The 60,948-nt window shown below is 40.8% G+C and overlaps 2 protein-coding genes across 2 annotated transcripts; both read left to right on the top strand.

Annotated features, from left to right (window-relative positions):
* Positions 1–6,892: 6,892 nt before the first annotated feature.
* On the top strand, positions 6,893–27,517 carry NDUFA9 (NADH:ubiquinone oxidoreductase subunit A9). Its single transcript, XM_049821433.1, has 11 exons — positions 6,893–7,039; positions 11,161–11,331; positions 12,137–12,234; positions 12,428–12,519; positions 15,473–15,614; positions 16,771–16,873; positions 17,563–17,630; positions 17,791–17,867; positions 22,490–22,585; positions 24,615–24,681; positions 27,238–27,517. Exons 1-11 carry the CDS (start codon positions 6,982–6,984, stop codon positions 27,406–27,408), a joined length of 1,143 nt encoding a protein of 380 aa, XP_049677390.1. The 5' UTR covers positions 6,893–6,981; the 3' UTR covers positions 27,409–27,517.
* An 11,421-nt stretch (positions 27,518–38,938) lies between these two features.
* Positions 38,939–48,866, top strand: GALNT8 (polypeptide N-acetylgalactosaminyltransferase 8). The gene is given in 9 exon segments (XM_049822278.1): positions 38,939–39,018; positions 39,020–39,124; positions 41,787–41,860; positions 41,863–41,952; positions 42,345–42,370; positions 43,088–43,229; positions 45,172–45,316; positions 48,063–48,099; positions 48,690–48,866. Coding segments are annotated over 9 exon segments (876 nt in total).
* The last annotated feature ends 12,082 nt before the right edge of the window (positions 48,867–60,948 follow it).

Here is a 60,948-nt window from a genome sequence, read left to right as displayed (position 1 = left end):
CAATATTATCAGATATCAATGAGTAAAAAAATAAAAATCCAAGAAAGGCATGGATGTGAAAAGGAAAGAAGTGTTTGCAGTATGTAGTGAATTATGGATTTTCACCACAGAAAAGTCAGAATTTAATTTGGCAGTTTTATATTTTATTTGCATTTATGGACAGACTGACGCACCAAAATAGGGATTTTTCAGAGAAAACGAAGGTCTTCCAAAAATCTCTGTCTGAATGAAAATACAAGTATCAAAAATAAAAGAAGCTTTTGTAGGATGAGCTTGCAATTTTTTTAAGTTCAAGCAAGCAAGTATATTACACACAGGTTTCTAAAAGGGTAGAAAGTTGTAATTCAATGCCTTAGCTCCAGAAAATGCCTCTTGTCTCTTCTGGAGATGAGGTGTACTTAAATTAAGTTTTTGAAATAGCTTACCTTTTTATTCCTGCAACAGGCTGAAAGATTGAGATTTTCCTGAGCATTTCCAAGAAAAACACCTGTAGGCAGGCATATATAATTAGAGTCTCAAATGGACAAAAATTGTTTTTAACAATCTTTTAACAATATTTTGTGAACTCTGCTTTACTAGGGGTGTCGCAATTCATTTGAGAACAACATAAATCAAATGCAGCAATATTATTAGTATTTGGAAAATCTTGTTAGATGCTGAAATAGTAACTGAGGAGTGTGAAAAAGAGAAAGGCAGCAAAACAAGAACCTATCAAATTCTCTCGTTCTCATTTGGTAAAAAGTGACAGCTTAGATGTAGATAAACTGCTGGCTTTAATTGGGCTCTCATTTAGTCCATGGGCATGAATTTGCTGAAGTAACGTACTCCAGAAGTCTAACCCTGTGCACACTGAGGTATCTACCTACCTTCCCAGGTGCATAAGCAGTAGCTCTGATACGCGTTGTCTGAAAATCAATCTTTGCAGGGAGAGCACCCACTTTGTTAAATATTATGATAGTCTCTTCTTTTTGTAACATGCATAATTCAAATGCCACCTGCCTTTCATGCTATATAAAATACTTTTGCCACAATATCCTATGTTCATCTTTCTCCAAAGGAATTTTCTGTTGGTGCATTTTTTTCCCCATTTTCTATATAAACTACCCTGTAACAATTGCAATTATGGCCAAGTATAAACCAAAATATATAATTAACCGAGCAGACATTTTATCACTAGTGTTATTCAACAGTGTTGAGAAAGAGTTGGCCTCAAAAGTTTTAAATGCTCCAGATCCTTCAAAGTCTTTTGCAGATGGTTAATTTTACAATTTGGAAGATTTTCTGTTGATTTCAGTGAGCCTGTCCACAAAGGGTACTTCAGCAGATGTTCATGTTTGAAAGAGAATGCTACCGCATTCACATAATACATGCCATCTTATACTACCACACTTACAAAATCTCATTTTTAAAAAATTTCACAAAATTCCACAGAAATTCTGTCTGCAGCACTTCTGCTGCAGAATTTGGATTAATTTTGCTGCAATGGCTTGGTTATTGATACAGTGAAATAGAGGAAGGTTGCCAACTGCAGAGTTGTTCTCTTTTCCATGGATGTTTTTTATTTATTTAACGTTACGAAAACCACCTAATATTACTAACAGTAGCCAAGAGAGAAATTTGAATTCTTTATTAAGTATTTTGTGCATTTGACATACATTTAGATTGCTTTTCCAACCGTGTCATCTTCTCATCCAATTTCCTACTTTATTTGAGTGTTCCATATTAGTAGAGGTGGGACAAAATGCTTACAACCTGGATTACAAAATCCTGATAAGGAAATCTGAAGAAGGTAGCTGTAATTCTTTTTATTAATTTTACTTTGGAAATGACTAATTTTCAAGTTGACTGTGTGCTTTTAAATTATAAAAAAAACCCAACAGCTCAATTAATTCCAACCAGCTTATGGTGGCATGAAGCCTACCTTGCTGGAGAGCAAAGGGGACCAAGAAAAACAGTTCTGTCGATGCAATTCAGCAAGAGGATAAATGGGAATGGGAAGCCTCAGGGATATCTTGCTGCCATTGAACCTAACTGTAAAGGAAATTAATTCACCCCAACCCATCCAGAAAGTGAATCTCTTACCAGATAAAGCAATTAGTGCTGGCTGAGGAAGAGCTGCTGGAAATTAAGGTTTATGGATTACAGACAACATAAATAGAGGCATTCTGATAATAGTTTGAAGGAATGTTTTGCACAGATCCTGGGTATTACCAATCACTGAACCCCAACAATGGCAAAAGCCTCGGAAGAGACAGGCAAGGGCAGCGTGCTCATGAAGCTCAGGGAAGAACGCATGGGGTGACTGACCACAGCTGCTGCACAGAAACTTGAACTTCCCTTGATGCAAAGGGGACTGGAGAGGGTGGCCTTTGTTCTGGATACATGGCTACATCAGCTGCGTGAATCAACTGGCTGTAGAACTGCTCATCCCTGACTTAAACAAAAGAGTGCAAATGTCTTCCTGCATTACCAGACCAGCATGAGGAGTGTATACATGAGAAACCTCTTTGAAATGGTTCCAGACTATTCACTTCTGAGACTTCTCATGATAGTCTTCCTTGTCCCGCACCTGAGCTGGCTTCAAACCACGTATTACTTCCCAGCAGCAGAGGATGCCCACCATCATGATGGTAAGCGTATTATAGACACCTATGACGAGAAACACATTTGTATTGTGAGTCAGCTGTCTACTGCAATTGCTATAGTCTGCCAAGTGTAGTTTTTATTTGTATTGTGATTTACTTACATTGGTGTATTGTTCTGCTAAATCAAAATCCCACGTAATGTCAAATAATTTCAGGTAAGTAAATCCGGTATCTAACATTAACACCCACCCCCCTCCCCAAGTGTGGAATACCTAAAAGCACGTAATTAGAGAGTATTGGACTCTGACACTGGGTCAGATGTGCCGAGTGGGATCCAGGGGAGCGCAAGTATCAACTACCCCTTAGCTTACATCCAAGATCTACTGGAAGAACAAAGCATGTAGGTGCTTACTGTTTTCCCTAGGGTTACCACTGGAGCAAAATGTAGCCAGAAATTCACACTGGTGGCATAACAACGCTGTGGGCACCCCCTGTTCCCTCTGCACCTTGCTCTGAGTTCCAGGAGATGTGGTCGCTGTGTGCCCTCACCTTTCTCTTCCTGTGAGACTTCTGCCTCAGAGGCCCCATGTGCAGGTGTAACATCAATTTCAACCAAGGCTGAATTTAACCTGCTGTAGCTTTCAGTTTATCTAAGAACAAGCTTTTATTGTCAGCACTAAAATATTTTGTTTATGTAGGTCTTCATGCGAGATGATCACTTTTTTTTTTCAAAGAAGTTATTTATTGTTGTATATTATAAGAAAAACAATTTGTGGGGAGGCTGAGATAACTTAGGATACCACTCTTACAAGGATAAAGGAAACAATAACAGTATCACACTACTAAAAAAAATTAAAAAAAGCCCCAGGTGTTATAAAAGTTATAATTATATATAAACAGAGGAAGCTGAAGGGTTGGGATATTGCCTTAAAAATATGCTACCTATAGGATGTAAAGTTAACCAATAACGATAATATCAATACTTTATTCTAATGCACTGCTTTTTGTTAGTATATTTCTAAGTGTTTCACAACGTAGGCGTCATTATTCCATGTTATGGATGGGGAAGCTGAGATGTAACAGTGTGAGGTGACTTCTATATGTCATGGAGCAGACAAGCAGCAAAACTGGGAAAACACCCTTGGTCTCCTGAGTGCTAACCCTGTGCTTGATCCACTGGCAATGCTGTGATCCCCTTCTGCCATCTACAGTATATAGTCTAGCTTTGTCTGAGTCAAATTCGTAAGTACATCACAGGAAACAACCTATCACACAAAGATCTCTGCAGCATGTCTGTTTTCTTGCACTCAGAAATGACTTTCATTCTGATTCATGGGGTGCTTCGATTGCAGCATGAGAAGTTAACACCTAGGTGAAATTACATAGCATCTTACAAATCAAACACGGCTCAGGGAGTTAGCAAATGAAACATGCAAAATACCACGAAGTAGATGCAACATAGCATGTACAGAGCAGAGGTACTTCCTGCCTTCCACCCTGCACCCCTCCTGACTGTTGGCCTAAGCCACCCAAACACCTGAACAGAGAAACCCAGCAGAAAAGGAAGAAGGAGTTTTCAGAGAAAGGAGAATGTCTGCCGGCTGTTCTTCACACACCTCTCCAAAAAGCCATGTTAGGGACAAGGGAGACTATGGCGAGGGGAAGTCTTAGACGCGAGCAGCCTAGAGAGGTTTCTCAAACCACTGAAACACCCAGATGAATTCAAAGGATGGTGAAATCAGGAAGCAAATGGGGTCTCCAGGCATTAACTCATGTTCTTATTTATCCCTTACATGCACTGAATAATCTGAAGAATCGATTGGACTTTTCTACCTCAGCAGCACCGGTGTGTTTGTTGGGCCCAGGGAGCTTTCAAAGGACGGTTTTATAACTAAGCTGTTCCACCGTTCTCACCAGACAGGCTCTTTGGTCTCCTGCTTATCTTGCTCCAGCCAGAAAGCAGAGTGACATCAGTATTTCCATAACAACAGTAAGGCCACGAGGAGATCGAGGGTGCAGGGCTGTGTGGAAACTGAGGCATGCCATTCATACCTGCCAGCCCTTAAAGGCAGCATTTGCAGCTATCCTGCCATTCCCCAATGTGGGAGAGCTGAGAGATGCCAGAAACACTCTGCACGGGACTCAATAAATCCTCACACGTTTTAGGTGATCAGTAGCCCGAGGCTGCTTTTAGATGTTTGGCTCTAACTTCCCTGGGATTCAAATACAGTGAGATAGTCCTTAGTTGGCAATATGATGTTCCAAATTGTTTTTAAAATCAAATTCAGCTCCCTGTAAATTGAACATTTAACCTAGTTAGCTTGTAATTGGAGCTGTAACAAGTGGGATGTGTCCATTATCTTAGTGCTTTTTTTATGATTACATCACCGTAACACATAAGCATCTCTGGTCAACTAGCACATCCTATCCGTACAATAGCACTGCTGAAATAGGAAAACATTCTTTTAAAAATGGAGAGTGGAAACCACAGAGTTCTGGTTCATCTCTCCTAATATCAGGAGGTAGCAAACTTGGAGCAGAAGACACATCTCCTGATTTACAGTCCTTTGCCTTAGCCTTAATTCATCCTTCTCCTTCTAATCCAAGCTTAGAATTTGTTATAAATTCACTTCCCATGGACGTTTATGTCACTGTACAGAAGAATTAAGGGTCAAGTCCCCACAGCAAGAGGCTCTGACTTGGATTCAGGATGCACACGTGAGACGCACGAATCAGGTAGACACTTTCATATAGCTGTGTGCCATTTCTTAAATGAGGCTCAGTACCCAGTTCTGCTTGGTATGTTCGCACCCCTTTCCATGAGCACCCATTACATTTGTAGATTGTGACCATCAGCTTTTTTGTACCGTATCCAAGCACAACTGTACAAACTGGATTTCCCGAAGGCGTTGAGGCAGGCTGGGCTGCTCAGAAAAGCTGTGGTGAGACCATCGGGCATGATGAAGGTGGAAAGCGCAGTGCTGGGTAGGGAGTTTGGAGATGGGAGGTGGAGGGGACCTGTTGCTGTGGTTCCCAGCTACCAGGAAAAAGAGATGAGCCCGTTTAGTTTGGTGTGCACCTGGCTTACACATCAAAGAAAAAAAGTGTGTTGTGGCTGAGAACTGGAGGTGGCCAGAGTTCACAGAGCATCCAGATTTTTGCCCCAAACCCCAAATCACCTGCTATGCCACGGCTCTGGCAGAACTGCCATTTGGATTTGCGTCAGAACATAAGTTGAGTTAGAATCGAGTATTTTGGAATCTGTCCAAATCACTGGAAATATTCCCTGACTGTTCTGCCTTTTACTGCTCTGATGTTTTAAAAACTTTTTGGTGAATATGAGCACCAGCTACAGTGGTGTAAGCCAGGTTACAAAAGAACGGCCATTTGTATTCAATGCAGACCAAAAAGCAATGGGAACCCATGGGAAAAACGAGGCTATAATAGTGCGAGTGGCAGATTTAGAGTGCCCTGTGTGTGATCGTGATGCAACATTCACAGCAGCACTTGCTTAGGGGAAAAAGTCTCGGTGAAATGTTGAAGGTCTGAGATGACGGAGGGAGTTAGGCATTTCAGAATGGTTGCGTGCCTGAAATCATAAAATTGTTTAATCCCCATTTAAGGCCAATTTAACGAGGCCAGGTAACTCAAGCCGTAATGAGTTACTGAAAATGTTTTCAATCAGTCCAGTTCAGTAATGGGCAAAGATACTGTCATTTAATTGTTGGACTTGGCTCGTTTCCCACCAGACGGGCACTCTGAAGCAGGCGCAAGGAGCTGTCAAACAGCAGTTCCCTAGTAAGTATTTCGAGCTCGGGGTTTTCAAGTGCACCTGCAAGCGCTGCGGGCTCACCCTCCCTCTGAAATCCCTCTCTCGGGTGCTTCCAAACCTCCGTCCCACCCTCCAGACCTGCGCGTCTATGGCCTCCCTCAAGCGTCCTTCCCCGGTCGGCCCCAGCCTGACCACCACACCCTGCCACGGAGCTCACCGCCCGGCCTCCCTCCCCGTCCCCCACCGGCCGCCCTGCCTCCAGCCCACCAGCCCGAGAGCAGCCAGGGGCTAGGATTGCCGGCGGCCCCGCTGAGGCGCCGGGGAAGGAGGAGCCGCCATGAGGGGAGCCCCGGCCGCGCGCGCCGCCTCCCCTCAGCCGCAGGGTGGGCGTGGCCCACCCCTCAGGCGGGAGCCGCACGTGCCGCAGCCCCGCCCCCCCCTTCCCGCCGAGGAGGAGGCACGGAGCGAGTCCCCTCTACACGCAGGCGCGCTGCGGCAGGCAGGCGGCTTTGCGCAGGCGCACTCCTCCCTCCCGCCCGGCGGGTGACGGCTGCGCACGCAGCGGGGCAGAGGTTTGACCCTGCCCGCATGCCGTCCGCCGCGGGGGTTGGTGGGTAGAGCAAGATGGCGGCCGTAGCTCGCTGCTCTCGGGCTCCCCGCGGCCTCTTTCTGCGAAGGGCAGGTGAGTGTCACCGTCGCCCAGGGGCTGGTGCCGGGCCGCCGCTTCTCCCCGCGGGGAGCCAGGCTGCCCTTGAGCTCTCTGCCCGAGCCTGCAGGGTGTTGCGGCAGCCGGCAGCCCTCGGGCCTCCCTTCTCTCACCGCGGGGCCTCGGAGTAGGGCTGGGTGAGGGAGCTCGCAGGGCAGCGTCTGCAAAGCGGCTGGCGAAAATAACTGCTTGCGGCAGAAGCGGTCGGTTTTCTGTCTGCCTTCTATTTAGGGAACGGGGGTTTGTAGCCCAAGGGGCTGCATGGGGGACTAGCTCAGGCTAGCGGTGTAGCCCTGCGGTTGGTTTGTCTCGCTGGGACTGTCAAAATCTCAGCAGATGAGATGCTACCTGGTAGGCTAAACGTCTGGATTCCTTTTACCGTTTCTTAGGTGACCTTGACGTTTTGGCCATCGTCTATAAGCACGCTCGTATGCCAAAATTACATTTAAAGCTTGTATTTGTGCCTTTGCCACCAAAACGGAACCGATTTTCAGTTAAACTGATTCAATGTGCTTGCTCCTCCGTTGAGTAAAGTGGGAGATGGCAAACAGGTTTTGTTGGTTGATAAAGGCAAGGAAGGGATTTAACATGCTTTTAATTGGAGCAATGTGTCTTTTCAAAAAACTGTTCTGGTTTACTGTGGGTATCTGAGGTTTAATGCAAACCAGCATCCATAAACTGCTTCAAATATGGATTGTAAAAATAAACTTTCAGTGACAAATAGATTCTGGTTAGCAAAGAAGATGAAAACCTACTGCCCTGGGAAAGAATCCCTGTGCAAGTCTGTGTTACATGGAAGCACAGAGTTTTTAAGCAGTGCTGCTCAGTCTGTAGGTGTTAATATGGGCTGTGAAAACTGTATGGGTCTGTTAAGTTACGTTGTACAGACTTACTAAATGTTGCATTTTGATAGGGCTCCAGACCAGGTGGAAGGTTCTTTACTGGTTTTGAATCAGTGTGAGGATCTCTAGCCTGCTTTCTTTTGAGTCTCGTGGATACCCTTATATCTCAACTTGTTTTTTGTAATAGAGAAGTAACTGGGCACGTAGCCATAGATAGTGATAATTTGTGACAGATCTTGTACAGTTATGGAACAAGACAAGATGTACACCACTAAAGACCTCGCAGTGTAAGGCAAGCAACAACAGGTGTATACACAAAGGTGGGAGAATACAAAACAGTAATTGGATGTTACTTGTTATGTGATAGTCTTAGTGTCATGAAGAGCCTGTCACCGATAATTTTTGCAGAAATAACAGCAAAAAAGCCACAAAATAGCCACAAAAGACGTGTATAATTTTTTTCAGATTAACTTTCTTGTCATTCTTACATGGGTTGATCTGTATAATAATACTTTTTTCAACAGGTGCTCACAGTGGACTGAAATCTTGTTGCTTTTGGGTTTTATATTGCAATGACTGAAATGTGTTCTTATCTGAATGTAACAGAGATAGTGTTAATTCTGTAAATATTAATATTCTGTAAATATTTTATTTTTTTTACAAACCCTTAGAAAAAGAAGTGTATGTAAACAAAGTACTGAGGAGTATAGGTCATCAAGCTTTCTCTTTCACCATCTCAGCATACCATGTAGCGTTTTTGCATACTTGAAGGAATCCTGATGGTTATAAAGAACCCAGTCATTTTTCTGTGAGTCTGCTTATCCTAAAAAATAAATAACAAACCCTTTGTTATTAGAACACTACAAGAATGAAGGTAACAAGATCATCCAACTGTCTCCCTCAGTATTATCCTTTATGCTTGCACTTGTACTGAGCTTGGTTAATCTGCACTCATGGCTACCCATTACATTGTACAAAGTATTCAGCATACACTGCTGATTTCATTTACAAGTTTGTTCTATTGTTTTCCTTTAAAAGAATAAAGGAAAAAAAAGGCAACCACCCTGCTCCAACAGTTTTGCATGGAAAAACTTAGGGTATGGGCTGTATGTTTGTGTTGTCTGTGTCAGCATTGTAAGGATAGCGTGGTAGTGTGTTTTAAGATGTGCTGTATTGGAAATGCATTGAAATGACTGTCCTCACCTTCACTGTAATTCCGCAGAAGTAAACACAAAGATTTTAGAGGGCAATGTTAAATTAACTGGATGATGGAAGAAAGAGAGAGTGAAGATAAGTGGTGAATGTGGCAGTGATGAGTTGGCATGTTCCTTAAAATTTCAGTTTGAGGTATTATAAAATTTAATATGAACACATTGTGTCACTTTTAAAACTGCATGCCAAGTTTTTAGACATTAATTGGATGCTACATGAGTGTGTACTTTTATTAAACTCCAGCAGCTCTTTGACAAATGGTGTGATTGATTTTTATTCTTTTTTTTGGTATTTTTGTTTGGTTTTTTTTGTGGTGGTGGGTTTTTTGCATTTTTTTTTTTAATGGGTCCTTATCATAGAGTGTATTTTCCTTCTTTCTCATTATTAGTCTCAAGGTCTGTGCATCAGTAATGGAGAGGCCCTGCATATATGTCACTTCAAGACAGATACCATGCCCAGTTTAACTGTTCCTAAGCTTGGACCTATTTTGTAGGAGAGTTGCTTTTTAGGAAGTCATATACCTACTTGAAGTTTGTGTAGGTAATATCTTATTTTGTCCTGTTTCTATCAGCCAATTGGAGTACAGTTTTTAGGCATAGTGCATTAATTTGATAAGTACAAGTGTATATGTGTGATCGCTTTAGTTAAATTGGTGTCAAGCTACCTTTCAGGACAAAATTGGAGATGTGGTATCTTTTACTATTCCAATTTGTGGGGTATGGAGAGAGGAGGATAGACAAACTTTTGGGTAGAGAAGCGCCTCCTTCAGGCACTGAAATCTTGCTGGATTTTCTGGTTTGAATTCTGTCAGCTGATCTAACAAAATATAATTTATGTCCCAACATACCTTGTCCTTTTGATCTTCTTAATGTCATGGCTACAGCATTAGTGCCACTGTGTAGCTGGTAATACCTAACCATGTCAGGATAAGACTTACTCCTTTAGTCTACAAGTGGGATTTTTTTTTGTTGCTTCCTAATGCATCTGTAATTCTGATATCTAATACTAATCTTGTTTTCATTATGATTCTTGCTACTTAGATTTATAGGGGGAAGATTAAACTTGCTTATTCTTATCCAGAAAATGCTTATGGCCATGACTTACTAAAAGTTGGAAGGTCAGTTACTGGATTTCTGTTATATCCTCAAGTTAGTTTTCCAATGACAGCTCTTATGGTCTGCTTTTGTCAACAGCCAGATGTCTGTAGTGTGTTTATGCACTCTATATTTCATCTGTTCCTTTCTTTTTATGAGCATGGACATGTAGTAACACTAAACACTTCTAATTTCAAAAATCTCTTACAAGCAGTTTATTTCTTGCTTTTGGCTAACTTGGTTGGAAAGGACATATGTTTCTTCTTTTCAAACTCCCTATTGGAGCTACCTTGTCAATTTATGTCAGTATCCTAGTGATGTCCTATTTCTGTGGCTTTCAAGTTTTCATAGCTGCTTGAGAAGAGGAACATCTTTGAGGCAATATTCTATGCATCATGGATCTGGCTCTTTGCATCTCTTCATTTCCCTTCACTCCAGAGCTATGATATAGGAAGATTGCTGCCTCTTCCAACATTTGGGTCTGCTATATTTAGACTGAAGTAAAATGTCTGGTTAATTGCATATGAAGTGATTCTGAGGTCATTTGTCCCACAGTTCCCAGATCTGGAAGCAGAATGTGGATGTACTCAGGTGGGACCTGCCTGTACCAAGTATTCTTTATTTGCTTAACCTCTGTGCTTCACCTTATACATCAAGTCCTAATGCTAGCCAGTTAAGCTTTATTTGCTGTTTAGGAACCAATAACCTTAGTCTGCTCCTTTTGTATCTTAGTTTGGTCTTTGACTTTGAACAACAGGTCCCTCAAGCCTGCTCTCCTCTGACCTATCCAGATGTCTCTGAAATAGCCTGTCAGGAGTCTTAACATGGGAAATTTTGCTGAGGGAGATTAGAGAAAATGTATCTGTAGTGAGAAAAATAACATTAACTATGTGTTGTCACTGCTAACTTTTAGCTTGTATCACATGCTCTCTCCCGTTTTGTGTTGTAGGCCCTGGCATTTCTGTGTTAGCTGTAGCACCATCTGTGTTGCAGCAGCACCACCAAGTTCATCATGCTGTGATCCCTCATGGAAGAAGTGGACGATCCTCTGTTAGTGGCATCGTAGCCACTGTCTTTGGGGCTACAGGTTTCCTAGGACGATATGTTGTCAACCGTTTAGGTAATGTTCCCCAAGAGTACCAATTAAAAAAATAAATTGTGTTTAACGGAACTCTAGTTTTTCTTCAGGTTGCAGGATCTAGAAATCTCTGGCACTTCAGATTTTAAAAGTGTTTTTTGTGATACTTTCATAGCGTTTGGTCTGATAAAGTGCCAAGATGTGACAATTAGTAAAAACTGCTTTAATCTAGGAAATTTAGAAGCTTTTGAAGATTGTTAAAGTCGTTAAAATAAGTCGTTCTCCTTCAAGTACTGTTTTTCAGTCTGTAACAAGCAGATCTGAGGAGAGGTACAGCATGTATTTGATTCTTCTGTTTTTGGCCTTGTTAGTGCATTTTACTAAAATGTTTGCAGGAGTTTAATTGGAATTCTTTAGAATTGCCCTTTTGAATTTAAGTTTTAGAAAAGAAGTCTTGCTTTTTTTTTCCTTCTTTCCATGCAACTTAAAAAATGCAAATATGCATAGATATGACACACTTTTAGGTATTGTACTATGTTTATAGCGCACACTGACTTTTTTTGTTTTTTTTTGTTGTTGTTAACAAGCTTCTTGCAAGCTTCTATGTTTTGTCTTACAGGCCCAAATACTCAAGTAAGTCCCTGCTTAAGAATTCCAATGATGTAGGTTCAAAAACTTACTTCTGTTCTACTTTTAGCTTTGCAGATAACTATTCAAGATATCTATGTGCATTTGTTGTCCTTTAATGCCAGGGAAAAAAAGGAAGTTTTGTATATTCAGAAGTTCATCTACTTAGTTATGTAGTAGTTTGAGATAAATGAAACTTTCTTTTTTTTTGAACGCTTAGGTCGCATTGGATCTCAAGTAATCATACCCTATCGCTGTGATCAGTATGACCTCATGTATCTGCGGCCAATGGGTGACCTGGGGCAACTTCTCTTCTTAGTAAGTCTTTTTTGCTTTGGCTTTAGATCAAATACAATACCATTGCTATACAAGGAAGTCTGTTAATCATTCTCAAAGTCAGAACTCCAGCTATTGTTTAGCCTCTAAATGGAAATGGTGTGAAAGAGCTTTCTTTGATTATGCCTATTTACACATTATCTCATCTTTTTCCCATTTGATGCTCTGGTTACAGGAGTGGGACTGTAAGGACAAAGACTCTATCCGAAGAGCCGTGGAACACAGCAATGTGGTCATTAATCTTGTTGGAAAGGAATGGGAAACAAAGTAATTTTCCTTTTTTTCCCCCCTATATAGATAGATTTGCACCAGGTATTGGACATTGTAGCCACGTTTTACAGTGTGTGTACAGTATACATTAATCTTGGCTTCTATGAAAAGGGAAAACTGAAATTTTGTATATAAAATTTTTTCCATTTCTTTAAATGGTTAACTAGAGTCCTGGTTATGATTTGCTCTTGAAAAGTGCATTCTTTCTATAATTTTCTAGTGTACAGCTTTTCTTCTGTCAGAGGGTTCAATGTGCTGCTTTTATACACCTTACAGGTGTTTCATGGATGCCTTCCTATAGCTGACAGGCTCACCAGTTTCTGTGAGCTCGTATTTACATTATTACAGAAGTGGGTTTCTGTCCTGCCGCTTTGGCATAGTGATGAATTATAGCCTACTAGAATAAGCTATGATCAAGCTTTTCCTATTCTCTGGTAAATGTTAATAAACAGGAATAGCTAATGGAGAGTCCCTAAGATTATGATTAATAACATCATTCCTTGATAGAATTTTGGCACAGACAGTATTAGTTACATAAGCATTTTTTGTAATAATTTTTAAAAATAGTTCCTTTTTGAAATCCATTTTAAAAAAAAATCCAACATATTTATTTTACGTTAAAAATACCTGTAATAGCCTCATTTTTGTGTATATGTGCATGCAATTACGTCCACTTTATTTAAAGCCTTGTGCAGAGCCGCCAGACAAAAAGTCATTAGTTGTGTGATTTGCCTTTATGAAGTACCTAATTATGCTATCATAATAGGCAGAAACAAATGTAGATATCAGTTTCATCTGTGTTTACAAGCTTAATGCCTTTGTTGCTCTTTTTTTTGTGAAGAGCCGTTTGACGTTCAAATTGTAGAATTAATAGTCAAATTGTATTAATAGAATAGAATTAGTAGTCTCAAATTATACAATTATTTTTCCCAAAATAGATGCTTGCCAACAGACATACTATTTCAGCTGTTTCTTGCCTAGTCAAGTAACATACATAGCTTCTGGGAGACACTTTGATTTTGCATTCAAACTCATAGAGGTACTTTCTTTTTCTGATAGTCACTTAGCTCCTTGTCCCACTGTTGGAGTCTATAACATAGTTTATTGGGGAAGAAGCCCACCAAACGTAAATTAACTTAGGTCTTGTGCACCTGACAAGTTTTTTGGTTCTTTTTATATCTTCGTCAGACTTTGGGATATAGGTAAAAATACACAAACCAACCTGTCAGGATTGTTTTGTGCTGTTACTAAATTATGAATGTAAGAGTTCAAACGCTTATTGCTGTCAAAACAGAAGAAATTTCTTTGTAATGTGGGAGTGCGGGAAGAAAAGAAAGTCTGTATGGTTGGCCCAAGGACAGTGTAGTCTTTGTTTCTTTCAGATACGTATTTCATGTATTTCCCCTTTAAAATTTCTGGACTCATGTAGAAAGTATGATTTATATAAGGGAGGGTTTCTTTGTTATTGAAAGGAAGTGTGAGGATGATAGCGAAGAGTTTCTAGTTAAAACACCCCAAACCTTGTCACTGATCAGTTTCAACAGATTCAGCAGCAGAGGAGTCTTGGTACATGTTAAAGAATTTGGGACGTTCCAAAACTTACCACTGTATTGCACAAATGTTCTTATCATGCGTTTTATACACGTTGGTATCAATGGTGGCGCTGGAACCCTGAGATAAAATTCTATTGTCTGTTAAACATGAGGTTAGACTAACTATTGTAATTATCCTGAAGTCTATCAAAAACTTAAGGAGGAAAAAAAAAAGTGAATTAGAAGTAGAGATCAGTCAAAAAAAGTAAAGCCTGCCATTAAGTACTTTCCTCCTTGCCTAACATTAGTGTACAGTCTCATCTGTGTATACAATGTTGTTTAAAAACTCCATAGTTACAGGAGGGATGTTGTTCGTTCTTGTGTGTTTCTAAAATCTATTTTTGTGAGTAGAACAGGAGTGATGGTTCCCAGGATCAGATTAGTTATTGAAGGGTCAAAAATAACTTTTTATTTTTAAGGCTTTCTTTAGACTCCAGTGGGATCTGAAGAGCAGTGGGAGTAGATAAGGGCAGAGAGGCAGGCATTTGGACAAGATGTTTGTTACCCAGAGCAAATGGAAAAGATGGAGCGGGGTGCTTACAAGGACAATATAAAGACCCAAGAAGCCAATTCTCTTTCTTGCAGTCTTGGGATAGTTGGAAACAATTTTGGGATTGTTGCCAGCCTATAGTGTCAGTTCTGCTTGGAGACAGAGCTTCTGAATTGTTCTTGATCAGATGCCAAACTAGATTACAGTTGAACCCCCTAATTTAGGCCCCTTGAATGCCATATAAGTGAGTGGAGTAGTTGTTCTTTCTGCATGCTTCTCCTTGAAGTCCCTCACAGCTGCTATGAAATGGTTCTAACTGTTCTGTCAATGTAAAGTTTCCCATTTGCATAAGCACCTGTGTGTTCTTTGGTCTTGTTTTGTCCACTTACCCAATGCCTAGCATCTGCCCGAACTTAGGCTGCTCAGAATTTTTGAGCTCCTTTGTAGTGTAATTGAGTGCATCAAATCAAGTCAAATTTTGAACAGGTGGTGTAAAAAGACAGCTTTGCTCAGATTTCAAGATGCAGCACTTCTCTTTAAAGAAAAAAAATAATCTCTTTTCACTTGGGAAGAGTTTTCTGTTTGTCACAGACAAGTGGGCAAGAGGATTTTTCATACTGATTTAATCTTAACAGGTGAAAAAGCAGACAGTACTAAAGCTGTATTTGAAGCTTGCTGTTGCATTTCACTTGCCTCTGGTTTTTATTTTATGAACAGTTCCTCATGAAAGGAAACTTTGTTTCTAACAAGTAGCATCAAGATAGGTTTTTGAAATATATTCAAGTAATGCGTAATGATTGCTATTTGGTTGGTAGGCAGCCACTGTTGATGACTCTTAAAGTAAAACTTGTGTTTTGCCTTGTTTTAGAAACTTCAGTTTTGAAGATGAATTTATAAATATTCCTAAAAGTATTGCACAGATAACTAGGGAAGCTGGTGTGGAAACACTCATTCATATCTCTCACCTGAATGCTAGCATGAAGAGTCCCTCCAAATACCTCAGGAGTAAAGTAAGTCTGCAGTCCTTTTGAATATATGTTCTGAGAGCCTACTTTGTTGTTGTTGTTGGCCCCCCCCATCCCCTGACCCCACCCCCCTGCCAATTGGGTGTGTTTGAAGGAAATCAGTGTATGAACTTATTATGGAATGTTTTCTGCAGCTGAGGAATTTTTGGGTTACTGTGCTTATTGGAGCGAGAAATCCCTCTTAGTATTTCATGTGCTTTGAAGGGAAGTAGGTCTTGTATTGCTGAAAACTTTATTTCTTCTGTCCCTGAATATCTTTGCATCTAAAATTGCTGTCATTAAGAAAGAAGAACTAGTTTGATGGCTTGGGATCCAATATCAGGCCTAACATCTAAGGCTGGAATGACCTAGCAAAGTAAGTGGCTGATACCAAAATGAATGCTGCAAAGACAGATGAGTATCAGGATTCCAGGCCCTTGGTTTGGGATTGTTACCTGCTCTTGTACACAAAAAAAGTGTATTTGTTACCCTATTATTTTTTTCCTTATTAGGAGGTATAATTTTTCTATTATTGATTTTTCTCTTTTAATACAGCTATTGTCCCCATTTCAGCTATTTTTGTTTTGTTTGAGCTCACTGTGCTCTGCCTTGTCTTTAGTATAAAGAGTTTTTAAAACCAGGGTTAAAATTTGGTAGGTCTCAATGTGTAACAACTCTGTAGGATAGTTAGGCCTTACTGTATTGGCCAGTCCTATGTGGAAAGTGGATAGCTGCCACTGAAATTTCTAACTGTACTTAAGCAGTTCTTGGAGTGTTCTGATAATGTAGTAGGGGTTATGTAAACCTTCTGTTTTCTTTCAAGCTCTGGTCTGATGTAAGCAAGAAAAGTATTTAGGTTAGGCTTCTTCCTTTTTGAACTTTGTCACTTTAAATTTGTGTCGCTTCACTACTGAGACTGTATTGTATCTCAAATAGAAGAAATGATCTACATGTTTATGGGACTTTTGGGATGTTCTGTGAGACCTTTATCTTAGCATAGCATCTCAAAGATCAAATGGCTCAGATATAAATAATTTTTGTGCTACTGATGGTGTCATTTCTTTCAGTGCTTTAGTCAGGATACATTAAGTTCTGAAGAGGCATCCTCTTCTGGTCTTTCACAATGGATCTAATAAGTGTGTTCATTTTAATCGAATGATAGGCAGTTGGAGAGAACGTGGTGAGGGAAGAATTTCCAGATGCTATAATTTTGAAGCCCTCTGAGATGTTTGGGAGAGAGGACCGATTTCTCAATCATTACGCAAGTATGTACTCTTGAAATAATAAAATCATGTATGATTTCTATACTCGTCTGTAGAGAACGAGGGAAAATGGGATTTGCTTTTGAAAAGCAGAGAGGTATGTGTTTATCAGAAATATGTTTTGTTAGCTGGAGGTGTGTAATGGGAAACATAATAAATTTTCATCTCATGACTGAATTCTTTCTGAATCTAGTTATCGTATGATTTTTTTTTTGAGGGGGGATGGGTACTATTGGTTTTTTATTTAGATTGTTCTGAGCTAAGGTCTGGTCATCTTAACCCTCAAAGTAGTTTACCCTGAAGGTAGTTTTTCAAGTTGGTAATGCTTGAATGTGAAAATCGACCTGAGTTATTCTGGGCTCAGAAGCAACAGTAATGACTCTGATGTATTGCCAGCAAAATTGCTAGACAGGAAAGAGTGGAATCTGTTTCTATCTTGCAAAGTTGAGATATCTCTGAATCACTCTAAGTAGTAAATACAGCCTTGCTATTGTTGTTAATAAGAAAACTAAATGTGCGTTGAAAACAGCACTACTGGAATTAGATAGTAATTCTTCCCAATGCTTTTTTTTTTAAGTTAAGTCAGTTTTCAGAAGAGATCCACACTTAGTGTAGTGCAAAATGTATTGGTTATTTGCTTACTGAAAGGACTCACAGATTTTATTCTCAAGTTATGTATGTGTCTTTGTCAGACATGCGCTGGTTTGGTGGTGTGCCTCTTATTTCTCTGGGCAAAAAAACAGTGAAGCAACCGGTATATGTAAGTTTTCAATAAAACAAGACAATCCCAAATCCTCTGTGTGTGTGTGTGTGTGTGCGTGCAGTTTTTTTCTTTTCACCCTGTAAATCACTTCTGAAATAGGAGTGTGTGCACGCATTCCTATTTTCTATTGGTAATTGTCTGAATTTGTTTCTCACAGGTGGTTGATGTAGCAAAGGCAATTATTAATGCAATTAAGGATCCTGATGCTAAAGGGAAAACATACGCCTTGGCTGGGTAGGTTACTTTTCTGATTCTAATTAACTGAAGTACTTCTTTTTGGTGTCTTTTTTTGGCATGCTGCACAGTACATTTAATTTCTCCATCCATGCACACAGTTTGAGCTGCAATAAATTCCACCTCCTTTTTGGGAGGAAAAATGACTCAAGCTGTTATTGTGAGTACTCTGAAAATCCTAGTTTGGGCCCCTTTGCATTTAATGTTATGTATGTGCACACAAAGAAATAGGCAATCTTGGGAAACATGCTAGACAACATAGATTTGGAGAAAATTCTGCTAAAGCTGTGTGAAAACCACCTGGAATGAGAATGGATAGAGACAGTGCATCTCTTGGAATATTTTGTGTACAAAAGCTCCAAGTCAAATAGGTCATTAGCATTAAGAATAAGCAATGTGCCAAATGCCAAGGTAGTGGATCCATGTTTTGATACTGTAACATAGCACTGGAACTGGTATTCATCCAATATAGGTGGTAATAGGAACATTAGATTCATTGATAAAGAAAACAGTTGCTAATTAGTCAAGATACAAATGATGCTGAGCAGCTCTCTTTTTTTTTTTCTGTTGCTTGCACATCTCTGTCTTCCTCCCTTTATACACTGAAAATGTCCGTAGTGTCTGGATTTTGCAAAGGCTTATCTGAAATTACATTGTTTTTTCCATGTTTGTTTTGTGACGCTGTTGCAGTGACAGCTCTTTATTCCTGTAGTGCAGAGATCATTGCTGGTGCGTCTTTTACTCGTGTGATGTCTCTTTCTTCAATACTGTAACTGAGCTGTTGAGGAAGATGTTATCCTGACAGCTAGGCTAGCTGTGCTGTGTGCTGGTGTTCTGGAAGAGGCAGCAAGCAGGTCTTCAACTTCTTCTGGTTCATGCTGAGGAACTTTTGCTCAAAAACTAGCAAAATAAGAGAAAGAAGCTACCAATGGTCTGAAAGGACTACTAACAGCAACAATAAAGTTACTAAGTAACTTGAAGTTGCTTTCAGATTGGGGTGACATGAAGCATCACACTAAAGATCTTTAATGAGTGGAAACAAATGCTGGACAGCTATTCAAAACCACTTTTTTTATCAAAGAGAATAGATGTGTAGGTGTCAGATGGACACAACTAATGCAAAACCACAAAATGTGAGAAAATTAACATTTTGAATGACTATTTTATCTGTTGTGGGCAAACTTGAAGGTGGGTCAATGTGTATCCAAAACTGCCTGCCACAAAAGGATGGAGATGTGCCCGTTTTTAGTTTCATCGCTGTCTCAGCAGAAGCAGCTGCTCCAACTGCAGGAGAAATTGAGAACTGCACACAAAATAGAACACTATCTGCAGCCAAATGGAAGGGCAATTGGCTCAACTTTGAATGTATTCTTACAGTTTCAAAGTCTCATTTTTTGGCAATTTACAGAAGGCTCGGAGTTCAGTGCCCAGGTTTCAGAGGCAAGAATTCAAGCAAGGATGCCAGGCTCTCACTGCAGGGAATACAGTTTCAGGCACATAACAATGACTGAAAAGACTTTGAATAAATGCTGATCTAAACCAAAGATCCAAATCAGTGTTGCAAAACCAAAGGAACTCTGCAGCATAACCCTTGACTAAAGCTGTATGAGATGCTTTTTTATTTTTTTTAAAAGGAGTTACCAGTTTGAGTTTAAAATACTAATTTTGTAAAAGAGCATTCTATTTCTGTGGTTTTGGTTTTGTGGTGTTTTGTTTTGGTTTTTTTTCCTTCCTACTATATGGTGGAATAGAGTTTTAACTATGACAGCTAGTGGTGTCATTGCTATTTCTGAATGACTGAAGATTTGTTTTGGTTTTTTTACCTGTTCCCCATGGCATTGGTTTTGCTTCATCCGCTTGTTAAATCTTCTGTCTTTATTGCTGATATTCTCTAGAGCTTGCTGTCTGCTGGTATTGTGGTTAATGTAGTGATACTTCAATGTGATTCTATTCTTGGTGAAGTTGTATTTTTAATATTTGGTAATTTGTAAAGGAACAAACAGTATTTATTTTCACATTTTTAAGTTTGGCTACAGTATACATTGTTACATGGTTCTTACATATGAGGATAAAAGTGAAATTGGCTTATACTACTTTTGGATAGGCATGAGGATGTTAGAGTGTAAGGGCAAAAAATTTGGTAAAAAAAAAAAAGCCAATAACTAATGAAAACAGTTTGTTTGTTTATTCTCAGCTGAGTAAGTAAATTTGACATTACCACTTTTTGGTGTGTTTCTCTTGTAAGTTCTATTAACAGAAGAAAACTTACTATCTTGTTTTTGATAGTAGTCCTTTACTGTAACTTCATACATGCAGATTGCTCTCAAATTCTATAATCCAGCCAACTGTATGAAGTTGGTAAGGAGTTTTGAGTGTTGAATTCTTTTGAATTCTCGCAAATATGCTGACCTGTCTTTAAGTATATATCCGTTAGAACATTTTGCCCTAATTTTCTTTCACAATCTAAAGTAGTAGTAATTTGGAGTTCTGTCTTTTTTCCAGTATTTATCAACAAATTTTGTTTGTGGTTATTAGCATTGCTGTTCTTTCTGAAGACCATGTTAATTGAAGGCTCAGTTTTTGTGCATGCAACCTCAGACCCTGATACCTTTGAGACCTTGGATTTATCAAACTGAAATACATATTCTTTGTATCACAGTCTGGGATTTTTGGAATGTGTGAAGTTTTGTATTCTTAGACAATCTTACTCTAGCATGTTTTCATTTTGTGGGGGTTTAGATTGCAACAGTAATTCAGTGTCTCCTATTAAAAAAAAAAAAGGGAGACTGAATATGAAGAAAGCCTACAGAGTCTTATTTTTAGAAGGCCCCTACCTGGGAAGTAATCGGCCTCAAGATGATTGTCATGTCACTGGGGTCTCTGCATTAGCTGAAAAGTATAGTAAATCGTTAGGAGACACACTTTTGGTGTGCTCATTGCTCCTTTGATCATGATCAGCAGGATGTAATTTTGAAGGTTGAAACACCAAGTGACACACCGGTGCTCAGCAGTGTGCTCTTATGTTGTGAAGAATTTTCCAAATGTTTTGGAATACCAGTAAATTGTCTTGAAAGCCAAGGTATCTGTTTCAGTCTGAGCCACCTATAAAGATAGCCTATTAAAACGCTAAGGCAAAGTCTGAACAAGAAAGGCATGGGAACTTTCAATGGTATATGTTTCTCTTAAATGACTGCAGGTGTGCAGGGGACTGACTGCTTCTTTCCTTCTGTCTTGAGATGGGGAATGCATTCTTTTGGGGGAATTTGCCTTAGTTTCTTCCTTTTGCTTTAGAGAAGAGAACAGTATGTTCTTTGTTGAGCAAAGGCATGTGAATCAATTTTCTTGCAGCCATTTGCTACCAAAGATGGGATGTCTTGTTAACAAACCTTTCTTAATTTTACCATTTGCTTTCTGGCTTCCTTCTATTACAAAGTGCCAAATGGGCTTGTACAAATTCAGTCCTGTCCCAGCACTGAAAATCTTGCGTTCAGAATTTGAGTCAGCATGGAGGAGGCACGTTAAAGGTGTGCTTTAAAAGTACACAGAATACACTTAATTTGGTATGATTGCGGTGGGTTAGCCTTGGCCAACAGCCAGATGCCCACCCAGCTGCTCACTCCTCCTCCTCAACAGGACAGCGGGAAGAAATAGTATGAAAAGCTTATGGGTTGAGATAAAGATGGGGAGATTGTTTATCGGTTACTGTCATGGGCCAAACAGGCTTGACTTGGGAAAAATTAATTTAATTTACTGTCAATTAAAATAGATTTGAATAGTGTGAAATGAAGACAAAAAGAATAAAACAACACCTTCTCCCCTCCACCCTTTTTCCAGACTCAACTTCACTCCTTCACTCACAACTCTTCTACCCTCTCTTCCCGAGCAGCGCAGGGAGATGGGGGAACAGCGTGTTACGGGGTCAGTCTGTAACAGCTCCTCTTTGCCGCTCCTTCCTCTTCACACTGTTCCCCTGCTCCAGCGTGGGCCCTTCCCCGGGCTGCAGTCCTTCAGGATAAACTTGCTCCACCGTGGGCGCTCCATGAGCTGCACGGAATCTCTGCTCGGGTGCCTGGAACACCTCTCTTGCTCTCACCTTGGTGTCTGCAGGGCTGTTCCTCACACTTTTTTCCTCCCCCATCTCTGCCCGTGTGGCATTTTTCTCCTTTCTTCAATAAGTTTTCCCAGAGGTGCCTCCATCTTGTCTGAGGTGCTCAGCTGTGCCCTGCGGTGGATCTGCTGGAGCCGGCCATGCCAGGCACGGGGCAGCCCCAACCTCTCCACAGAGGCTGTCTCTGCAGCCACTGCTCCCAGTGCCTGGGCACCAGCACCCAATGCAGTGGCAAAACAGTTTTTTCAGTTTGTGACTTGCAGCATTACTATGGCTGATGTCAGATGATAGGTTTTGCTAACTTCATCCTTCTTTATTTCAAACAGTACAGAATCTGGAGAGCCAAAACTTTTTCCCCTCTTGTGAGGAAAATGACAAATCTGGCAAATCATTTAGATTGAAGAAAACAGGCCCTTGGTAGGCTTGGGGGTGGAGGGCTTTAAAATTTTTGTCTCTTGCTGCAAATACTTAAGTATATCTAATTACCTGTAATGTTTGTTACTTTTTCTTTCAGACCTAACCGATACCTCCTGTATGACATGGTAGAATACATCTACGCAGTTTGCTTTCGAACCTTTCTTCCCTATCCACTTCCACGTCCTCTCTACCGGTAAGTGGGACCCTTCCTTCACTAAGAACTTGGGATCTACCAGGTGGCACAGAAGCATAAATAACTGTTGCATTGGTTATTTAATATTGCCAGTTGTTATTTAACATGGTAGGATTGCAGAAACTGGCTTACCTTAGGTACTCATTAGCTAGCTTTGAGTCTTCTGCTCAGGCAGAGGCCTGCATCTGATGAGCTAGTGAATGGAAGGTATACTTGTAATAAACTTAGCATAACTGTTTATTCCAGAGTCATTGAATGGCTTTGCAGACTCAAGAAGCAGCAAAAGGTCCTAAGTAGAGACAAATCAGTAGCAAACTAAATGAACTTCTAATAGTACCACAGGGAAAGTCTGTGTATATGTTGCTGACCATAGCCTCTGACAGATTCTTCTGCAGCAGCTTAAGGTATTGCTACTCTCAGCTGTCCTTCCAATCTGGTGAGCACTGCTACCCTGGAAGCAGAGTCGGGGTAAGGGTGGGTGTGGGTATTGATTGATGATATTGATTAACCTTCTAGTTCAGTCATTTGTATTGATTTGAGCCAGTGTTGCAGGTAAGTTTGTACTGAGATCTTGGCCTGGGAATTTGAGCAGTGTAGTTCTGAGCAAGCATTTCTTTGTCTGTGATGTGGGGGCAGTAGCATCTTTAGAAGATGGTAATGAATTGGGAGATAAGAAGAGGAAGTTGTAGCATCACTTCAGTTGACTACAGTGGATGGTCTGCAAAGGCTCTGTGCGCACTGAGATTCTGCAGCTGTACCGTTTGGCCTCGGGGCACTGAGGATAGAAGCTGACTTGCTGAAATGCAGCTACAGAGTAATAGCATATGAAAAAGTGCAATACAAATATAAGCCTGGGCCTAGTCCTTGAGGCATAACCACATCCTTTTGAAGAGCTGCCTCAAACAGTAAAAGCCATTTCAGAAGTTGCCCTCAGCATGCTTGAGATGTGTTAATGTTTGAGGTGCTGGTCCTCCTCAGTGTTAGTACAATACAAACTAATAAGCTAAAACAGTCACCAGTGTTAGAACCCTCCTACCAATCTGCTAATAGGACTCAACATTGGATTCATGTAACTGATGATGAGTAATGCTAAAACAACCTTTTAAACTGTTGTGGCTGTTTCTGAATGGGCTGTACAGGCATCAGGTTAACATGGCTCAGCTGACACAGAGCAGCTTGTTAAAAAGTAACTATGTGGGTGCTTATTAGTCTTACTCACATTTGCTGCAGTCCCTGGTACGCTCTTCTCTTTATGGGCTAAACTAAGTGGTATTCCATATTTTTGAGAAAAGTGTGCATATAAAAGGCGGATGAGCTTAGTTCTGTTTATGTGCAGTAACTTAGTAACACTCTAGTCTCCCAGGTGAGCACTTCAGTAAGAGGTTCTACCTTGAATACTGTTGGTCCCAGGACACTGAGCAAGAGCTGTAGTGTTATTTTCTTTCCTCTGCCAGATTTTCTTTCTCTCAAGGGAAACTTCATTTCTGGAAACTGCAAATATACTAATCCTCATCCTTTTTATAGATGCAGATTGCTCCAGTTTCCATCATATTGTTTGTACGGCTGTTAACTCATTTAGTTGTCAGCAAGCGTGTTTTCTCATGGAGGCATTGAATCAAACTTCGTGACTCATTGGATTACTGCCTACACTGCTAGGGAACAGAGTTTGGAGGAAAAGTGGGGCAAAACTGAAGTCTCTGGTGTGGGGGGAATTGGATGTGGAGGTTTATTTTCCCCACCCACTAATGCTCATTTTTACTTCTAGATATCTGCTCCTCCATTCCCTTCCAAAGTAAAAGAACAGGAGATTGAATAATTCAGTAGCAAACAGTTGAAGTTACCAGAAACACAACTAAGAACTTGCTGGCTGGCACATTCACTGCTTTAATGAATTCATAGCTTGCAAGAACAGCTACAGAACAAGCTCTTGCTCACTGTCTATTAAGTGTGAAATAGTTTTACCAGTTCTCGTTTTCTTCTGTGCATCTGGATAACAACTATACTTTTGCAATACTCTTTCCGATTGCAGTTTAGTTGCAAGATTCTTTGAGATTAATCCATTTGAACCATGGTTAACACGAGACAAAGTGGACCGGGTAAGTGTGGGATGATCCACAAATTCTTCTTGGGAGATGTTTCACTGTGTATTTGTAACTTGCACTTGTAGTTTTGCATTCAAGGAGTGCTGAAATGCATGTACATCATGTGGTGTATTATTTCAGTCAGTTCAATGGCTAGAATTTGATTAGAAAAAACTGCTTTCAGACTGTTTGGATACTACAAAAATTTAAATTTTTAAAGGGGGGTGTGTATATATAACCTTCTTCACAAATGATTATGGTTCCTGTCATCCAATTGCTGCAGCAACTGTTCTGCAATCTCACTCTTAACTTATTTGTCCAGACCTGTTACAGTGCCAAGGGGATACATTGTCAAAGCGGTCTGGAGATTCCTCTGGTGTAGTCTTACAAAGACTTAGTAAGAGAGATGGACTAACAGAATTGTTTTTTTAAAAGGCATCATTATGGTGTAGTCTTTCCAGTAGCATTGGTGAAGGAAGAATAGTTAACGTATTTCTCTAAATACATTCCAAGAAATTTGTTGAAACAATTGGTGAGAGGGTTATGTAGCAAGAAGTAACATGATGGGCGTGCGGAAAGGGCCCAACCTTCTTAAGTGTTAAAAGTGGTCAAGGCTACATGCTTGCTGTGCCTCTTCCCCCCTACCCCAAAACACATGCTATTGAAAATAGCACAAAGTAGAGATTGGATGTGCAATGTGCAGCTAAGTGATGGGGGGGTGTGGTGGGTGCTCTCTACTTCTAGTTAAGTAGTGAGTTTATGTACCTCTAGATGCATTAAAATCACTTATAGCATCCAAATAATGTTTTTTTTAACAACTCAAGTTGAACTGACAGGGCTGGGTACAGTCCAAATCCTCACTTAACGTTAGAGTGCATTTCTCGTGAACACATTGCAACTTCATGTTTATTCCTAACTTCTCAGAGTCCCTAAGTGGGGGTGAAGAAATAACTTGCAAAAAACCAACTGCAAGTGAGGAGAAAGTAGGATTTAGCAAATATTAATGTCAAAACTGTTGGCATATGTGTAGGTTAGCAAAGATAGTCGTGTACTCTGACAGTCTCTAAGCTTGCTGCTCTCTGAAGGTTTCAGGTACTCTCCCAACTATTTTGCAGAGTTGGAGTTTTAATGCCTTTTATTATGGTGCAATATTGATAGCCTATTTTGGCCTGATGGTCCCAAATTAATTTGAGATAGGGTGCTACCGTGAATCTGGGAGAACTGGGTCCTATACTTAGAGCTGCTTACTGAATAGCTGTAAGCAGTTAATTTCTATGCTTACATTTCTCCATCTGTGAAATAAACTGGTTACCTATCCTGTTCAGAAATAATTGTGAAAAACTGTGGACAGTATGTGTAATAAAGGAAGTAAGCTTATTCATGGTCTAGTGCAAAACTTTTTTTCCCCAAACCACTGACTCGTCTCCCATGCTAGAGAGAGTTGGCATTGTAATTCTATTGGCTGTGTTGACCCAGGATGTAGATGTAACATCTGAAAACCTTACTTCTAGCTGCCTTTGTAGTTTATAGAGTTACATTTCATAAAATACGCCTTCACCCAATCACTAAAACTACTGCAATTCAGCTGTAGCATGGGTAGTGTAAGAGGGGAGTTTCTCCACGTTATTTCTGTGTCTGATTGTTCCACTTTCCCAGCTTTTCATCCTTAAGTAATCTACATGAAATTAGATGTGGTTGAATTAAGACCTTTCAAGGAATAATAGCATAAGAGAAATCTCCATTTTCTAAGACAAGTCATATGTGTGGCAAATATGGTAATAAAATTAAATATTTGTCCTATACAGGACCCTACTGTAAACCATGAACAGAGAAAAACAACCTATCAAAGATGATCATTCAACATACATTTTCTTGACAAAGCAGAATGTACATAATTGCAGTTCAAATATGTCCTTACAAGTTTGGCCTGAATTTGTGGTTGCAGTGCAGTAATCTTCCTGATAATACATACTTGATGGAGAGAAAAATGAAGACACTTTCTGCATGTCTCACTGCTATTTATTCCTGTATGCAGGAATCTAAATCTGAAGCCTGAAGGACTTTTTGCCAGATGCAGAATATCTGTATCTCCTGTTGAAGTACACTGGGTACTCAATACCTTGTATAATTATGCCATAGTTCTGTAGGGCCACATTGAATCTTTTCTTTCTCCCAAGGGAAAACACTGAGCCAAAATCAGTCAAGGAACTGGGACTGGCACACAGTTGGCTGAGTCCACATTTCTGTTTGAATAGATCTTCAGATCTACTACATGATGCAGCAGTGTATTGTATTGCGGGGTTCTTTCTTGGGGGAAACAGTCTTATATGTCAGCAGCCTTGAAATTATAGTAGAATCTCCCACGAGCTGCCATTTGTAGAAAATTGTTTTGAGATGTGTTAAATGTTTCTAGTACTATGGATTTATGCTACTGTGTTTCTGTAAAAGAAAAAAGGTGACTGCAGGTACAAGTACACAATTTTTTTAGTATGTGATAATTGCATTGGGTGTAATGCTGTTCATTCTATCAAGTGAATTCCCTCTTCTCCCCTCTCCCCTGTCTTTTTAAAGTTTCACACAACAGACATGACATTTCCTGACCTTCCTGGTTTGGAAGACCTGGGTATTCAACCAACACCTCTAGAACAAAAAGCAATTGAAGTTCTGCGCCGTCACCGCAGATTCCGCTGGTTGGACGCTGAGCTGGAGGAAGCAAAACCAGCTAAGACGTATCCCATGTAACAGTTGATAAGGTGGTTACTTTACGCTTCTTAAACTGCCTTTGTATGACCCAATTTGTTTGGAGAACTGTGTACATACTGAGTAAAATATATTAATCATTTAAACTGTATTTCACCACTGTTGTCTTTTTTTAATTACGGAAGACTGTCTTTGAAATGCAGTTTTACTCTTTAAAAGGTCGTGAAAGCAAATTTACATATTGTTGCTGAGCTTGTGAGCATTATTAAGTGCTCAAGCACTTTGAAGTACATTGTAGTTCAGGACTACGTGGCCTAGAACATGTCCTTTCCGATAAGGAGAGCTGGTACTGCCACCTATTCAGATTATGAGGTCTCAGATAAAACCCCATTTTTAAGTTCTTGACTTTTCTAAGCTTTATTTTCTGCCCTGAGCAGAACTATGACAGAAAATGCCAACTGAAACGGCACAAGCTGTTTCTAAGGTCAAGGAGCATCAATCAGACATGTAAACAAGTTACTACTACGTGTCATCTGATCTCTTGTGGTAATTGTGTGCGCTATGGCTCATAGACATGAGGAAATGTGTCATTTCTTCCATTTTTAAATGAGAAAGTCTAATTATTTTTAGATGCTCAAAGCTTTCATGTGCTGGGACCTTGTCGTTCTTTTGGTAAGAAGGATAAGCTTTGTTTCAGATTAAATACTTTCAGTCATTTTAAGATCAAAGAAAGATCCCTGCCTGATTTTGATCAAGAACTGTGCTTTCTGTTTTCATATCCAAAGAGTTGCTGGAAGATTTTGGTTAAATTTTGGCAGGGACATTTTTTACTAGTGTGCAGCAAAGCCTGTGCACAGAACTGAGAGCAGAGATCTAGATCTTCTATATGTGGTACAGTGTTCTGATGGCTTCAAAATGTGAAAGAAGACATTTCTTGAATCGAGGAGTGAGCTGCTAGTTCTGGGAGTAGGACAAATCACATTAACTAGGATGAGTTGAGATTGGTGGGGAAACTGGTTTTAAATTGGGGCTGAGAGGGGATAAAATGAGTGACGGAACATTTTGTGTTTTCATCTCCAAGCTTCCTACTACTTGTCTTTAAATGTGAAATTGGATGGAAGAAACTGGGACAAGTTGGACGAAGGGTATCAAAGGTAGAAGCCTAGTGGAGGGCAAATCTGAAGTGGGGAATGGGATGAAATGGGATGAAAAAGGAGAGTAGGAAAGAGAGAATAGATTAAAAATAACAAAGGTCAAGGTTAGGGAAAGCACAGAAGTTTCTTGATGAAATCACACTGATTGTTGGAGCCAAAGATCAGAATCTCACTATTTCTGTATCGTTGCCAAACTACTGGGAAGCTCCTGGGCAAAGTGTTTCTTAAATTTCAAAAGCTTCCACATTTTGCTCTTCCATATAAAACCTACTGCTGCTAACGTTCACTGTGTTGGGAAGAGGTAGGCTCTTGTGATAATATGGGTTTTTTGATCCTGCCTACTGTGTATTCAATTTGGCTCTCATGGGTTGCTTATTTTTCTTTTGATAACATAAGTTCAGTTGTTTTTAAAATAAATCTGCCAATTCGAACATTCAAAAGCTAGGACAAACTGGAAATGAAGTGGATATTGTTAATAATTTGATCCTTAACTTTTATTATTTTTCTGACTACAAGCTTTTATCCATAAGACCCTAACTGTAATTAAGTAGCCTTATTAGTGCTTATTTAATATGTGTGGCCCTAATCTTGATTTATTGCATGTTGTTTACATCCTGCTGCAAAACCAGTAGTATTTCTGAACTGTTTCACAAGTGCACATAGAGTACAGAGATATGCAGTTATCATGATATTCCTGCATGGCTAACAAGCAGTTTCCATTTTCAGATGGCAAACTGAGGCAGAAAAAACTGTTAAAGGTAATGCTGTAATGTTAGGTGCCAATTCTGGGAATGCTTACCATAATGCAGTGATTTTATATATTTATTTCCCCCCCCCCCCATTCAAAGCACAGCTTTTCCAGGGGCTTCAGTTGCACCACAGATCACTTCTACAGGATCTTAATTCAGACAGTCATTAGACGGAGAACGTACAGGTGGTGATTACCCATGAAAAGTTAGCTTTAAGCAGCCTGTGCCACATCAGATGGGAATACTGGTAAAGCGGAGTATCCCATTAGTGCTCAGCTGCTGCTGCTGCAAGTTTTGTTTTCCACAGTACTTTGCCTTACATAGCACTTGTGCTTCCTAACTTGCAGAAACTACAGTGTGATTTCTCACTATTTATCCTTCCAAAGCAATTTCTTTAGGGGTCTTGAATGTAACAAACAAAACAAAACAAAGTCACTTGTTTTGCAATACAGTCCAGAGTACAAGATTACTGTAATTTGGTTTCATCAGTGATTTTTATCCCTACCCGTTTATCAATGACAATAGAAGGATCTTCCTTCTCATCCTATCCCTACTTCCTCAGCTTGCAGTATTTTTTCAGCCAGTCTGCAATTTGCAAAACTACTGAAGGTCCCGTAAACCGGTAAACTCGAGGCTCCTGCTTAACACCTTTGTCCCGGGTGTTGCTCAAAGCGGTGTGGAAAGAGGGGGCTGTTGTTTTCCACCCTCCCCACAAGAGGTCACTGGTAGAGCAGAAAGTGGCAACGGTCTTTAAGCGCGCTGGGTGCCTCTACTTTTTGCAGGCTGGCTCCTGCTCAGGCTTTGCCATTTAGGGTCTCTGTTCCTTGCCTGCACGCAGCCAGGATTTCAGGTCAGACCCAAGACTGCGTCGACAAATTTCGGTAGAGTGGTATAATAATACATGGCACTGGTACCATCTCTGGCTGAAAGGGAACCTGCTTTGGTCCTTTCCCAGCACACAGTCTAATAATCTAATCTATAGCCCACCTTCAGCCTGCTCTAGAGGGTGTTGTGAGAAAGTATACCCTTAGCAACATCTTTTACAGACCAGATGAATTATTTGTATGTCTGTGTAAGTGTGCGTGTGTGCTTAGGAGACAGATGGTTAAGGACCTGTAAGGGCTGAAGAGTTGGTGAAGGCAATCATACCGGCAGTCGTGTTAGATATATGTGTATATATCCGTGCGTGTGTGCATGTACATAGGAATGTATGTATACAAGCCCCACCCAACCTTGGACAGTGATGGAAAGTATATGCATTTCTCTGGGACTGAGAAGGAAACAGTGCATAGGTGTCAGTAAAACATCACTTCTCACTTTTGGGACTCGGCTACCCTCAAAAGAAAAAGTGACACTTCTGTTCAATGTAGTTAACTTGGTTTGTATGCCGTCTTGGGGCACCAGTATATCTTGGCTGATGTGAAGAGAAATTGTAAGGCGTAGGAGAATATCGTGGGAGATTGTTATAATGGTAATGGTCTTCATATACATTAGAGCATCTCTATAGTTTGAGTTTGTGTGGGAAGTATTGATAGCCTTTATCCTTTATTGGGAAGGTAACAGCTAGTGTAATTTTTCAGTATGAAAGGAGGTCAGTATGCGGGAAGGAAAATGAGATGGCAAAAGCAGAAAACTTAACCCGCTTTGCTTTTTGAGATCCCCTGCATGGAGGATAGTTGCATTTTAGGAACAGCTTGTGTGGGTGGGAATAGTATCTGCATCTAAGGGTGGTGAGAAGGATTTGGACCTTATGTTTCTTCAAAGACTGTCTGTATCCTAAGCAGTTAGGACTCTGGTTTGGCCTCACTGCTAATTATGTGCATATTTAAGCTGAAAATGTAACACTTAAATTATGCTGTTCATAGTGTATCACTCCAACAGGAACAGGTGACTTGCATAGAATTAAGCCCTCCTGTCTGTCTGCTGCTTTATTCTTACGTCTCAATTTTTCTTTCTTGACTTACTTGGAAAGCCTTAAAACGTTCTTCAGTTGCTTAAAGGGCAGGTGGGTAACGACTGAGAAGAGCATTCACACTGGCAGTAATTATTCTGTAGTTACCTCCCTCTCCCTGCTGTTCTCTTCTTCCTTTCACCCTGCCCTAAGTGATACGCATGGATACACATTATATGAAATGAGGAGATCAGAGGACTGCTATATTTAAAGTAATTCAAAGTCTTGTAAGAACTTGTGAGTAATTCATGATAGTATTACTGCAGCCTCTGAGATATGGAGGCAGAAGGTGAAGGACACTGCAAAGGAAAGCCGGTGGCAGAGCTGAGAATAGTGACAGTGTGCTCCTATGGTTTCTTTCTATCCTTTGAATGACTAGTTACAGCCTGGGACTCACTCTAACCACCGTTCTTTCTTGAGAAAGCTTACAAAGGTGGTAGGATCAAAACTTTTGTAATAAACAAATGAGACCTTTTGGAGAAAATTCTGAATGAAGCTAGTTCTGGATTCCTGTGAATCTCTACTTGTGCTTTCTCAGGCCTGTTTTGACACACATTTCCATTTTGGCTTGTGTACATAAATCAGCAACAATTAATCACAGCTGATCTACTTCCAAGATTTTGAAGAGTGGTTTAATGTTAATGGGCAAAGCTTGTTTGTGGGGGCTTTTTGGGGAGGTGGTGGTGTAAAAACTAGAAAATGGAAATCACCTTTCTCATTCTCACTAGGGAATCTCGTCCAGATCGCAGGGATTTTGTTGTTGGGATTCTGATCTGGAGCAGGGCATAGAGTGTCCAGTTCGAGAAACATATATAGCAATGCATGTGCATTAGTTTAACCTCTGTATTGCCACAGTCTTGATTAGAATTAAATGGGCCAGTAGTCAGAGCTTCTGCTTAGCAAATGCTTTTCTAGGTTTTCTACCTCTTCTGTAACTTTCTTGGCCAACATTTATCTTCTGGGCTGATAAAACTCATTAAAAAGTCATTAAATACTTTCCTTCAAAGCTTTCTCCTTTCTGTGTATATACGATAGGATTTTTTAATACTTAAAAGCTTTCCTGGTGCAGTACAAGAAAGTATAACTCAACAAGGAAGAAGGAAGGAGATGGCTTCTGCAGAACAGTTAGAAAGATAAGAAAGTAATTTTTTGGGATAAGGCTTATCATGGCAGTATTTCTACTCTGTTGTTCATCTTTCTGCCACTACTTTTTCCTCTATGTGGAGAGAAAAAAAAACAAACAAACAAAGCAACAACAACAAAAAACAACCCCACCCCCCCCCCCCAAAAAAAACCATGAGGAATCACAGAATGGTTTGGGTTGGAAGGGACCTTAAAGATCATCTAGTTCCAACCCCCTGCCATGGGCAGGGACACCTTCCACTAGACCAGGTTGCTCAAAGCCCCATCCAGCCTGGCCTTGAACGCTGCCAGGGATGGGGCAGCCACAGCCTCTCTGGGCAACCTGTGCCAGTCTCTCACCACCCTCACAGTAAAGAATTTTTTCCTAATATCTAATCTAAATCTACCGTCTTTCTGTTTAAAACCATTACCCCTTGTCCTATCACTACAGGCCCTGGTAAAAAGTTTGTCTTTCTTATAAGCCCCCTTTAAGTATTGAAAGGCTGCAGTAAGGTCTCCCTGAAGCCTTCACTTCTCCACAATGAACAACTCTTGTGTTCTTCATAGGAGAGCTGTTCTAGTCTTCTGATCATTTTCATGGCCCTCTTCTGGAAGTGCTCTAACAGGTCCATGTCATTTTTGTACCGGAGTCCCCCTAAAGCTGGATGCAGTACTGCAGATGGGGTCTCATGAGAGTAAAGGGTCACACTTTTTATGCAGCCCAGGATATGGTAGGGCTCTTTAGATGATAGGGCTTTTTATGCAGCACAGGATACAGAACAGGGAGGTTAACAAAATCATGGGCACCCAACTATTTCTATTCCAGTTGAAAAGTTTTCTTTGATAAAAACAGTTAAATAAAATTTTTGAATTAGTTCTGGTGAAACCTGTATGGTTGGGAATAAGCTGGAAACCACATTGTTCAATCTTTAGCCATGGAGACCATGCCCATTAATTTTGAGCAGTTTTCAGTTTGTGTTACTTTAAAACCTGAGTGAATAAATACAGATAATTATGAAAAGCAAGATGAAGGAACCTCAATGAATGCAGAACATTTGGGAAATACATATGTCAATATCCTCAAATTACAAAATGAATGGATCCTGGCAGTGTTCCAGCTCTTTGTCTCCAGAACATGCATATGTATTCCTTCCAACAGGAAAAAATAGTTCAGATTGATGGGGGTTAAATGCTAATGTGGATTTGAATGCAGCTGCAGAACCTTAAGGACTACAAACCAAACACAGCAATGGCAACAGTGTGCACATCCGTAGTGTGGTGATTTAAAAAGAAGAAACCCCTGGCAGAGTTTTGTCTTAATGCAGTTTTTCCCTATGATTTGCAAGAGGAGTCGGGTAGTGCATTAAGGACACTCATAGTTGTTTCTAAGTTGCAAAGTTTGGCAAAGACCTGTGAGGATAAAGGCAGGTGAATGGGCACTGAAGATGTTATAAATGTGGGCAGGAAAGAATAAAAATGTCAGTCAGGAAAAAATACAGCCCAGTGCATTTTTGAGAGGAAAATAATCAGACATCAAGTGAGAGAGAGCTTCTTGGAAAGAAATATGCTGAACAGCTCTGAAGGTTGTAGTGCATGGTGCACACAGGACTGCTTCACAGAGTAAAAGTTGGAACCACGTCTTGGGATAGTGATGAAGGGCGTACCTCTGTTCATGGCAATGACTGCTTATGTCAGTTCATGATCTTTCCTCTAGAGTAACCATTCCTGAAACCTATGGGTTCAAACCATTTCAGAACCCATAGGAATTTAAAGAGTGATTCACAACATCCCTTCTTGGCTAGTGCAGGATTTTTCCTTGGACCATCTCTTTCTACTCCAGTTCCAATGCGTTGTCCTTCCTTGTACTGGAAGGCGACCAGTGTCCCTAGGAGCCTGCTCTGGGCAGTGCTTAGTTTCTACCATGAAGGGTAAGAATTCTCAAATTTGGCAAAAATGCCACCGACTTCAGCTAGCGTGGGACTTCTGCTCAGTGTTTCCTTGTTAGCTGTGAAGGATGCTGAGTGTGCTTACCAGCAACCCCGGAATTTCTGCGTCTTAGAAACTGTTTCCCCGCTGTCCTTTCTTCAGTGTATCACAGTGGTATCTGTGCTGTGACACAGGACCAGTGAAGGATCATTCTTTGATCCTGAAAGTGAGTGGAATGGTACAGCTGTTGTAGGTGTGCTTATCTCCTCTCTCCTCTTCACCCCACTATACCCAAACCACGCAGAAAATGTTCCTATTACCAAACATTGAGTGTTTTAAAAATAAATATTTTAAAATGCACTGTATTTAAATACCATTGTACTACACTTGTACTATTAAGTTATTCCTATGCATTTACAACGCATAGTACAGTACCTGTGGTTTAACCGTAGCATGTACAGTACAAGGTGCTCTTTGCTCCCTCTGATTCTCTCTTTTTTTTTTAATGGCTCTAAAATGGGCTGTGCAGTAATATCGGCATAACATTTCAGCTGTGGTCTGAGCAGAGTTTACAGCCAAGAGACTTACCTTGCTGTGTGTGGTGGCAATGTGAACCCTGAACTGCCCTAACTTTTCTTCATAGCTTTTCACATCGTAGTTAATCTGATGGCAGTTCGTTTACTGTCACAGTTTACTGAATTTCACAATACAATCTGCTATGTTCTTGCTAGCTTAGGTTTTTTTTCCCAAGATGACTCTCATTCTGTCACTTTTTCTAACCCTATTTCTGTCCGGAGGTCCTTTATTTTTACCTTTCCTGGATTTCCATAAAATTTCAACAAAAGCATAATCTGTATGTTTCATGAAAACGTGTTTCTCTTCTCTTCTCTTTGTAAGTCTTCATGGAAAAAGTAAAATTGAATTATTATTTTTTTCCAAAACAACCAGTCTAATATGATGCTGGGATTCATCTTTTTATTTCTGCTTCCCTGCTCCCCGCTCTGCCTCCCCTCCCCCAAAAAAACCCAAAAAAGGTTCTGAAAGTCTAAAAGAAGCAGGAGTGTCTTAGCACAGGTAAGCACAATTTCTTTTATGCATCAGGAGAAAAAAATCAGGCAAATTACCATTATTCCTTTCCATCAGAAGGTCAGCGTTTTAGCTTATATGAATCAAACAACCTATTGGCGTGTCGAAGTTGGATATTCTTGGAGCTGTCAAAAACCTAACCAAAACAAACTTTTCCATTGCTTATTTTTTTCATGATTCTTTTGTATCGTTAATGAAATATAGGCTATCTAATTTTCTGGCTTGGCCAGCATCATTGAGAAGGAGGTGCAGTGTTTTGCATACAGAGTTACCTCTATGTTATCGTGAAAGACCAGCTAAGGGTTTGTTCTTGGGCCTTGGAAGTAAGTGAGAGGACAAAGCTGTTGGTGGCACACTGTGTTGGGTTTGCATGGTGAGGTTTTGGTCGCAGGAGAGTGCTACAGGGGTGGCTCCTGTGAAAAGCTGCTGGAAGCTTCCCCCATGTCTGACAGAGCCACTGCCAGCCGGCTCCAAGGCTGAGCCCATCAGCGATGGTGGTAGCACCTCTGGGATAACAGATTTAAGAAGGGGGGGAAAAAATCCTACACCTTCTGCAGCCGGGAGAGAGGAGTGAGAACATGTAAGAGAAACAGCCCTGCAGACCCCCAGGTCAGTGCAGAAGGAGGAGAGGAGATGCTCCAGGCGCCGGAGCGGAGATTCCCCTGCAGCCCGTGGTGATGAAGACCCTGGTGAGGCAGGCTGTCCCCCTGCAGCCCAGGGAGGTCCACGGGGGAGCAGATCTCCACCTGCAGCCCGGGGAGAACCCCACGCCGGAGCAGGTGGGTTCCCGAAGGAGGCTGTGGCCCCGTGGGAACCCCGCGCTGGAGCAGGTTCCAGGCAGGACCTGCGGATCTGTGGAGAGAGGAGCCCACGCTGGAGCAGGTTTTCTGGCAGGACTTGTGACCCCGTGGGGGACCCACGCTGGAGCAGTCTGTGCCTGAAGGACTGCAGCCCGTGGAAGGGACCCCCCCCCCCCCCCCCCGGTGGAGCAGGGGAATAGTGTGGAGTCCTCCCCCTGAGGAGGAAGGAGCGGCAGAGACAACGTAATGAACTGACCCTAAACCCCATTCCCTGTCCCCTGCACTGCTGGGGAGAGGTGGACAAAACGGGTAGTAAAGTTAAACCTGGGAAGAAGGGAAGGGCGAGGAGAAGGTGTTGTAAGATTTGGGTTTATTTCTCATTATCCTACTCTTGATTTTGATTGGTAATGAATTAAACTAATTTCCCTAAGTCGAGTCTGGTTTGCCCATGATGGTAATTGGTGAGTGATCTCTCGCTCTCCTTAGCTCGACCCACGAGCCTTTCGTTGTATTTTCTCTCCCCTGTCCAGCTGAGGAGGGGAGTGATAGAGGGGCTTTGGTGGGCACCTGGAGTCCAGCCAGGGTCAACCCACCACTCACACCTAGCTCCTCTCCTGCATGCTGACCAGAACACACTCACTGACCTCAAGTTATTCCTGTGGGGAGACGTCTCTGGTAAGTCTTACTCTGCAAATTGTGGCAGGTATTCTATGAGAAAGTCCTACATGGTGCAGGCAGGAGCACAAGAAGACTTGGTGCAGACCCAGAACCACAGGCAAACTCCAACCAGCAGCAGAACGCTGAGTTTCTTTAAGCTTACAATGGCACCCTGGAAGAGACCACGTAAAGTTGGGGTTTGAATATCTCCAGGGAAGGAGACTTAACAACCTACCTGGTTTACCTGTTCCAGTTTTTTGTCACTCCAGCAGTTTAAAAATAATAATGATAATAATTAAAAAAAAAATATTTGTATGTTTAGATGGAATTCTCTGTATTTCAGCTTGTGCCCCCTGCCACTTGTCCTTTCAGTGGACACCAGGACAAAACTCTTTCTCCATCTTTGTTAGTCTGTCTCATAAGATATTTATATGCATCAACAAGTCCCCCTCATCCCGAAGCCTTCTCAGGCTCTCTCAGCTTCTCCTTGTGTATCAGTCCCATAATCACCTTAGTGGCTCTTTGTAGGATTTGCTCCAGTATGTCCATGTCTCCCTCGTACTGAGGAGCCCAGAACTGGACCCAGCACTCCAGGTGTGGCCTCCGCAGTGCTGAGTAAAGGGGAAGGACCACCTCCCTCAGCCTGCTGGCACTACTCTGTCTAATGCAGCCCAGCGTACTCTTGGCCACCTTTGCCGCAAGGACACACTGTTGGCTCGTGTTCAACTTGGTGTCCACCAGGACTCCCAGGTTCTTTTCTGCTTTTCAGCTGGTGCTGGTCCATGGGGTCGTTCCTCCCCAGGTGCAGGACTTTGCACCCACCCATGTTGAACTTCATGAGGTTCCTGTTGGCCCTATTTCTCCAGCCTCTTCAGGTCCCTCTGATAGGCAGCAGGACTCTCTGGTGTATCAGCCACTGCTCGCAGTTTGGTGTCATACACGGACACGATGAGGGTGTACTCTGCCCCATTTTCAAGGTCATTAATGACCATGTTAAAACAGTATTAGAACCAGTATTGACCCCTGGGGTACATCAGTAGTGACTGGCCTCCATCTGGATTTTGTGCCACTGACCACAACCTTCTGATCGTGGCAGTTCAACCACCCATGATATCCACTTATCTAGTGCATACGTCCTCATCTTGTGCATGCGGATGTTGTGAGAGGCAGTGTCAGAAGCCATACTTGAGTTTAAACAACATCCACTCTTCTCCGCTCATTCACCAAGACACTAATTGAATTGTAGAAAGCTTTAACTCGCTCAGGTTTTCTGTGCCTTTTTTATATGGCACAGTCCAGTATTGTAAACTTAACAAGACCTTGAGAGATTAGGATTCACCCTGTTCAAAGATTTCTGATAGATCAGAAGTCAAAACTGACAAAAAGCTTTTCAAAAGACACTGCAAAGGACCTGTTTGTTGTATTTACCTTCAAGAACAATATGTCCTAAACAACCTCACACAGGCTAGCTGGGACTTTTCTTTATGACACAATATTGTGAACCTAACAAAACCTCGAGAGACTGGGGGTTTCCCCTGTTCAAATCTTTCTGAGCAGATGTCAGAAGATTCCAGTAAGCTTATTAAAGGAGATGGCAAAGGGCACGTTTACTGTATTTACTTTCAAGATAAATATGGTATCAACAACCTGACTTACATGGGAAACCCATTACAGATCATTAATACGTTACTGTAACTCAAGCATAACATTATGGAAATGATTTGGGCCGAATTTAACAATTGGTGTGTTGCCTCTACTCCCAGATTTCTCCACTCATGCTGGTGCAGTGTCCCTTGCTCTGCACTTGTGCAATTGAGAGCAGAATCTGATGCGGGACATTGTGAAATGTGATGTTTAAAAACTGTTCTCGTGTGGGAGGGAGGATCTGATGCTACTCTCATATGAATATCCATTTAGCTGTAATTTCACAGATCTCTTGACCTGCAGTGTTATAAGGAGAATTTGGCTCAGTTATGATGATGGAGAGTGTTCTCAATTGCTGTTATAATCATTCCTCATACTTTCAATCAGCAAAATCAGTGGAAGCATTCCGTGAAAATATAAAACAAATAGAACATGATCTGAAGCTTCAAGATAACTCCAAGACTGAAGTATGCGAAGCTGATAATGCAAAGAAGGAAAAGATTGTACACCGTTTGCTGTACCCAGACTCAGTTGTTCAAATGCTGGGGTGCAGATTTAAGGGAAGAGAAGCAAACTTGCACAGAATCTGTTCTTAAGTTATGGGTATAATGTTTATCTCGGTGATCATCTACCTTTGGATCGACCTATCAGGGACACCAGATCTCCCAGGTACAGTATAAGCCCTCTCTACAATTACAAGGAGCCATGAAATTAAAGAGAAAGGGATCCACATTGCTTTGGACTAAGTTAAAATAATCCACTAACAGATCTCAATTTGTCCTCTGTTTGTTTAGGGTTTGTTTTTCTATCGTTTTCTTCTAAATCTTGCTCAAACTTGTAGCACTCCAAAGACTGTGAAAAGAAGTCACAGTGTAGAGAAGACACTCTAGGAAAAAGAATATAATGTTAATATTATAATTGATATAGAACTTCTGTCAGTAAAAAGGGGAAAACCCAACCATAGTATTCAAAAGATACGAGACCTTCTGGTCTGTTTGCATTCTATTTAAGCCCCAAAGGCAGGACATCTGAAGCATGCTTTCTCTCGTCTCTTACGTTGTCTTATGTAAGCCTCTTACATGCTGAGATATCCAAAGTGGTGGTTTTTAACACCACACCACCCCCCCAAGAAGCAAATCCCTACATTATAAAATTCTGTCCTTTTTAACACAATGCTTGTTTTGCTTAGCTATGCTGTAGAGCGTAATTAGGGAATACCTATACTGCGTATTAAAAGATGATTAGAAATTAAACAGGAGAGGTGGCTGGAAATAGTTATTGGCCAGTGAGTCCCATGAAGGGTGAGGGAAGATTCAGCACTTGAACTGAATCCCTGGCACTCTTACCTTTAGTGCTGCAAGTACAGCCATACTGGACCGGTGACTGTGAGTTTCCTTATAGCCTTATTTTCTCTCTCTGTTTCCCTCTCAAGTTATCAAAGAGTCTGAAGATTAATTACATGGAAAATATAGTGGGCTAAACATCTAAAGCATTAAGATGTAGGTAAGCAGTCCACTTCGTAAGAGGAAGCTTAGGGATTTTTCCAGGGATTCATTGGTTCTTGAAGCCAATAGATAGTATTTTTTAAGCAGACCAGTGATACTATGGGAGCTGGCATAAGTAACCATTAAAAACCTTATTGGGAACAAGTACCTGTTAAAAAAGCAAGCACACTTTTTTTTTTCTGTACAGTATGATAAGGTATACAATTTATTGCAAAAGATAATAGTAAGCTTTACAGGAACTGGCTGGCGTAAATGTGGAAGAATGTCATGCATACACTGCAAGCCTACACCTTTGCACCTACGGTCGCTTGTACTAAATCTGATGGAGGGTTTCAGAAAAGGATACGGCAGGCAGAGAGGGTTGAAAACTGGGCATGATTTAACAACGTCACACTTGGGAAAAGGGGAGTTGTCTTACTGCCAGCCCTCTGGAAGACATAAAAAAGCAGGTTATGCAACTGGATCTTCATTATACCGCTTGGATGGAGCCGGTTCCATCCAGGACAGACAGTAATAAGCTGCCCTTGACTGTGGGTGTCCGTGGGGCAGCGTTGCAGAGGAGGAGAAGGTCAAGGGAGACGGGTCTTGTGCAGCGGTGAGCTGGCCACAGATCCTCCTGAGGCAGCCCTGAGCTGAACGATCCCCACTCTGCTGGGGGGACGTTTTTGGAGGAACCGTGGGATGAGTCTGCGTGGTCCCAAAGAATGTGCGCGGTGCCTGGCGCTCTTTGGCTTGGCATCATAAAGAAATACAAACGCATCGTAAAGATGTATTTGCCAAAACTGCCTTTTGCAGATATTCGCTCAGGCTCTTGTGCTAATGGGTAATAAAGCTAATGGAGAAATTCCAACAAAAATGCATTCCGTTTGTGCTCAGTTGCCACTGTAGAGGTCTACCTGGAGCGTGAGCTTGTCTCAGAGAGCTGCGTTGTGTAGCTATACAACTCATGCAGTCTGAGTATCACTTTCATGAGAGTGCTTCTAAGGCGAGGGAGTGATCAGCCGGAGAATCCAGCTATGCTCTGTTGTCTGCTCTAGAGAGAGTTAGTGATTAGCACTGTGAAGAAGACCCAGTCCTCACTGTCTGCCTGGTGGCCAGGATGTTAATCAGCAGAGCTGACAAATATCCCAAATATATACTTTAAAAAATAAAAAAAATTAAAAAAATCTTTTGACAGTAAGCAGGAAGTCCAGAGGTGTTCAAATAGCACAAAACAAGTTTGTTTCAGTACTGGGAACAATTTATTCTGGGGTAGCATGGAGTTGCACAAGACCTGGTTTACTCTGCAAGAACGATTTTTGAAGCCGTTTCAAGAATTTCTAAAGAGATCCCTTGTTCAAGGGAATCCTCCTCACATGTCAGTTTATAGGTATGGCTAGGCCTACCTTGTTCTTCATTGCACATACAAAGAGATTATTATCTAATTTGCTTTTGTCTGCTGTCAAGTTTGGCCATTGTCATCTCCTTCTGTAAATGCAAAAGCCAAATTTCACTCACATGTCTACTGGCTCGTAAGCTAATCATCAGTGGCTCAGTTAACTGTATTCTTTAGCTTCAATATTTTATAACCATTTTGGATTAAGAAACAGTAATTGCTCTTTTTGTTTTAACAGAAATTTTAGCTTTACCCCAATGATTTATATACACACCTAACACAACTCAAATGAAAAACGAAACTTGGATTTGGGAAATCCCTTTTTTCCCACTCTTATGCTGATTTTTCACCATATGTTTTAAGCCTGTCATCTTAATTCTGCCTTCTTGCAGCTGCCTTGCTCTCTGGCTTTCTTTAGAAACTGTGCTAAAGTTGTTGGTCTTTATTACAGCTATAAAACGAAAACATATCCGAAAGACCTTCCAACATTCAGTATTGTACTTCTATTTATGAATGAAGCACTGTCAACATCTTATGTGCAATTACTAGTATAATTAACTGAACACCTTCTCATTTATTGAAAGAAATCATCCTGTTAGATGATTGCAGTTCAAATGGTAAGTGACCCAGGGAAGGCAGGAGTCCTGCTAATTTATGCCACTATTGTGTTAAATGAATGTTGGTGGCCTTTTGGGTGCACACAGAGTAGACCGCTCTTTAAATTAAAAAGTAAATTGAGTACAGGAAAAAAACCCAAACACCTTAATAGCCTGAAAACAGGCAGCTAATAAGGAACAGGATGATGCTCTGCACGTATTTGAAAAGTTTAAATGTTGAAGTGGGAGAGTATTTATCATCACTGGCTCATCAGGCACAGTACCAAAGTAAGAGTATGTTAAAGAAACTATCTCTGTAGGTATCTGAAATAACTCCTTGAAGAGTGCTGTCTTGGGTTGTCGAAAATACTGCTAGGGGAAGCAGTGGGTGCATTGTTGCTCTTAAAATTGAGCTGAACAAAGCATTGTAAAATCATCTGTAAGAAACAGTCATGCCCTAATCTTCAGGGTGTTCTTTTCTTTTTTTTTTTTTTTTTCCTTGCCTGATGAGATGTGTTTGATTTCTCATTTTTCTAAGGCATTGTAGCTGCTAGAATAACATGTCAGTTTGGGTGGAACAAGAGTTTAAGTGAATTTCCAAAACGATGCTAAGAGGTCCCAACTTTCTATTCCTTTTCTGACACTATTTTTTTCTTTGGTGTTGGCATGCCTACAGCTCTCATAGGAGCATTTCATGTTTTCAGGGCTTGTTTATTTTCTCTTTTCCTTTCCATATGGTAGGAGATACACACAGAAATTACTGCACTAAGACAGCTAATTGGTTGCTCTTATGGCACACGTCTAAAGTTTCTACATACTGATGTTTGTGTACAATTTAGAAGCCAGACAATAGCACTATATGTAAATGAAACTTAGGTACTTAACTGAAGCCCTGAAATGGAAGCTGGTTTTAAAAATAAGCCTCTTGAATTCATGGGTACCTGAATAATTCTACCTGATCTATTGCAAAGAACAAATCAGGTTTTGGTTTGGAACTGGGAGAAGCTAGAAAGCCATTACCTACATAATATTTTCCATTTCTTAATATTGATTAATTTTTTATTATTATTTTTTTTTTAAACATTAAAATGTGGGGGCTGGTTTTAGATTATCTGTAAAGACCTTTGGAAACACATATCACAAATTACAGTGAAAGTATCCTGGACTGCTGAAGGTCATCAGACATCAGAAAAGACAAGACCTAACACAAGCCTGGATTTCTGCCTGGGAGGCATCAACTGCAGATGTTGTTGCAATTTTGGATGCCCATATTGAAGTGAACCTGGCATGGTAAGGCTGTGAAGACTGGGGGATTTCTGAAGTGGGGAGAGGGAGATGGACAAAGACTATAACTGTGTAGCTGGCACAGTCATCCCATGTATGGTTCTCTTTTCTGGCCTGCCACATGTTAATTAACAGCCACAAAGTTATTTAGTTCTGAGAAGAAAAGGGATACAATTGTTTGAAATAAATAACAAAGCAGGCAGGTAACAGAGTAAGCTGTTTAGTGAAGAGGAAGAGAGAAATGCTTACCTTCTCTGTATATTTACTACATTTCTAGGAAAAAAGACTTCATGCAGTGAAATAACATAAGAAGGAGGCAGGTTATTCAGTTCCACTGCCAGCAGTTTTGGCCCTTTATAAGGCCAAATTACTAGACAGCCATAATACCCAATGACTTTAAATTGGTTTGATCCTTATTCCTGCTTTGGCTGAGGTTTATTTGCTGTTGCCCACTAGTTTAATAGTGCATCGTAGTTCTATAGGACTCTTTTTGCAAAGAGAGAAGAAACAAGTGGGTGATGATAGATATTTACATTCTGTTAGCTAGTGGTGTCTATGGTACTGTTTTATGTGAAATGTCTTTACATCTCTCGCCTCTGGGTTGTTGAATTCACTGGCTGACTATTGTCCATGTTGTCTCACTTTCTGGGAGAAAGGCTCTTCTCTCAGCCCTTGTCGGGCCAAAATGGCTCTGTGTGGTCCAGATCTCTCTTTCTCTCTCAATAACACACCAGCTGACACTCCCTAGCTGTTACAGTCTTAAAGCTGATGCTGAAGTCATGGCTTTCAGGACTCATTTGGATAGGTTGGGCTGTCAGGAGTATGTAGGGAGAGATAAAGTCAGTTCTTTTAGGCCTAGCAACAATTGGGGTCCAGCAAAAAGACTCCTTCTGTCAGAGTCCAATACTGTCTGACCAAGTTCTTTTAGATATTCCACATGAGGAGGGTTTAATGTTTTAATATTAATTTTACTTATTTGAAGATACATGGGATTTGATTTAGAAAAGTGATACAGCAATATACTGAAATCACAACACAAGCACAATATAGAAATTGCAATATACATTTGAATCACAGTACAAATGGGACTCATGTTACCGCTCTCTATATGCTCACTGTCAAGATGCTGGACATCCCTAGTTGCCGGGAAGGAACGCATGGGTTGAAGCCAACTCAAGTGCATTGCTCTCTTCAAAGTTCATTTTTCAGGGTGTTCAGTTTTTATACTCTATGTTGAGCTGAGCCACATATACACTTCCCCCATGTTGGTCTGGCTGGTTCAGGAAGTTAATACTTTCTATTGATTATTTTCAGAAGGCTATGTACACGACCAGTTGACCCACTCAACTGATAATGCCATTTATCTGCAACGAAGGCCTCTCTCTGGTCCCCTTGGTGTTGGGACAAGTTCAGCTGCCTTTACAATAGCTGTGGTCACTCCCTACATTCTTCTCTGAGCTTTATGAGCACATCATCCTTGCCTATCTTCTCTGAGCCTTCAGTCATAACGGTTCATTGATCAGTCACACCCTTTCCCTCATACAGCAGCTGTGCCGTCAACGCACGGGGGAAAGACGGTGAATGATCAACCTCAGGGCTTACAGAACCCCTCAGGGTCTCTCCTTCCTTTCCTTTTCCCTTCTTGCAGACAGTGAAGACTCTGGAGCCTGTAGGAAGAAGACCCAGGTAGCAATAAACCCAGCAAGTTAAGCTTGGAACTTACAGTTAGTTTGATTAATGACAGTCAAAATACAGAAGCAGCCTAATGGAGGGGACAATTGAGCCATGGCATGAGCAATTTGGGCTACTAGCACTCCAAGACTGGCATATAACTTTTGGTAGAGGCTGAAGTCAATGACTTAGTTAACCCAGTTTTAGAAACGGGTGGTGAAGTTTAGTACTGTTCACTAGATTTCTACTTTTTCAAGCTGAATAGACTTGTTAATTTTGGTAGAGCTGCACCTATTCTGTCTCGACTAAAAGAAGATCCGGTATTTGATAATATTAATTTTGATGACTTTGAGCTTCTTCAGTAGTCAGTGGCTGCAGATGGGTTTGACTGGGCACTCTGGTGCCTTTATGAACGTTTACCAGCTGAGTGGTGTGCTCTGAAAGATGAAACAGCTCCAGTCTGGTTAAGTATGAATAGCATATGAGAGTGAGATGAGATATACGATGTCCAGCACAGAGCTAGCCGCAGGGAGAAGATGTTTTATAGGTGGTGGGATAGATGTGCTACAAAGCACATAGTATCTAGATAGTTGGTTTGGAAGTGTGGGTTCTTTAGCAGCCCTGAAAATGTCGGGAACACCTGACCTGTTTTCCTGGAAACACGCCGATTATTTATCCCAATCATGCACACTCACCACAGGTAAGGCAAGCAACTGGTCAGATCTTCTCATACGAGCTGTTGCTAACTGTTCCTTTCAAGCCTCCACAGGGCCATGAAATAGGCACTTTGAAACTATTATCTCTACGCTATTGTGTCCTGGTTTCAGCTGCAGTAAAATTAATTTTCTTCTTAGTAGCTGGTATAGTGCTGTGTTTTGGATTTAGGATGAGAATAATGTTGATGACATGCTGATGTTTCAGTTGTTGGTAAGCAGCGTTTATACTAAGTCAAGGACTTTTCAGCTTCTCATACTGTCCTGCCGGCGAAAGCGGGGGGTGCACAAGAACTGGGAGGGGACACAGCCAGGACAGCTGAGCCGAATGAGCCAAAGTGGTATTCCATACCATATTACATCATGCCTAGTATATAAACTGGGGGGAGTTGTCTGGGGGACACCATGGCTCAGGGATTTGCTGGGCATCAGTCAGCAGGTGGTGAGCAATTGTATTGTACATCACTTGTTTTGTATATTCCTTTATTATTATTGTTATTATTTCCCTTCCTTTTCTTTCCTATTAAACTGTCTTTATCTCAATCCATGAGGTGTTGGGCAGGGGAGTGTTGTTTTTTTTTCCCCTGATTCTTTCCCCCATCCCACTGAGTGGACGGGGGGGAATGAGTGAGCAGCTGCTTGGTGCTTAATTGCCGGCTGGGGTTAAACCACAACATACTGAAGGGGAATATTAACCTTTATTTTATTAAATTCTACTCCCCAATGCAACTGGCAACAGAGCAGGTTGCCGTGGAGATCTAAGTGCATTAAAAGAAAGCTTTTGGTTTAGCCCTGTGAAAAAAATGTGAGACCTCATGCTGATACTGATTGATCTCGTAGATTAACAGAAGTTCAGTGGGATGAATGGGAGAGAGGTGGAGCTCTTCCTCACACCTCACTGCCTGTCCTCTCAGTAGGAGGGAAGCTAAGGGTTACCATTCAGTTGTAAGTATCTTGCTTTTTTTTTTCATTGGAAAGCAGAAAGGCATTGCATAGAGGGTCAAATTGATCCTGGTTTAATTACTGAGAGATCAGTGAATGCTGGTGCTGTACCGCTGATACCTCTCAGTATCAGGTTTGGAACTGTCTGCTATCATCTGCTGATGAGATTTCCCTGGTATCTTAATTCACTGACAGTAGTGTCACCTTCCCTTTCAGCACGTCTTTTATCACAGCGCTGGAGAAATGTATGTAGGAGGTTTACGTGCCCGATGGAATACAGTTGATAGATACCTAACAGATCTTGGGAGTAGGGACCTGCCAGTTTTAGAGCAATGTGAGACAGCTGTGCATAAAGGCCTGAACTTGCACTGGGATTTTAAGCAGGTAAGTGGATTTCTATATCCCCATATTTCCGTAAGCTTTCCCATTGTAATGAACCCTTAGACGCTTCCCTTGCAAAGCAGTTTGCTTCTGAATAACGTTGCCTCAATTTCAAGACTTGCAGGTGCCCCTGCGAGAGCTATGGTGAAGGTGACTGAGTTGTCAGGGGTGTGTGGTGTTAAAAACAAGGGGTTGGTCACACAGCTGAAGCTGGGTTACCAGAATTTAACCAGTTCTTACTTGTTATCTGAACCATAGTCACTTATTTGTCCAACTTTCTGTCTGTCTGTCTAGGTGGAATCAGCTGGTTTAAGCCTTTTACTTTAAGTCTTTTAATTTTTAGCTGCGCTGACTAAAAACACTTGCTCAGTTACCACAGTTCAGCTAAGGGGCAGGGAATGTGCAAGCCCAGGTGCCTCTGTCGCTTTTGATGGTCTGACTATACATTGTGAACTCTCTCCACTGTCCACGGTTTGTCTTCCCAGCCTTCCCGTGGGACCTGTTCGTCTTAGGGAAAAAGCAGGCTGACTCCTCGTCCTGCTCGATCTCTGGTACCATCTTCTTTAACAGCATCTGAGCCTGGAAATCCTTCTTGGGGATGAGGCTAGGCTCATCCTTTCAGAGCTCAGCTTACGGCTGGCGATCAGATCCTTCACGCCATTTTCACTTATCTCCATCTCAGCAGGATTTATGCCAGCTGATGCTGACATGCTTAAGATCCCAAGTGATACCTTCATATTCTGTATTCGGTGCCTCTGAATACAGAACATGGTGATACTAGCTTGGTCAGCTAGTCTAAGACAGGTACTGCCCCGCTGCTGGGGCAGGGTAAACAGGCAGCAGCGATAATGATGGAAGGAGAGGTGGGAAAGGAAGCCACGCACCTTCTCCCCTCTCAGGCAGTTCAAACCTTACTACCTTTACGTAATTAATAATTAATTGTTTTTACATGTAACGTATGGACCTGTTTACTGTATCCCTCAGTGCAAAACTAAGCAGGAGACAAATCTTGTGAGAGAGTGGTAGAGAATAGAGGAGCTGAATTGGTGAAAGACAAAGGTTTCAGTGATGTGCACCAAATAATATAGACCTACATGGTCTCCAGACATTCCGCTGACATGGGCTTTCTTTTCTCTTAAGTCTGGTCTGTAACCACAAAACTTCGAAAAAGGTGCAGGTATGTTTCTGGAAGGTTTAGACCCACCTTAAAAGTAAACCTTCGGTTTCTTGTGTGCATCAAGCATTATCATAGTGAAACAACTGGCTGCCTGAAGGAGCCAGGTAAGATCCTGTTTGCTCTGCAGCCCAACCCCTTAGGAAAATCCTCATTTCTGGCATGAGGAGTTGACTTAATCACACCCCACACCATTCGCAATAGTTGGTACTGAAATATTGACTTTGAGATAAGAAATGAATATTCTTACCTGTTATTAGCTCTCTTCTTTCAAAACAGGATATAGTATTAAAATTTACTAAAATGAATTTTTAAACTGTAAAAACCCCAAATCTGCAACCTCCCCCTCGCCCCCACCCCAAACTCCAAAAAGCAGACACAAAATAAACCATTACGTATATTTTAATACACCTTAGAGAGTTCCGTAAGCTGTCATGCATCATTAGGCTGAGGAAAAGGCAACATTTTTCTTTCAGGTTTGTGACCTATTAGTGTTTCTCAGACACATTTGTAAAGGCCAAGAGAATTGCTTCCTGACTGAGCACTAACTTTATAAGCCCTCAGCTTCTTTCGTATTTCCTTTCCTTTTGTAGGCATCAGCCATAATCAATGGAACTAAGAGATGCCTTGAAATCACAGCAAACCATTTGGTTTCATACCGACTTGCAATGCAGACCTGCATGGGACAAAAGTGGAATATCCAACACACAGTTAAGGATAGGGGAAAGACAAAAGACCTTCAACAGAAGACACAGCACTCAAAGCATTGACTAGAGGAGCTTTTTCCTTGAAAATTGCTACGTTCATAATGCAGCGCTGAAAGCAATGATTTCAAGGGTTTGTTTACATGGGATTTTACAATGTAGTAGTTACTGCAGGAGCTATGAGCTACTCGTGCAAAGGTGCAAGTTCATCTCCTCGCATTCTTGGGGCATCACCCCCCTGAGTTTCCTCAATTAGGAGAGGGATTGTCTTTGCTCTCTTTTATTATCACCGGAGAGAAGCAGTTATGTCTAAGAGTGTTTCAACCCACCTGAGTTCCTTATGTTGTCCTTTGGAAGTGCCTGTCTCTGCTCATTAATGAAAGACTGGTTTAGGGTCTCTAACTTTCTAGCTTTGGCATTTCAGTTAGATATGAAAATTCAGAAGAAATGGAAGTGGATTTGACTTCCTTTTGTACATGGTGTTTTTCTCAGGCTGAATTGGACCATTTTTCTTGTCTTGTGTCATGTAGAGAATGCAAAACTTCTTGTCAAGATGTGCTTGTGCTGGCGGGTGAAATGAAGTACATCCTTGTTCTTCTGTCCCTATAATTTGCCTGGACATGATTTAATTTCTCAGTAAAGTTTATTAGATTCAGCAGTATGCCACACTAAGGCTGTATTATGTTTACCTATGTGAAGTTGGTTTGTGCCAACCAGCTGGCAGCATGGATAAAATCCAGTCAAGGCCTTGGAAACAAGGGAATTCAACTCAATAGTTTCCACAAACAAATACAAGGCCAATGCAGTAGTGTACGTCTGTCGAAGAAACTAAGTAAAATACAGCATGAGTTACTACTGGGAGGCAACTTCCAGGTAGACAGGATACAAGTTCTTGTAGAAATAGGGTTAGGTGGAACTGGCTGTCCTACTTCTTGGAGTAACTGCTCCTAGGACCTACGCTTCTTTGTTAAAGGGAACTGTTGTAAAATAAATTCATTGAAACTATATGGAGTTTCAGCCAGAAGTTATTTTGTTATCAAAAGGGTGCTAAGCATTTTATCTGAATAGAAAGTGTATTCAGGGTACGTTTGAATATTTGTTTGAATATAATCCAATATGATTTGTTTTTTTGTTTCTATTCTCTGTAAACTTGATGTGAACAACCCAGCCCTGATATACAGGATTGGAATTGGACAAGCTCTTCTTAAAAGATGGTCTTTCATCCTTAGTGTCTGTATTTTTCTGTTCTCAAAACCAATTCTTAAAAATACCATGTTTTAACCAGATTGTATTTAAATTTCTAAAATCAGCTTTTATTCCCATGTCCTGGATCAAAGCCAAAAACACTGAAGAAAGAGGAATACATGCTCTGGTTGTTTTCTGCACCTTCAGCAGTGTGTCTTACCAAAGTCAAAGGACTGGCATTTTGGCAAGCACAATGAAGACATTGGGAATTTTGCCAGTACAACTGACATGAAAATCTGGCCTACTGGTGACAATGAATAAAAAGGATTTACGTAATCATTTTTCCATCTTCATATGCCACTTCAATAGAATGTAATGGCCATTTGAACAATTTTATTTTGAACTTAGAGGTTGGAAATCATCAAAATATTCCAGAACGTCTAGATTTTTCTGGTTCTAAACGTATGACCTCTAGTTATACACTGGGGTCAACACTGAAACAAAATGTTTCAAATATTTTGATTTATTTCAAGTATGAGAGGTTTTTTTAATTTCCTGAAGCCCCTCAAAAGTGACTTTTTGGCTAATTTTGTAATGAGGAAAGAGAGTAGCCATAAAAGAAGAACTTGGTTTTCAGACTAGAGCTTTCTGGTGATGCTTGATGAGGCATAAATAACAACTCAATGTTTTTGGTGCTACAGTAGTAATACATTGCTCTCACTGGTAATACTCTTGAACTTGGAAATTCACTACATGATGAAGCAACTGACGTGTGATTCCTCAGCAAGCCAGCAGCAGAGGCAGGACTCTACTTCCATGGTGTATCACAAGAAGGCAGCTATGATTGTGGCACAGCATAAAGTTGGATCTCTTCCGAAAACCAGTCATTAGCCGAACTTTCAGAAATGCAGAAAATCACCTCAGCTCCTGCAAAGTAGTGTGAGAACACTGCAGTACCATACGCTGAAGACGGATAGTAAATAATAAGGTAATAGGCAGGAGTTTTAATGGGGGTGTGGCTGCAAAGGAATGGGACAGCTTAATTCAGAGCAAATATAAACAGAAGGACCGAGGTACATACTACTGTGCAGGTAAGCTCTTGTGGCCTCTGCAGAACAGTAAAGCTTTCCTCCTTGGTTTCGTGCTCAAGCAAGCTTGGCTTTACTGCCTGTGCAACAGGAATCCACCTTGGGAGGAAGAATTAGAAGAGGAAAAAAGGGTTTTTTTTCTTTAGTGTCTAGTAGAATGGGGAGAAGAGTCAGTCTAGAGACAGGAGCTATTTAAAGGACTATTAATTGTCAGTCTTTTTAAGGGGAAACTAAATCAGAGGGCAGAATCATTTAATCTGTCACAGGGAGATTTGTTTAGTTCTGACCAAATCATGTGTGATGGAACTGTGATAATCAATAATAAGATAATAAAACCCCCCACTGCTTTCATTCACATTTGTTTGCCTGACTTTTCTGAAGTCAGGAGGTAAATTTAGACTTAACTTCTTTTCCTCCCTCTTTGTGAAACTAGCCCTTTTGAAACATTAAGCATATGTGTTAACAGCGGGGTATAGCACTCTGCTTGCATTGAGAGCAATCCCATCAGGATCAGTGGGCAACCTTTAACCAAATGATAATTTAAATTTTATCTGTCTTGTGTCAAAAGCAAGAGTAGCTTATTAAGCAGAGGAAAGTTTGGCAGAAAAATTACAATTTTCAGAAAGTTAGATCATTTACTAGTGGTTTCATCTGTTTGGCACTATGCCTGTTCCTGTCACGGCACAATTTTCCATTTCCCCACAAGACACAAGCAGTTCACTTTATTCTCTGGTTTGATTTGCTATTCCTGGGCTTTATTCACCCTATTTAAGCTGCTATATACCTGTTTTCCAGCACACATCTTCCAGCACAGTGTGGTTTTAATTTTTTTTCCTGGTACAGAACCTATGAACACTTTTTTTTTTTTAAATCATCCGCAGGCTTTTTCCCTTCTGCTGAGAGATCCAGGTGAGGTGAGGACATGCGCCAGTTCGACAATTAATTACCAGCACTGAGAGGTCTGAAGGGTAGAGCTGCTCACAGTCAGCCACGCAGAAACCCTCAGTAAACCATGCAAGCCTGAAGACTGCCAATGAGATAGAGGGTCCATCAATCACACAGGGTAGATCAGGGTCATGTCCTGTCCCTCACGCCTGGAGAGTATGGCACTGGGGCTTTGCATAAAGCTTTGTGCTTGAAACCATGCACTAATGGCACTTCAGCATTGAACTCAACTCCTTGTAGTAAATGAGATTTCAGCAATTGTTTTGTACTTCTCCAACGTTGGTAAATTCTGTCTACAGAGGTGTGGTAGTTTTCAGTCGTGTTTGTAATCTCAGATCAGATTTCAAGCTGAGTTTTCTTCTGATTTTTGGGAGACTCGCTGTTACTTCAGAGCATGTTTTTCCAGCTCTTCACCGTGAATTTACTTGCAGTCCCTAGTCCTCCCAAACTCCCCTCCCAGGCAAGGCAAAAAGGTACCCTACAGTGTGTGTGTGTTTGCCTGCAAAATTCCCCAGAAATGTTCTATCTGTTGCTAAGTGCCCAAAGCAACAATGATAGTGGCAGCAGCTTTGAAGCAAACCCACACTTATTTGAGCCCTGCTGTGGTGGCCGCGCAGAGCTCCGAGTTCAGTATCATGATAGCTGTTTGCTTTTAATGCCACATGTATTTCTGTTACAGTGGTTCAAAGGAGATTTGTAAGTGTACCTCAGTTTTGTGTGGATTGTTTAACAGAGATTCTCACTGTAAATGTTATTTATGTGAGTGTCAGTATTCAAATCTAGGAACTGAATGGTGTAAAGGCACACATCCCAAAACTACTACTTTTTGGGGAAAAGAAGTTTGGTAAAGGGGAAATACTTGTCTTACACAGGCAACTTTGAAAAGGTATTGTCAATTCACTATATTTCAAGAAAAGGAGATGTAACATTAGAGCTCTACACTGAGAGCCACATCCAAAAAAGACTGAGACAAATATGTACAAGCCTATGATGCAAGAAAACTCCGCGTGATAGCTGTCACACCGCAGGGTTGCCCAAGTTTGCTTCTGCATCTCCTTTAGACTTTGAATTTCCACGCGTCTGCCGTCTTTTTTGTTGGATGCGTGCAGGTGCTGTCAGCCTGGGTGAACTGAGCCTGGCTTATTCTTCACCCCCACTGGAAATGGTCTCTAATGTGTTCAGTCTGCTTCGAGTGCCATGTTTCTGGGACTGCCATGCTTCTGGCATGCAAGTCAGCTGATTTAAGTAATAGCATACGGTGCTGCAATCTGCTGTATAATTACACACTTAATTAGATTCACAGTTTGTTACCTATGTCACACTGACAGGTCTTGTTGCTCTTTAGGAGGGAAAAAAATTCTTCTGGTTATAACTTAGAAAAGTGTCATGAGGCTTGATTTTTCTCCCTGAAGGTGTGAGTTCCTTTTAGAAGAACCTCCAGAACAGATTAAAGCTCAAGTAATAATCACTGCTTATTAAATGTCTGTGGTTAACACCCCCCCAATTAAAAGTATGTCTTTGGGGTTGCAAGGAAAAAGCCCTGAGAACAAGGTGATGATGGCACACACGCTTAGTGCTGTGGGATAAGCAAAGAGAGGAAATTTCAGTCTGTGAGTTCTAGGGTAGCTGCCTGGTTGTGAGATCTTGCACTACACCATGAGATAGCTTGTATCTTGAGGGAGCAATTGTCTCCTACTTCACATGGGGCAAATATGCTGTTACTTGCTGTTCTAGGGTATACCTCACTTCAAAGTATCTTCCTTATGTACCTTGAATGTGCCTTAAAACTGTGTGTGCGATGGGTACTGCTTGTGTAAGTGGAGATGTAATAGCCTTAATTTAACGTTGTTCTTCTAAAACAACAGTATGGTTTGGAATGGAAGTGTTGATTCCTGAAACCTTATAATTATTTTCACTGGTGCTGGTTGGATGGTCTTTAAAGCCTATGAAAGGAGGGCAAAAGAAGGCAGGGCTCTCCAGAACAGGGAAGCAAGATTTATCCTAGTTAATTTACCTTGTGCTGGCAGCTACAGGTAGACGTTTAAGGAAGTAAAGACAATATGAATGTTGCCATTATTTGTTTGGTAATGTTGGACAAAAAAATAAACTATTAGTTTTGTAATTTGGCCGTTCCCCAATGCTTGAAATTCAAATAAGTTTATGTTCATGTACAGTAAGGAAGTTGGTGATTGTGTGATAAATATGAAAACACATGATTATCTAGAGAATATGAGTCAACAAATCAAGCTATTTGCTTTGAATAGACATCCACCCACACAAAAAATCAGAGTAACATTTTTTGATAAGCAATACAGTTGTTAGCAGCCATGATTCAGAGACTCAAACGGGCAGATTTTGGAGGGAGGCCCGGCTTGACCCAGCCCTGCTGTGACAAACTCCAGCTATTATCATCAGAGAAGTGTGTTGCAACGGGTTGCAGTGGGATTATAAAATTAGTCAATATGAATTTTATTTGCTCTGTTGGAGGACTGCAAAGATGCAAGGGAACTGGGAGGTAACTCAACAGCAACAGTTTCCTCCTTTCCCCCTGGTGATCGGGAAGATCCTGAACTGAAATTATTCTGAAAGTTGGATGCTTTGGTCTGTTATGATGGACTTGAAGAGAAGAACCTACTTAGTTTGCCATGTTTGACACCTCGCAACCTTGTAGCATGCATTCTTGAATGTGAGGAACAGTAGAAGCAGATGCGCTACTCAGTGGCTTCCCCTTCATTATCCCAGTCCCGTAATTCTGAGACCCTGCAGTGTGACTGTCATGCTTTTTTCCAGTTCATCTGCAAGTCCTAAGAGCTCAGTACACCTCCAAAAGGGTGCGTAAGGTGAACAGAAAGGAGTGAAGCTTAACATTTCTTGAAGAGAGAAAGTATTGTGCAGGGGGGAAGCATCAGTTTGAGATGGCTTCTTGGGCTACCCAGCAGCACGTGTGTGTCATGAAGGAAAAGAAGCCAGTCCATATTCATAGCTTGCCTTTGCCTTCCACTGTCTCCAGCATCACACCCTCCAGGCCTCAGCAGACATCCCACCAGTTCCACTGCTCTTTTGCTTAATACTCCAACCAGGCCAGTTGATAGCGCTCTGAGGTGCAAGGCACAAACCAACCTCCACCTTCTACTCCTTTGTCGTTTAATCCTTCAGAGAGAAATCCTTCCATCCTTCTCTTTGATACAAGATGAACAAATGGGCGTAAAAAATTTTCTTTCTCATATTGTTCTTCTCCTTCCTTCCTATATAGAAACTGTAAAAGTAGCTGACTGCTTGAAGCCTCCAGAGATGGTTTGTTTCCTAAAGCATGACACTGTAACGAGCAGTATTTCAAGGACAGTGTCAAATTGCCCTGAGTTTTAACCATATCAGAAACATAAACCAATGTTTCTCACTGTAAGGGAAGAATCCTTCACAATATCTTGCTGGCGCAAATACGGCAGATTGCATCGGTACAGACCCTTGTATGGTACTGTGAGGATGAGTACTGTGCGTTTCACTGAGAAATGTCAATATTTAAGAGTGTACGTCGTTAACTGTGCTGCTGCTCAAGGTGACTGTGTCAGGAGAGGATGATCTACAACTTTTCACTAAGTCTCGCTAGAGGAATGAGCAAAACCGGCGAGAGTGGAAGGGGGAAGGAAGCTGGTTGACAAACAGGAGTCTGTCAAAGCGTCTTTTAAATGAGACTGAGCAGTGGGTGCCATTAGGTATGGGGAATGGCCCTACCTGGTTACAGTCTGGGATCATCAGACTTCACTATGCGCAAAAGCGAATGAGGCGAGACAGAGCTGAAAGCAGAACTGCGAAAGGGTTGCCATAGGAAAGGCAGAATCTGTTAGCAGAAGCCTGTTTAACTGATGCTGACCCTTGACTGTGTGATAACTGTTTATTTTGAGGGGCTAGGTATGCCTGGGCCTGGTGCTGCTGCTACCGCTGGGCTAACGGATAGCAATTATTTAATGCTGCGGGCAGGTCATGGTCTGCCCTGGCCATGGGATTGCTCTGCTGGTCCCGCAGGGGGATGCGCTCTGGCATAGACCAGAGCCAGGGTACAAAGAAAGTGCTGTACATCACTTTCAGACGAGTAAAATGTGTTCCCTGGATGCCAAGCATGGGGAGGAAAAAGATACCGTGGAAGGAACCTTCTTGACATGTACTTTCTCTTTAGTTGCATCATCCCAGCAATGGGGCTGGCGGATCCTGTGCTGAGCAGAGTTTGTTGTTAAAATAACATGAAAGACATTGTTTTGGGGAAAGAATAGATTTAAAGCATAAATCTCATAAAGACAGGCCAACCGTAGCGGAAACACATCTGAAAGAGAGTATATAAGGCAGTAGTTTCATGCTGTAGTAGGCAATCATTTCATGCTGTTTCCTGCATATGTATCTTTGTTTTGAGGGTGCTGATTTGGGACAGCCCATCACAAGTGAGTATACCTGTTCCCAAAACTGTAATTGAAACACTTCCCTCACCTTCCTTCCCTGCCTCCAAACCAAAATAACAGTGAAAAGTTTCACAAAAATCAGTATGTGTGCATGTGAATGCACACATTCCTCATGGGTTGTTTTTTTTTTTTTATTTCTCTTCGGGAAAACACAAATTATTTTGAAAGACATAAAATAATTGTTTATTTAAAAAGTAAATATATCTGCAGGAGAAAAACAATTTTTCAGTCCATGCAATTTCCCTTGTTTCCTGTGGAGAGCGAGTTCACAAAGTCAGGCTGCATGTGCTTTTGCTCCTCAGTGTTCATTGACCCTGCAGCAGGTCTAACCAAGAGGAACAGAGCTCTTACAGTTAAAAGCCTTCAAGTTTTGTGAAAGCAGACAGTCAGGCAGAGAACACAGGAGAGATGTGCCTCAAATGAAGGTTTCATCTTCCAGAAGCAACGCAAGGGAGAGAACTTGCAGACGTTACCTCGCCACAAGGAAAACTTCAGTCTAGTTTACTCCTAAGTGCTAAAAAATCAACCTTCTGTTAAATTTAAATCCAGAGGAAGCCAGTGTTTCTGTATGCTAATATTAATAGAAATAACTTTGCTTATTTTTATTTTGACACTCTTCTGTATTTTTAACTCAGACCACTTTTTATTTATTTATACGTCAGTATGCTGAGATAATATGCATATGGATTTCAATCTAAGCTTTCGCAGGCTTTTTATGCTTTAATTGTTGGACTTTATTACTTGGTGATGGTCCATTTTCCATTGAAGTTCTTCTCTGTTTGTACACTTTTAATTAAATCCGGGATAACACCATTTTCTTAGAAATCATTAGGAAGAATATTGAGAGAGGAAAAAAATAGAAAAGATAGAAAATAACATTCAACAACAGTGAAATCATGAAATACTGTCAGAGATGTAGTGGACAAAATGGAGAAGATTGGCTGTCCTCTGCGACATATCTAGGCTGCTTCTAACTAATTGTACCTGCCTTAAACACAACTGGTGGTGGCAGAAAATAGTTATTCTTCACTTTAAGAAACTTCAGGGTTTTTTCCAACTTGAGAGGAGAATTAGAAGGTAAAAATGACAAAAAGAATTGTTGCAAGCTTGGCATTTAAAGATTTTCTGCAAAAAAAGAAATTTGAAAAAGATGGTGTCATTCATTTAAAACATTTCAATCCAAATTCAACATAAACCAAAATAAAACTATTTTTTAAAGTTCAACCTAAACCTGAAACACTTTGTTCTAATATGTCAAATCAGCATTTTCATTTTGTTGGAATTCTCTTCTCTTTTTCTCCCAAAAAAGAAAACAAATATGGCTGACTGCAAGAAGTCATCTTATTTCAGTATAGTTTCAGATCAGAAGATTTTGTTTTAAAAAAAAAACCACAAAACCAGCATCTTTGGCAAAGTTTTTCCAACCAGCTCAAGCACAAAATAGAATTTCTACTTGGGGGAATATAATTGAAGTTTGCTTGAGTGTGGTACAGTAGATGGCAGACTTTAATTTCTATGACACCTCTATTTTCTAGGTATTTCTTATCATTCATCCCTCCTGAACTCGTGCTAGAATTCTAGTCCTGCTGCCTTGGGTAAGATTCATCCAACAAACAATATTATCTTCTATGATAAACTACTAGTTGGCTCAATACTATGTATGATTGCATATCTTATCCTGCTATACAGACAAAAGTATAACATTTGAACTTTTAACAAAAATCTGTTCCTAAGGAGGTTTTTTAATTATTAGTCACATCAACTTCTATAGCATCACTGAACTAATTGTTAAATATTTTAGCTACTGGCTTCAGCAACCAATGTCTACAGAAATACCTTTAAGATTAATTTTAACAAAAGTGGACTGCTTATCTATCTCTTAATCATTTAGTTCTTTACCCCATTCTCTTTTCCACATAATTATTCCCCAAACTCTTAGATACATTAAAAAGGAAAAGAAGTAATTCTGTGAGAACTGTAAAAAATGGTTTCTAGTTGCTGAAGATGATGTGAGCTTTAATTTTCTGTTGCTATTATATAAAAATGGGAAATTAGATATATGAATGGGAAAAAATATATTAAAAAATGTAGCTACATAAAAATGGGAAAACAGGGCTTGGACGACTGTGGTGAGTTTTATTTAGTTTGAAAACTTCTTAGTCTAATAGAAATTGCTGATGGTGTGGCATGAAATTCCCTGACGTACAAAGTCTGTGTTTTTCTGGCTATTCAGGTAACAAGGTAATGAAAGTTCTGATGTGCTCCGTCACTCTAACTGGGATGATATTAGACTATTAACACTTTTTGACATCATCTACTGATCATATTTTGTGAAGGAAAATTCTTTTGACTTGCTAGAACAATAGAGTAAGCATGAGCATAAATAATATTGGGGTGTAAGTACAAAGTTATGTAGACTGAACAGAATATATTAGAAGAATATATCCCAAAGTGGGGATACTCTACACATACTCTACTTTGTTAAGGAATAGGACAATTAAATAACACAGTGATAAAATTGGTTTTAAACTTTAAAGTTGATTCTGCAAACTGACAATTTGATGAATTGTTGCTTAATCTTGTTTCTTTCAGGTTATGTTTTGTGTGTAAAAGAACATTTTAATGTGCTTTTTTAAATGCATTTTAACACTGACTTCTAATGTTAATTATAGTTATGACTCTGGCTCAGGACAATGTAAACACATTTCCCAACAATAACCACCACGTTGGACCTCTTTTCTCTCTAGGCAAAAACTTAAGGAAAGACACAGAAACTGTCCTTTTCTTTTTTTGATGTTTACAGATTATAGAGTCTGTTTGCTCAGTGAGCATCCTGACAAAGCCCTTTTCTTCCTGATTGTTTTCAGGAAGGATGCATGAATAATCATAATGGAAACCTTTAAACTTGTATCAGACTGAGCTGGAGCTGTCCATGGGTTCAGAAGCAACTGGAAAGAATGATGGAGCATGTAGATGCCTGCACTAACCTGCACGTGGACTGTGCATCCGTAAGTCTTGTTTCCTGAAGAAATTACTCCAAAAAAATTGCTATATCTTTAACACATTTTCTTTCTTTTGTTGCAAAATATTTCTTTAATTTCCTATGCAAATTTGCGTCCAGCACTTCCACTTTTAGACAGCTCTTTTCAAACTTACATTTATGTTTCAGCAGTGTGGATTTAGTTGAACAAAAATAAAAATGTTTCTAAACAGACTTTTCAGTTCAGTCTGCCCACAGACAGGGGAGTGAGACTATTAGGGAAGTCAATGCATGTTGGACCAGCTCTCTTGGTTTTTATTAGGCAACATGCGATAGTTGCTGTTCTTCCCAGCTCTGCGGCTAATACCAGACCTTGCAATAAAATTATAAACTTTTGTTAAAGTAAAGAAATGAGGTGAAATGCTGGAAAGGATGATGCTAGTGTGAACTAAAGGTTCAGAAACCAGAAGGAAAATGAGTCCAGACACATATGATCTTGAAAGACTCTTGAATTTCTTTAGTCTCAAGTTTTGCCACTCTTTTGGGCCTGACTTGTGGTTTTTGAAACTCAAGGTTTAACCCTCAGTTGCTCGACTTTTTGTCCCCTGTCAGTAGTTCTCAGTTACTGTAGGCACCGGAATATTGTAATAAAATCCCCTTTCCATGGTCAGCCTTTGGTGGGTCGTCTGAATTTCTTCTGCCTTGACTCACGAGACCCCAACATGCAAGATGAGACCTGTGTTGGAGAAAGGGGCTGCTCTGTTGCATTGTGGATGGGAAGAGAGCTTGACACAGGGGTTTGACCAATGCAGGGGTCTCAAGCTATAGCTGGCAGTGGTGTAATGCCACAACCCTCATCTTCGGCCAGTATGCCAACCCTGGCTATTTTGCAGGTCATAAAAGCTGCTGATTGATTGTGCCTATCACAGGGTGGGAAAGAGGCAGTGACACCTCTTCAGTGTGTATGAAGTATGGTGGTAGCTCTGGAGAGGAAGAAGTGGGAGGTATTTCTGTGACTTTACACACCTTTGGTTTGTAAAACTTGCTGGATATTTGTTGGACCTTTGGGCAGTTGCTGTCATGATTCACACGATTATTCCTCATGCCCTTAAACCATTCAGGTCAGACAGCTGAAGAAATAAGGGCTGTTTAGTAAGTCCTATTAAATTATTCCAGGAAACCAAGGTAAAACTTTAACACTGTAGTTGCCAGTTAAAATGCAACTCTTAATCACTGGAGTCCAGGCCATGTTTCACCCTGCCGGGAGGTTAAGCACAGTGTTTAATATTCCCTGTTCTACAGCAGTGCCGCTAGTTTTAATGAGATTTACTTGCTTTCATTAAAAGTGCAGCCACTTAATCCTTAAATCCTTTCAGAACTTTAAATACCTGCTTGTAGCTATTTATTTTATCAGGTTTTTTTTTCAGCAGCTGCTCCTTTTATCTCTCAGTCTCTGACTTTTCTACCCAGACTGTCCCAAATTAACCTTCATGCTGCTC

The sequence above is a fragment of the Accipiter gentilis genome, chromosome 18 (genome assembly GCF_929443795.1).
Source record: "Accipiter gentilis chromosome 18, bAccGen1.1, whole genome shotgun sequence".
NCBI classification, from domain to species: Eukaryota; Metazoa; Chordata; class Aves; order Accipitriformes; family Accipitridae; genus Astur; species Astur gentilis.
The sequence above is the reverse complement of the archived record's forward strand: the minus strand, read 5'-3'. Positions and strand labels throughout refer to the sequence as shown.

Excerpts from the sequence above, each read along its gene's own strand:
- NDUFA9 (XM_049821433.1), top strand. The coding sequence starts at position 6,982 with ATGGCGGCCGTAGCTCGCTGCTCTCGGGCTCCCCGCGGCCTCTTTCTG. Across the intron at positions 11,332-12,136 it reads ATATGTTGTCAACCGTTTAG|GTCGCATTGGATCTCAAGTA; the intron begins GTAATGTTCCCC and ends TTGAACGCTTAG. Across the intron at positions 17,868-22,489 it reads AAAACATACGCCTTGGCTGG|ACCTAACCGATACCTCCTGT; the intron begins GTAGGTTACTTT and ends TTTTTCTTTCAG.